Consider the following 72,089-nt stretch of genomic DNA (forward strand, 5'->3'; position numbering starts at 1 on the left):
TAATTACATAGAATACCTATATATAGTACAAGGGATCCCGTAAATTACGGAGGAACTTTCGGAAGCTGTCAAGTAAAGGTAACAGTAACAGATATGCTAAGATATGCATTTTTTCTATACACTAGTCATGCAATTCATGCAATAAGGTGTGTCTAGACTAAAAATGATAATCAGGTAATTTTCCACACAAGGAATGATAAGCAGGTAATTTCTGGCAAGAAATGATAAGCAACAACTTTTATCATGCAGACATGGTCGAAGTCCAGACTCACTAATGTATCCTAACAATAACCGGTTAGACACACTAATGCAAATTCTGGTTCTCTAAGACCAACGCTCTGATACCAACTGTAACGGCCAGTCAAAATCCCTTTTGACGCAGTACGTTATTCACTGGTTTCATCGCTAGGTTTTGACCTCTATGTGAAACATTTTGTAAACATTGCATTCGTTTGAAAAGGTATTCCATAAATGAATATATAAATTCCAGGTTTTAACATCTGATGATTTCTACGTATAGACAATCACCGTTTAAATGGTTTACAATAATACATATGTTGACAATACAGTCAAATAAGGTACATGGTAATGGTTTGGTGAATGCAAATGTTCTTGTATATAGCATGTATGACTCCAAGCACATAACTTGTATCACATATAAGCAAACATCGGAAGACTTCTAGCAACCTGAGAATAAACATGCTTCAAGTGTCAACACAAAGGTTGGTGAGTTCATAGTTTTAATGTTACGCATAATCCGTATATCAGGGTGGATTACAAAAGTTCAGTTGTTTCATTCAAAACGTTTATCAATAGGTTTTAACATTTCAAATCATCTGTATGTAAAGGTTGATCACAAGATCTCAGTTGTTTCATCCAAAACGTTTATCAATAGTTTTAATGTTTCAAATCATCTGTATATCAAGGTAAACCACAAGGTTTCAATTGTTTCATACGAAACGTATATCAGTAGTTTTAATATTTCAATTCATCTGTATATAAGGGTAAACCACAAGGTTCAGTTGTTTCATCCGAAACGTTTATCATTTGGTTATAAAAGTAAACCACAAGGTTCAGTTGTTTCATCCGAAACGTTTATCAATAGGTTTTACATAAAAGATGGACCACAAGATTTCAGTTGTTTCATCCGAAACGTTTATCAAAATATTCTACGAAATTGAGCACCCTGGTAACTAAACTTAACGTATATATAATAAGTACCCCTGTTTTAACATACATGCAACCAACATGTACAATACACGCAATCCAACGTGTACTAAACTCAAATAGCATACGTCTGTTTTATAGTTCAGGCTAGGGTCTCTATACCTGGAACAAACGGGGATGTCAAGCCCTATGGATCCATATACAACTATTCGCGCCCACCAGTTCATAAACTGGCAGTTACTAGTTACCAAAGCTAAGGGATTTTTGGTTCAAACTCGGTGTAGAATAAGTTTGTACTTGTGTCCAGTTTGTTTAAACAAGGTTATAAAACATTGTTTGTATTAACTGTCCAAAAATATGTATCGCAAAAGCAATTAAAAGAGAGCATATGTAAACTCATACATAATCAGTTTCAGTAATTGTATACATTTCATAAAACAGTTTAAAATAGCGCATGTATCCTCAGTCCCAAAAATATAGAGAAAAAGGGATAATAAACTCACATCAGATCAGTTTAGTATTTTTATACATTTCATAAAATGGTTATAAAAACATTCGCATGTATTCTCAGTCCCAAAAATATAGAGAAAAAGGGAATAATGAACTCACAGTTTAATATTGATATACAATATTGCAGGAAAGCACGTAGACGCAACGGAGATGATAAACACGAGGTTTGATTCACAAAAATACCCCCGAACATTACCCATAACCTCCTTGGCAATAACCCATATTTTCCTTAGCTTAAACCCACTCGAAAACTTGTTTTGAAAATTACTTGGTCAGCACTCCGTCGTAGTATTTTATGTATATTATTATTTTTGTATCGTAAAAATAATAATAATAATACTAATATTATTAAGATTATTAATAATCTTAATATTAATAATAATAATAATCATACGGAGTAATATTTTTTTATGATGAAAAACAGATCAAGAATTCTGGCTTTTATAGGCCCAGACTGATACAGTAGAGCTCCGCGATCGTGATACCCTCAGCCTATATACCTCCGCGATCGCGGAGGTTAGTTTTCCAACTCATCCTGCTTTGTCTCAGAGCTTGTCGACATAATAAATAAATATATATATATAATATATAATTTATTTTAATTAATTATATATTATATTTTATTCTCGTGCATAGTGAACTTGTAAATTTAGTTCCAATGACTTGTACGTTTTCTCTTGACTTATGTCCCGGTTTCGGTTTTTCGAACGTTGTTTCGTACGCAAAGAAAACTAGCATTTTACGTTTCATGACTCGTACCTTTGTCAAAATATAGATTTAAATTACCAATAAACTATATCATTAAAATTGTAACTTTAACGTTCGAGCGTTTTGGTTATTTGCTTCTATAAATCATCGTCTCGATATATAAAATAGTAGTCTTTTAAATCAAAACGTTTACACTTTAAAACCTAAATTCATGTAATTCATTTATATGTCAGCGTTTATTTCTCAAACGTTCTAATTAACATAACTAAATATTAATTGAATCAATAACCGAATGTTATTATCGTTTTCAGATAACTCGAAGCTATATATTTATAAATATATATTCAATATACTTAAACACGTTTTAAACACACGTTGCAAGTTGTTCAATCAAGGTCATCAAATTCTTTAATATCGAACAACGTTTTCGTACGTTTGAAACAAATTAGTTTAACGTGAGACATTATACATTTAACATCTCGTTAACGTTTTCAGTTAATCTGTGTATATATATATGTTTATATATACATTTCTGTTTTCACACAATTGTTTGTGAATCGTCGGTTACTAATCAAGGTCAACTGAACATCTATCAATTGTTCAAAACTTTTGAGATTCAGCCTAACAGGCTTTGTTTATCGTGTCGAAACCATTAATCATTTACAAATTAAGTTTAAATTTAGTCGCAAATTTTCGGGTCATCACATAACCTCAGCTATGGCAGCACACTCTTGATCCAACCTATGTTGTTCTTCTGTCTTGTCTTCTGGTTCTTCTTTCCAAGCTCAGAAATAATGGCGGCTGAAGCTGCAAGAGCTTTCTCTAAACATCTCTTTTTCTTCTCCGCTTGTTTGCTACGATCCAGTCCGTCTATCACTTGCTTCTTCTTAGTTTTTCTAACGACTGATTGTGCTTTATCACACTCTATATCTTAAAATTCTATGTAAAAACTAAAGCTTTGAACACTTTATTAATTAACCAAATGTAGAACTCTTTCTTTCTTTAAAAATTATAAATCGTTACTATAACTGTATTTAATTGCCTTCTTCCTGTCTCTATCGATTACTATTACTATAAAACCGAAAAACTAAACAAATGAAACAATCACTATTTTTCTCTGCTTAAGCCTTTAAATAAGAACCTGCTTAAGCCTTCAAATAAGAACCTGCTTAAAATTAGATGAACTTACGCTTGGTCAACATGTAGGGAAGCGGCATGACCCATCTGCTGACCATATTGCATGGTCACTTTTGAGTAGTGATATGTATTCAGTCAAAAATGTTTTTAATTCAAAGTTATAAGATGTTTAATGATAAAAGAATGGTGCTAAAAGCATCCAAAAGACCAACTAAGACATACACCTACACAAAATCAAAATCCTTTATAGACAATATAAATATAAAAGATAATATAAAGCATAAGAAAGGCAATTTTTACAAAGAAAAAAAATTAGCACTAATGAACAACATCAAAAAAATTACTCCATATTAAGAGGAAGATTAACAAATCCTATCATGTATGTATGAAAGATGGAAAAAGCTTTATTCGAAAGATGATGTATCTATACATAAGTTATAGAGGAAAAATACACATAAAAAAAAAACTTTAATTATGAACAACAAAGGCTTCAGGTATATCTTTAATCAAACATAGAAGAATATCATTGGACAAATCAAAACCAAAAAGCCAATAAAAAATAGTAGACTTTTTACTATAAACCAATAACAATAAAATTAGACTCAAATAAAATGTAAATAAACATAAAATAACATAAAATTAACAAAGTCCTAGCAAATCAAGATGCTTGGATGAAATTCATTAAACATATACCTGAACATTAGGATTAAAGTCAATGAACGCTTTGATAATGCTAGGATCTTGACAAACTCATTAAGTGTATACCTGAACAATAAAGATGAGACTACAAAAAATTCATTTAGCATATACCTGAACATTAGGATCGAAGTCATACCTTTTTGCATTATCATAGTTGATTCAAAGCAATCAGATTCACCGATGGGTATTGACGTTGGATTCATTTCTGCAGATGTATCAACAAACCCTAAGCAACGCATAAGCAACAAATCTATAAATTTGATCAAAAACTGGAAATTACATTATTAACAAACACTAATAATATTAGCATAATGTAGAATCAATTCAAAAAATTCAATAAGAACGCTAATTCTTTCAAAATTACCTATCGTTGTCAACCATTACACTGTTGACGTAAAACGGAATAATAAAGATAATGAGACAGGAAGAAGCGGTTTTTCGTATCTGGAAAGAAACACAAATAAATTGGTGATTTGAATTATAATCGAATAAGAGAAGAATTACTCAAAGTATAAACATAGAACTTTGCTATTTCATAACTGAATCGAATGAACCAACAATCCATTAATAAATCAACTATTGTAAATACATATAATGAAAGATGATTACCCGGTGAAGGATTCATGTACCGTTAATTAGTATCTTTATTACCAAGCAGACTCAATTTCAGGGTCAAATTTAAACCGCAATACACGATTGTGAGATGAAGATCGATTAGTTAATAGATTCAAAGCAGGCTCAATATGTGGCTCGATTTTTAAAACCCTAATTAGGAATTCAGGGATGAAGGTGAAGGGAATAAAGTGGACCGGTTTATTTTTTGTGTAATGTATACTTATATTACGGGTGGTGTGATTTGGGAACCCTATTTAAGGTGAAGAATTGGTAGCGATGATTGGTAGAGAGAATGACGAATTGAGGATGATGAATGGTGCGTCGATCCAAAAGGTTGGGAAGAAGATGACCCCTAATTTGAAAACAACCCCTAATTTGCCTTAACCTTCCCGTGTGATTTTTAGCTAATAGGGGTATTAAGGTCTTATTATGTCTCCTAAGTTTACTTGTCACGTGATTAGTTATGGATTTTGAAATGAGTGGTTGAGATTATAGGATTTAATAGAAATGGATGGCTAGGATTGAAATTTTAGTTGAATTGTCACTCATTAACCACTTTATTATTAGTATAAGAGAGATAACAATAACAATCTAATGCCTACCGAATAAAAATACAAATACAAAAATATACTACTGCATTATGATCACCATGGAGTAATACATATAATACTATGATAAATCAATTAATCAATAAGTAATATTAAGAATCAATTAAAATCATATTCATGTGCAAGGAATGTTAACAAAAAGAAAGCTTGATCACCAAGGTAAATCTGAGCATATATTAATTATAATTTAATATATACCTATAGATATAGATTTACAAATATAGATTATATAAACATAAATATAAATTATAATATCTATACATTATAAAAATCACGTGTCATTATACTGATGTGTCACTCTGTTATTAATTCTGATTTAATTTGCTTATGTGGCGGCTCGTGGTCAACTAAGGGTATGAATTACCTAAGTGGTGACTTGTGATAAATATAGAAATTAATTATATTATTATTAAATAATATATTTATCCTACTAACAATCAAAAGAGATTCCATATTTATGTAACACACGTACAAACTCTTGTGTTATTTATATTTGTAAAGCAAATCCGATTGTAATAGTGATTAACATATACGGAGTATTACATAATTACTATTATATAATAATTTTAATAAATAGTTATTATATAAATATATAATGTCACTTTTTCCTACTAGATTATTAATATATGTATAGCTATATATAAATCTTATTTTATTTAGATACAACAATTTTCATCAGTAAATATGTCTAATGAAATATATATCTGCATACAAGATTTTTCATTCTAATGAATATATATATATATATAAATATATATATGTATGTATGTATGTATGTATGTATGTATATATGTATGTATGTATGTTGATGCTGTAGCGGGGTGCGTACGAAATAGTGTTATTTTTATCACGAATACGGTACTAATTTTACAAGTTTTATTTATTTATTTATAGAATGGATATACCTAAACCTTGCTACAACACTTATAGGCAGTGTACCTAATCGTAGAGTAGTGTAGTTTTTAGTAAGTTCGGTTCGTTCCACAGGGACACTAGCGTAGCTTACACTATATTTTTATATAACTATATTTGTACATAATATATATAAGTATAATAGTAGTATTATTATTATTATAAAAAGGGGGTTTTACCGTTTAATGACCGGTTTGTCGATTTTAAGACTTAAGCGTAAAGTAAATGACAATAATTAAAATAACAATAATTAAAGTGCGATAAATAAAATGACAGTAAGTAAAATGACGGTAAATAAAAGTACGATGAGATGTAAAATAAAACTATTATGCTTATTTAAACTTCCGTAATCATGATGTTTGACGTTTTGATTGTAATTTATTACCCTGGGTTAATTGTCCTTTGGCCTGGAATATTTGATACCCATCTGGTTTTATGTCCATAATAGTTCATCGGTTATAATTATAATAGGTGCTCGTCATCAAATTAACCTTATACCCGAAGTCAAATATTCCAACTAATTAGGGATTCGAACTGTAACAAGGTTTTAATACTTGTTAATAACTACACCAGGTTATCGACTGGATGTAGTCCAAGGTATTAATACTTTATTAACAATTCCACCAGTTGTCGTTGAGTGAAATCCACCCCTGTTTTAATTAGTCCATGATGTATTAATTCATCCATTTGATCAGAATGAATAATCAATTACCCAACCCAACTGATTAAATAAATGATTGTAAAAGATTCCGTATAAATGTCACTAAATAGGACATTTACAATCATTAATAATTATTAGGTTAAATAAATTTGAAGATAGGTTCGACAGGCTCCAATGAGTTGTCAATTTAATAAACAATACCCCCCATCTATTAATAGTCAATAGTCCCATTTTCACAAGTGTCGGTCTTTTGCCCAAACCCTAATTATGGTCCAAAGCCCAATAACCCCGTCTAATATTTTTAGTCTAACATCACGATTACTTCGGCTCAAATAAACATAATAATAATTTAGTTACGAGACATTAATTTAAAAAGGTTGAACATAACTTACAATGATTAAAATTAGCGTAGTGGTACACGGACAGAGATTCGACTTTAATACCCGTAAAACATTCGCTACAATACCCCAATTATTATTAAACTTAAAATTAAAATTAAAATTATAATATATATATATATATCTCGTATGTTGAGAATGGAAAAGGAAAAAGATTAAATAAATCGATCGAATTGCGCAGCCTTTTATAGGCCCACATTTGTCCCTGTTTACTCCGCGATCGCGTGGTTTTTAGGCTTCACATCTCCGCGATCACGGAGCTTCTTTTTCCAGCTCATCTGACTTCGTTTGCTAGCTTGTCGACATAAATTAATAAATATATATAATATATAAATAATTTATATAATTATTTAAATATTATATTATATTCTTGTGCATAGTGGACTTGTACTTTTAGCTCCGTTGAGTCGTACGTTGTTTCTCGATTTAAGTCCCGGTTCTGGATTTTCGAACGTCTTTTTGTACGCTGAGATATCTTGTACTTTGCGTTCCGCGGTTCGTACCTTTGTTATTTTTTAGACGTTTCTCATCAATAATTTGAACCACTTGGATTGTAACTTGTACGTTTGAGCTTTTTGGTCATTTGCGTCTTCAAATCTTCATTTACGTCTTCAGTCTTCGCACTTATTTATTTATATGAATATCACTTGGAAATAGAACAATTGCAACTGAAATCTTGTCTTTCTGGAGGAATAACGCTATGAAATATGTGTTCGTTTTTAGCGTTATCAAATATCCCCACACTTGAGCGTTGCTTGTCCTCAAGCAATATAGAACTTGAAATTAAATCATATGAATCACTTCTTTATTCTTCACACTTTATACATCAGTGATTTTGATTCGGCGGTATGAACAATGATAGTAACGTTGTGGTTTACAGTCCCACATGACTATAAAAAATTAGATCCTTACGGAAATTGGATCTTTCTGAAAATATTTGATTTTTTTGAAAATTCAAGCTAGATTTTACCCTAAACAGGTTTTTTTTTCTGATTTAACCCACTATCGGTGTTGCAAAATATATTTGTGGATCAATATTTTGGCTAAAAACTTTTAGGTTCGTGTAATCCACTGCTATCCCTGTATTGGAAAGCACACGTCCAGTTTACTTGTTCCGTATATTACCTTTCGGCAAACTACCGTCCGGTTGTAAAGGAAAGCGATGAACAAGAAACTGTTAAGGCAATGTCTAATGACATGCTTCTGTTTTATGGTCTAAAACGTGTCGGATGCAGTTACTATCCTTTGTAGGAGCAATAGTAAAGATCATCCTTTGCTTTTTCGGTCTGGCACAAGGTCCTGTCTTTGACCATGTTATGCAACCACCGTTCTTACGGTTGACACCCGATTTTGTTCAGGTGACCTAATGAATTCTGATGAATTCTCAGGATTTTACGTTCAATGGTAATGAACGCATTAAAAATAGGTTTTCAGAAAACAAAGTGGTTTTAATTTTGATCAAAATATTTTCTCGTTCAAGCTCGAGTTTAGATATCATTGAATTCCATGAGTTTGAATTCTCAATCTTTAAGTTCAATCTCAAGGATTGAGTAATATCAGGCTTAAAAGCTGATTTTTAATTCTTTAAGGAGATTATCCTTTCTGGGGATCTGATTTATTTAGTATTATAGACTAATTTGCATGGTGCCCCCCCATTGTACGAGACAGATCCTTTCATGGTTAGGATAAGTCTGACCACTTGGCGACCCTGTTTGATGCTGAGGTCCGTGGATTTCCAGCTGATTTTCGAGAAAACTTTTCAAGGTTTTTCGTAGACTCTACAACTGGTCTGGATGACAACTTCCTGACCTAAATCAAGAAGCGCATTCCTTTTTCTGAAGACTTTACTTCATTTTAATGATGGAATTGATCCATTTTTTTTTTCTCAAATGTATTACAATAAACCGGGTAAAACAGTTAATTTAGTCCAAAACAAAAGCACCTGCAATAAACTTCACAGAAACATGTGATAGACAGTTTTTAATTGAATAACTTGGTACATTCTCCCCACACTTGGCTTTTATTTATTTATTTCTTTGCCTTTTTATTCTCCTCTATTTCATTTTAAATGAATTCTTGCGTTTAAGGCTGTTTCTCAATTTACGTCCTTTCCGAGGTAACAATAATTTCGGTTCCACAACCTAGTTTTATCGTTCATAAATTTGTATAAACATGATTTTGAATTCATTTAGTTGAAAATTTTGAAAAATTTTACTAGAATTGGGTAGTCAGTATATAAGACTAGGGCTGTTCTTTATTATCAGAGAGCACTAGATTCTAATACAACTACTACTTTACTAGCATTTTTAACGATGGTTATTTAAACTAAGTGTATAAATAAAATTTTAAAACTCGAAGGAATTTAATCTCTCCCCACACTTAAGATCTTGCAATGCCCTCATTTGCAAGAAATCAGTATAAATTTAAATTCATGAAGGCGATTAGCGTAAAGAATGATTAAAATTTTACCAATTTTTCCAAACATATTGTTGTCTGTTTTGAATGATAAACGGTGTACATCATTTTGTTCATTCCGTCTGTTGTTACATCACACTAGTTTTTCGTTTTTTTGTCAAAAGTAATAGCTTTTGCTGAACTTAATGCCAGTCTTTGAAAGTTCGCTGTTTTACCCTGTTTTGCACATCACAAAAACTACAAACATATACACATATTTTTGAAGTTTGGCATATAATCCCCACGTTCAAAAATAAAATCTAAAATTAAACAGTTAGAAAATTAACAAATTATAATAATAAAGAAGTATAAAATTACAAGTTACAAAATAAATAAAAATAGGTATATAAAAGAAAATTAGGGTTGATGAGGATGGTGCCAGTAGGGAATCCAGTCATAGCCGTAAATGCTGTAGAATGCTTGAGCTGGATCATATGTAGGGTACGGTGGTCTAGTCTGTGTAGTCCAAGGAGGAAATATGGGCATTTGAGTAGGAATGTAATTGGTATTTATATGCGCACAATGACTCATGATTTGGCTTTGATGATATTGCCAGTCTTGAAATGCTCGTTGTCTAGCCATTTCATACTCGTGTTGTGCCATAAAAATTTGCATTTCTGTCATCTGATTCCCCCCTCCCATATTACCTTGCTGTTGATCTCGTTCGACCTGTGGATGGTTGCCATCATATGGTGCTGCAGCGTTGTGTCGTCTCTTTAAAACCTTAGCACCATGATATACTTGCAATCCAATTTTATCACGGGGTTCTGGTGTTGGAATTATTAATCCCCCCTGACTTCTATCGATACCGAGATATTCAGCAATTAATGTAACAAAGATACCACCTCCTATTATACAATTTGGCCGCATACCCTTAACCATAGCTGATAAATAATAACCCACACAATAAGGTATACTTACAGCGCTCTGTGGGTCTCGAATACACATGAGATAAAATAAATCATTTTCATTTACCTTCTCTTTGTTTCTACCTCGCTGTGTAATCGAGTTTGCTAAGAATCTATGGATTACTCTTAGCTCAGCTCTATCAATATCAGTATAAGAGTAATGCCCCCCTCTAAATCGGTCATGGCTAGTCATTATACTCCATATACCATGCATATCAAAACCTTCATCAACCCTCCTACCATTAACTATTAATTCTCTACAATCATATGATGCTAGCTCCTCAGGCGTATATATGCACAAAGCCTGAGCCATATCTAATAAAGACATTTGGCGCATCACACCTCCTAATAAAAATCTAATAAAACTCTGATCGGTTAAGGTAGCTACCCGATCATTTATTTCAATACTACATAATAACTCTACACACCACTCTCTATATACACGCCTACGTATATTGAACAAACGTTCCCAGTCATTAAAAGTAGAATTACCATACCTTTGTGTAAGTAATTCTCTGATTGGATCGGCCAATCCTACTGTTTCTAATGGTTCCCAATCTATTATCCTGGGTACTTCAACAGCATTAGACTGAAGAGCGTGCAAGTTTCTTTGATATTTTGGATATTCTATCCAAAATCTGTCAAACCTCAAATTTGGGTGTAAATCCTCCTCATGAATATTTGAATATGAAATGACTGGATGAGGCGTATTTTGCCTGTATTGGTCATTAATCTCCTCTTCGTCTATGTTCTCATGAGGAGCATTGTGAGCTTGGGATGCGGATGAAGATTCACCCCTTTCAGTCTGCAAAACACATTAAACAAAATTTTTGTGCATCCAAATATGCATTAGTATTAGCAGAATCATAAATTAAAATAATTATAATGACATGTTTAAACAATATTAAACTTATACACATTTTCATATTTTTAGCATTTCTACATTTTTACAAATAAATATGTACGAAAATGTATACAATGTTTTTACGCATTCTACTCAAATAACATGTCAAAATAACCATTACTAGCAATTAAACAAGTTTCAAATGGCATTCATATCAAAATAACTTTGTTCATGCATTTTTTTCTTAAAAAGTCTACTTTCATGCTCAAAAATCATGTTTAGGATCAAAGTTTTGATCATTTAGCAACCTAAACATGTTACACTACTTAATTAAACATGAACTAACAACAAAAATTGACCATAACCTGTTTATATCAAAAAGCCCCAATTTTGCTCAAGAACACAAACCCTAGATTACTCAAAATTTGACATTTAAGGCTTCTAATTGTTTTAAATAGCATCAATCTAGGTTATACAAGCATAATATACAAACAATTTAAGCACAATTAAGCTAGAAATTAACAAAATCAAATTAGGTATAATATTGCTCAAGAACACATTAAATACGAATTAAAGAGTGTAATGTGTAGAAATTTACCCCTCTTCTTGAAAAACTTCTTGGTAGGAACCTCCTCATTGTGATTTTAGGAAAGATTTGGTGAAAAATGGTGAAAAATCGCGAATTTGTGTGTGTTTTTCGGAGTATTTTCGCAGCTAAAATAATGAAGTGGTGTTTGGGACTGGTCTGTTCGACCAGTTTAATCTGTCCAGAATTTTGGTGCTCCGCGATCGCGTAGGCTCTTTGCCTCACAGCTCCGCGATCGCGGAGGTAATAGTTTTTTTTTTTTTTTTTTTTTTTTTTTTTTTTTTTTTGCATACTTTAGGTTAATAAAATTAAAAATAATGATAACAAAATTTCTCGCCCCTCCCTTGGGTAAAGCAATTTCGGCTCGAAACCTAGTTTTCACTTGCGACGAAATTTTTGAAATCAATTTTTAACTCAATGAACTAAAGTACATTTTGTTTTTAAATTCACACCAAACTTAAATTTAAAATGCATATTAATTTTATGAAAATATTATTAAAATTTACATACATTAATTTTATATATTTATATTTAAAATAACATAGTAATATATTATATATTTAATTTTAAAAATAATGAAAAATAAATTAAAAATAAAAATCTTTTTGTTCTTTTATCCCACTTTAATCAATCAAATATTAACAAATATACGTCCCTTTTTTCGGTAAAGTAATTTCGGCTATATTACCTAGTTTTACTCCTGACGAATTTTTGCAATATTTTAATTGATTGATTAAAGATATTTATACCTTATGAATAAACGTTGAATTTCGCTGTGTTGGATTAAACTTTTTTCCTGATATCAATAAATTCGGTTATATTACCTAGTTTTACCGAATATCAATTTAATACTTTTTAGCGAACAATCCAGCGTTTTAAAATTCAAAAGGTTAAAAGCAAAATAAAATAAAATAAAAACTGTACATACTTACCTATAAGATGGAATCCTCAGTGACCTGCTTTGGTCGACTCATAGGAAAGTCGTTCGATTTGATTTTGGTTCAGTTCAAAGGAATTCTTCATCTTCTAAAACCTATAAAACAAAAAATTCAGAATGGGGGAAGAAGACTAGTTCTTTAGGGTCTGCTAGGGAAAGACCATTTGGATTCCATTCTCGAGAACTACACGAAAACAGAACATCTAACTCTAGACAACATTATATATAACCCTTAAAACATTTAATTCTTCCCACACTTAGTTAGCTGTGGTGTCGAAATTGTGATTAACTTCATCGTCAAATTCATCTAGACCATTATTAATTTGCATATGTTTAACTTTTGCTTTCATCCAATGGTCGGTTTCCTGTGTAATATCCAAAAATTCAACTAATTTCGCCTTTTCTTTAAGCGACAGATTGGATAATAACCGGTTATATAACTTAAAGTTCCCCTTAATCTTAGCATCCTGCACCCGTTTATAAAGCTTTTTTATTGAACTGTCAATAACGGGGTCATTTAATTTCGTATTAACAACAGGGTCTTTTGTTATCAGGTCATCATTTGGTGTTACTTCATCTTTTCCACACTTAGGCGTTTTATTATTATTAAGCACTACCGTTGGAGGTTCAACGGTTTTGGTTGGTGGAGATTTAGACTTTTTATTCACAAAGGTAACCGATTTTTCACCATCACTAAGGGTCAATCTACCTCCTTTTACATCTATTAACGCCCCGGTGGACGCTAAGAATGGTCGACCTAAAATCAGAGGAATGTTCGAGTCCTCTTCTATGTCAATGACAACAAATTCGACTAGAAAGGTTAAATTACCCACTTGAATGGGTAGGTTGTCAGCAATTCCAACTGGGTGCCTAATGGTTTGGTCAAATAATCGAACACTCATTTCCGTTGGAATTATCTTACCTACACCTAATCTTTTATATAATGAAAAAGGCATAATACTCACACTCGCACCTAAATCTGCTAGTGCATTATACATGACACAATCACTAAGTAGACAAGAAACAATAAATTCACCCGGATCGCCCATCTTGGGTGGAAGTTTCGGTGGAACTTTCTTTACCGGTTTTATTTTTGCGGTCTTGGTTTCTTGCACTTGCTTATTCTTCCTCTTTTTTCCATTCGTATCACCAACTTTATTACTTATTACTTGCTCATACTCAACTCCTTTTATTGGGAACGGGATGGGTGGTTTGTATGGTGCATACATTGGTTTTTCAAAACCTGGCGGTGGTGTGACTTCTTCATCGTCACTCATATCTGAAACCTTTCCATCTTCTGATGCTGGTTTTTCAGAATTCGTTGAAACCATGTTAATATTTTCATTCCGAGGGTTTACTTCAGAATTACTCGGTAGCTTTCCTTGTTCCCTTTCACTCATCATGCTAGCTAGATTACCTACGTGTTTTTCTAGATTCAAAATGGAAGCTTGTTGAGTTCTTAATGATTGATCAAACCTCTCATTTGTTTGGGTTTGAGTTTCAAGAAATTGTGTTTGAGATTCAACTAGCTTTGTTATCATTTCTTCCATATTTGACTTTTTCTCATCGGTTTGTTGTGGTGGCTTATACAAGCTAGGTCTTTGTTGACTGAAAGTGTTGTTTTGAGTTGGTTGGTTATTCGAACCTTGTTGGTTGTACGAGTTATTGTTTGGTCCATTTGGATTGTAAAGAATGTTTTGATTTCGATTGAAGTTTGGCCTTGGCGGTTGATAATTATTTTGATAATTATTTCCCGGCCTTTGGTTTATGTAGGAAACATTCTCTCTTTGTTCCATTGTTTGTTCAATGTGACAATCTTTCGTTAAGTGTGGTCCACCGCATTGCTCACAACTGATTCGTATTGCGTGAATATCTTTATTCATCTTTTCCATTCGTCTTTCAAAAGCATCTATTTTTGCGGAAACGGAATTAAAATCATGGCTAGAATCGGCTCTAGCCACTTTAGATGAATGAAAAATATCTTTTTCTTGGTGCCACTCATGAGAGTGGGAGGCTGTGTTATCAATGATTTTGTGAGCTTCGGTTGCGGTTTTCTTCATAATAGAACCACCAGCGGCTGTGTCGATGTCTTTTCTTGTAGCGACGTCAATGCCTTTGTAAAAGATTTGAACTATTTGAAAAGTATCTAAACCGTGTTGAGGACATCCTCTCAACATCTTTCCGAATCTTGTCCATGCTTCATATAACGTTTCATTTGTCTTTTGCACGAACGTGGCAATTTCTCCTTGAAGTCTCACGGCTTTAGATGCCGGAAAGAATCTTTGAAGAAATTTCTCAACTAAAACATCCCATGAATCAATCGCTCCTTCAGGTAACGATTCTAACCAATCTTTGGCTTCTCCCTTTAAAGTCCAGGGGAACAACATAAGATAGATCGTTTCATCTTCGATTTCTCGAATTTTAAATAGATTACAGATTCTATTAAAAGTTCGAAGATGTTCGTTTGGATCTTCTTTTGCTGTACCACTAAATTGGCATTGATTAGTGATCATGTGTGAAATGCCCCGTTCATATTAATTATAAACGTTTCATATTAATTGGTTTCTTTGCGAGGTTTTGACCTCTATATGAGACGTTTTTCAAATCTTGCATTCGTTTTTAAAAACAACCATAACCTTTATTATTGAATAAAGGTCTTAATGACATACTTTAGATTGTCTATCAAAGACAATCTCCTCAAATAAATAAGTTTTTACACAACCCTTTACAACCTGATCAAATATATTACAACAAACACTCCGAATGCAAGTTTAAACAATATAAACAATTATGCCGACTCCAAATCTTGACCTTGGGTTGGCATACGACAGCGGAAGCGTTTTTAATATTCACCTGAGAATAAACATGCTTAAAACGTCAACAAAAATGTTGGTGAGTCATAGGTTTAATTTCTATATAATAATCATAACATTTAATAAGCCACAAGATTTCATTTAATTAAATGCGCAGGATCATTACAACTGCAAAAATCATTCATACGATGAGTCGCCTGGTAACCGACCTTAACATAGAGCGCTTAAGATATCTGGCATCATACATTCCACTATTCAAATGTATGACAAGAACCCTTCGAAGTACTAAAGCATTTCCACTATTCGAAAATGGGGGTGGTTGGTGCCCGTAGATCTACCTTTAGGATTCGCGTCAATTAGTGTTTTTCACTAATTCTTAGGTTACCAAGCATAATAATAATAAGTACAGATATCCGGTATAACAAAACAGTCGTAGAATGTAGTTTCATGAACTTGTGCTTATCTTGTAAAACATTTATAAATTTGCATGTATTCTCATCCCAAAATAATTTAGATAGTAAAAATGGGACTATAACTCACCTTCACAGATTTTCAATTCGTCGAAAATCAGACTTGGTCACAGGACGATTCACAAACCTATAACAAATATATATATATATCAAAATGTGATAGAATTATATTCATATTATATTTTTATTTACGTGTTAATGATTTAAGTTGTCAAGTTAGCAGTCCAACGTTAGTAGTTCACAATTAGTAGTAAATATATATTTCAAAACATAGTGTACACGTATTGTATAAGAATCAATCATGACCCACGATACAGCTATTGTCTTTGAAGTCATCTCGACGTATTGTGTATGTGGTGTCTTTCGATTTATCCGACGAATTGTATATATATTGTCTAAGACTCAATCACGACCCACTGTACAACTATTGTCTTTGAAGTTATCTCGACGTATTGTGTACATGTGTCTTACGATTTATCTGACGTATTGTATATATATTGTCTAAGGTTTAATCACGACCCCCTGTACAACTATTGTCTTTGAAGTTATCTCGACGTATTGTGTACATGTGTCTTACGATTAACCAAGACTAGTATGGTACAAGGAAATATGTATGAATACATGTATAATACAAGCAAAGTTAGCTAGGATATGGTTAGTATAGATTTTTGTTCAAAAATCCCGAATTCAAAATGTAGAATTCTAACCAATATTGTTTTGCCCATAATTTCTTCGTTACAACTCCGTTTTGAGTGATTCAAATTGCTATGGTTTTGGAACGAACTAAATTTTGTGAAACTAAACTGAAAAAGTGGTGGTTTATAGTCGGATTTACAGGTTACAAGTCGGATTTGAAATAGGTAGTCATTTCCGTCGAAAGAACGACATCTTGATGACCATTTAAAAAAAACATACTTCCACTTTGAGTTTAGCTATGATTTTTGGACACGTTATCATGTTCATATGAAAAATCATTTTCCCAGAAAACAAGATTCTAATTCAAAGGTTAAGACAGGTTTTAATTATCCAACCCAAAACAGCCCGCGGTGTTACTACGACGGCGTATATCCGGTTTTACGGTGTTCTTCGTGTTTCCAAGTTTTAAATCATTTAGTTAGCACATCATATAGATATAGAACATGTGTTTAGTTGATTTTAAAAGTCAAGTTAGAAGGATTAACTTTTGTTTGCGAACAAGTTTAGAATTAACTAAACTATGTTCTAGTGATTACCAGTTTAAACCTTCGAATAAGATAGCTTTATATGTAAGAATCGAATGATGTTATGAACATGATTACTACCTCAAGTTTTATGGATGAACCTACTGGAAAAGAGAAAAATAGATCTAGCTTCAAAGGATCCTTGGATGGCTTGAAACTTCTTGAAGCAAAATCATGACACGAAAACAAGTTCGAGTAAGATCATCACTTGAAATAAGATTGTTATAGTTATAGAAATTGAACCAAAGTTTGTATATGATTCTTACCTTTGATTTAGAATGAAAACCTACTGAATTAAGTGAGGACTTCTTGAGATTGGATGATTACTTGAAATGGATTTGCAAGATTGGAAGTAATCTAGCAAACTTGAAAGATTTCTTGATTTTATGAAACTAGAACTTATAGAATTTATGAAGAACACTTAGAACTTGAAGATAGAACTTGAGAGAGATCAATTAGATGAAGAAAATTGAAGAATGAAAGTGTTTGTAGGTGTTTTTGGTCGTTGCTAATGGGTTAGATATAAAGGATATGTAAGTTTGTTTTCTTGTAAATAATTCATGAATGATTTGTAATATTTTTTGTAATTTTATGAGATATTTCATGCTAGTTGCCAAATGATGGTTCCCACATGTTTAGGTGACTCACAAAGGCTGCTAAGAGCTGATCATTGAAGTGTATATACCAATAGTAAATACATCTAGAAGCTGTGTATTGTACGGGTACGAATACGGGTGCATACGAATGAAATTGTTGATGAAAACGAATGAGGATGTAATTGTAAGCATTTTTGTTAAGTAGAAGTACTTTGATATGTGTCTTGAAGTCTTTCAAAAGTGTACTAATACATCTAAATACACTACATGTATATACATTTTAACTGAGTCGTTAAGTCATCGTTAGTCGTTATATGTAAGTGTTGTTTTGAAACCTTTAAGTTAACGATCTTGTTAAATGTAATTAATTCATTGTTATTATACTTAATGAGATAATGAATTATCATTTTATCATGTTAACATAGTGTATTAATATATCTTAGTATGATTCATAAGTATTAAGACGTTATTACATAGATAATCGTTATATATATATTGTTTCGAAACCCTTAAGTTAGTAGTCTCATTTTATGTATATAGTTCATTGTTAATATACTTAATGAGATACTTGATTATCATTATAACCTATTAAACATATATATATAACCATATATATATATATTTAATTATGTCATATAAAAGTTCATACGTTCGTGAATCATCGGTCAAACTGGGTGGTCAAACGTTTATATAAAATTCATTTCAAATAACCAAATCTTGATGAGTTTGATTGCTTAACATGTTGGAAACATTAATTATGTAAATATTAATCTTCTATATATTATCGGAAAAATCCGGGTCGTTACATTACACACCCGTTAAATTAAATTTCGTCCCGAAATTTAGAATAGTACCTAGTTAACGTGCGATATCGGAAAACAAATGTGGGTACTTCAGCTTCATTTGGTCTTCTCGTTCCCAAGTGAATTCAGGTCCTCTACGAGCATTCCATCGAACCTTAACGATTGGTATCTTACTTTGTTTGAGTCGTTTGACCTCACGATCCATAATTTCGACGGGTTCTTCGACGAAATTTAGTTTCTCGTCAATCTTAATTTCATCTAAAGGGATAATGAGATCTTCGGTAGCTAGGCATTTCTTCAGGTTCGAAACATGAAAGGTGTTGTGAATCTTTTCTAATTGTGGAGGTAGCTCAAGTCGATAGGCCACCGGCCCAATGCGTTTTTCGATCTTGAATGGCCCAATGTATCTTGGGCTCAATTTCCCTCGCTTTCCAAAACGAATAACACCTTTCCAAGGTGATACCTTAAGCATAACCATATCACCTTCCTCAAACTCTAAAGGTTTCCTTCTAACATCCGCGTAGCTCTTTTGCCGACTCCGGGCTGTTTTCAATCGTTGCTGAATCTGAATGACCTTGTCGGTAGTTTCCTGGATAATTTCCGGACCTGTAATCTGTTTTTCCCCCACATCACTCCAACAAATCGGAGACCTGCACTTCCTCCCATAAAGTGCCTCGAATGGTGCCGCCTCAATGCTAGAATGATAGCTGTTGTTGTAGGAAAACTCAGCTAATGGTAGATGTCGATTCCAACTACTTCCAAAATCAATAACGCATGCTCGTAGCATGTCTTCGAGTGTCTGAATCGTCCTTTCACTCTGCCCATCAGTTTGTGGATGATAGGCAGTACTTAAATCTAGACGAGTTCCCAACGCTTCGTGTAATGCCTGCCAGAATCTAGAAGTAAATCTGCTATCACGATCAGAGATAATAGAGATTGGTATACCATGTCTAGATACAACTTCTTTCAGATATAATCGTGCTAATTTCTCTATACCATCCTCTTCTTTTATTGGCAGAAAGTGTGCTGACTTAGTAAGACGATCGACTATTACCCAAATCATATCATAACCACCTGCGGTTCTCGGTAACTTAGCAATGAAATCCATGGTAATATTTTCCCATTTCCATTCTGGGATTTCAGGTTGTTGGAGTAGACCCGATGGTTTCTGATGTTCAGCTTTGACTTTAGAACAAGTCAAACATACTCCTACATATGTGGCTATATCAGCCTTCATTCCTGGCCACCAAAAGTTTCTCTTGAGGTCTTGGTACATTTTCCCCGCTCCGGGATGTATTGAATATCTGGTTTTATGTGCTTCATCTAGTACCACTTTCCTCAAATCTCCATTCTTTGGTACCCAAATTCTTTCAGCTAAATACCTGGTTCCGTCTTCCCGAATATTAAGCTGTTTTTCTAATCCTTTGGGTATTTCCCTTCCAAAAATTCCTTCCTTCAAAACCTCCTGTTGTGCCTCTTTTATTCGAGTAGTAAGATTAGTATGAATAATCATGTTCATAGCTTTTACTCGAATAGGTTCTCTTTCCTTTCGACTCAAGGCATCGGCTACCACATTCGCTTTCCCCGGGTGGTAACGGATTTCACAATCATAATCATTTAGCAGCTCAACCCACCTACGCTGCCTCATATTTAGTTGCTTTTGATTTAAAATATGTTGGAGACTTTTGTGGTCGGTGTATACAATAAACTTGACCCCATATAGATAATGTCTCCACATCTTTAATGCAAAAACAACGGCGCCCAATTCCAGATCATGTGTGGTGTAGTTTTGTTCATGAATTTTGAGTTGTCGAGAAGCATATGCAATCACCTTCTTCCGTTGCATAAGAACACACCCAAAACCCATTCTTGATGCGTCGCAGTAGATAACAAAATCTTCCATTCCGTCAGGTAACGATAAAATAGGTGCTGTAGTCAACTTCTTTTTCAACAATTGGAAGGCACCCTCTTGTTCGGAAGTCCATTCATACTTTTTCCCCTTGTGTGTCAAGGCAGTTAAAGGTTTGGCTACTCGGGAGAAATCTTGAATAAATCTCCTATAATAACCGGCTAAACCCAAAAATTGACGTATTTGCGTTGGAGTTTTCGGGGTTTCCCAATTTTTGATGGCTTCGATCTTGGCGGGATCAACTTTGATTCCATTACTACTGACTACGTGGCCAAGAAATTGTACTTCATTTAACCAAAAAGCACATTTAGAGAACTTAGCATAAAGTTGTTCTTTTCTTAACAACTCTAATACAAGTCTCAAATGTTGTTCGTGTTCTTGGTTATTCTTCGAATAGATAAGAATGTCATCAATAAAGACAATAACAAATTTATCTAAATATGGACTACATACTCGGTGCATGAGATCCATGAAAACTGCGGGTGCATTGGTTAGACCGAATGGCATAACCATGAATTCGTAATGGCCATAACGAGTTCTGAAGGCTGTTTTTGGTATATCGGCTTCTTTAACCCTCAGTTGATGATAACCCGACCTTAAGTCGATTTTGGAGTATACGCTCGAACCTTGGAGTTGATCAAATAGGTCATCGATTCGGGGTAAAGGGTATCGGTTTTTAATGGTGACTTTGTTCAGCTCACGGTAATCGATACACATGCGAAAAGACCCATCTTTCTTTTTAACGAATAAAATTGGAGCTCCCCATGGTGACGTACTCGGTCGGATAAAACCACGTTCTAATAATTCTTGTAGCTGACTTTGTAATTCTTTCATTTCGGTGGGTGCAAGTCTATATGGAGCACGAGCTATTGGTGCAGCTCTTGGTACAAGATCTATTTGGAATTCAACGGATCGGTGTGGAGGTAGTCCCGGTAATTCGTCCGGAAACACTTCAGGAAATTCTCTTGCAACGGGAACGTCATCGATTTTCTTTTCTTCTTTTTCAACCTTCTCAACGTGTGCTAGTACGGCATAGCAACCTTTTCTTATTAGTTTGCGCGCCTTCAAACTACTAATAAGATTTAATTTGGCATTACCCTTTTCTCCGTACACCATTAAGGGTAATCTGTCTTCTCTCGGAATGCGAATCGCCTTCTCATGACAAACAACTTCGGCTTTCACCTTGGACATCCAGTCCATTCCAATAATTATGTCGAAGCTTCCCAATTCCACCGGTATTAAATCAATTGCAAACGTTTCGCTAACTAAACTAATTTTCTGATTTCGGCAAATTTTATCAACCTTAATTAGTTTACCGTTTGCTACTTCAACTATACACTTTTTATCCAAAGGCGTTAACAGGCAATTTAATTTGGCACAAAATTCTCTACTCATATAACTTCTATCGGCACCCGAATCAAATAAAACATAAGCAGGTGTATTGTTGATAAGAAACATACCCGTAACAAGCTCCGGGTCTTCCTGTGCTTTCTCCCCATTAATGTTGAAGGCTCTCCCACGGCCTTGCGTATTTCCATTCCGGCACTGGTTTATGGTATGGCCCGGTTTTCCACATCCATAGCAAACAACGCCGTTATTATTTGTTCCGGCATTATTTACTCCTTTGTTTCTATTTGGTCCATAGACTTCACACTTTGCCGCAATATGGCCATTCCTATTACACTTGGTACATAATTCTTTACAAAACCATTCCGGATGAAACTTATCACACCTGGGGCATATAGTTCTTTGCCTTTTGTTGCCGTTGTTGGTGTTGTTGTTGTTAGGGTTATTGTTGTTGAGTCGTTTGTTGTTGTTATTGTTGGGATTTGGGTTGTTGTAGTTTTGGTTGCGGTTGTTGTTATTATTATTGGAATGGTTGTTGCGGTTATTGTTGCGGTTGTTGTTGCGATTATTGTTGTTATTGGGGTGGTTGCGATTGTTGTTGTAGTTGTTGTTTTGATTGTTGTTGTTGGACTGGTAACCCTGATCACTGCTTTCCTCCCACTTTCTCTTTCCCTGTTTCATTATGGCCTCCTCGGCCGCTTCTTTCTTTATCCTTCCTGTAATTTGGCCTATCAACTTGTGGGCTATACGACTCGCTTTCTGCATTGTTGCAGGGTCGTTAGCACCTACATGCTCTTGGATTCGTTCCGGCAACCCTTTTATGAATGCTTCAATTTTTGCTTCTTCGTCCTCAAATGCTCCAGGACACATTAAAGCCAGTTCATTGAAACGCCTCTCGTAGGTAGTAACATCTAACCCTTGGGTTGTTAGTGCTTTAAGCTCTGCCTTGAGCTTGTTGATTTCGGTTCTGGGACGGTACTCTTCCTTCATCATGTGCTTGAAGGCGGACCATGGAAGTGCGTAGGCGGTATTCTGTCCTACGTAGTCCATGTAGGTATTCCACCATGTCAAAGCAGTACCCCTGAAAGTATGTGTGGCATACTTAACTTTATCCTCTTCTGCGCAGTTGCTGATTGCGAACACGGCTTCAACCTTCTCTGTCCACCGCTTTAGTCCAACGGGTCCTTCCGTTCCTTCAAACTCATTGGGTTTGCAGGCCATAAAAGCTTTGTAGGAACATCCAATCCGGTTGCCATTGTTTCCTCCACTGCTGGAACCCGATTGGTTATTGTTGTTCATTGCATTCATCACTGCAGCCATATTTGCAGCAAAAGCTTGAAGTTCTTCTGTGCTCAATTGTTGTTGTCTAGTAACTGGAGGAGCCATTTCCTTCAAAAATAACCGAATGAGTTAATCACATAGAATTTTTAGAAGTAGCCAAAAAGTATTTTGTAGCTTAATATGAACTTATTATTATAAAAGCCTTTTCTTCATATTAGCGTTTTATAACTGTAATAATGTTCATACTTAGCAGCTAACACACAAATTAGCTACTAAAATTCTAATATGAAAAACTATGGTACATTATTACGTTACTACGTAATAATAAGTTGTAATAATAATAATAAACCTTCCATGCTTATTCTTATTATTATACAATCATAAGGAAAATTACATCGCAAACTTTCATACAAACTTAAACATACAATATACTACATATTTCACAATGCATGGAATACAGGATAGCTGCCGATGGTTCAAGAACGGCGAGATTTCTTAGATGTTGACGTTGTTTCTTTCTCGTCCAAACGTTTGGATTTTCGTTTGGATAGGTCTTTTTCCAATTCCTCCCAATTGGTTCTTTCGGCTAATTGTTTGGGAACAAAACCACCAGTCGTTATACGAGCGGTCATTTTATAAACTGATTTCTTAGATGGTTCAGGTGGATGATCACAAACATTTTGAGTCATAATAGGTTCATCGGGTTTGGGATCGGGTATAACAGCCAAAGATTTTCCCAAATCACGTTGTGGTTCGGTAATTTCCACAACTTCTTCAGGATCCTCTTCTTCGGGTTCCTCTTCTTCGGGATCTTCTTCTGGATCCTCTTCTGGAACCTCTACTGGCAATTGTGAATCTTCCCAATTTTCCCAACAATTTTCCACTTTAATGGTAGCACCAAAAGTTAACTTTTCCGTTGGTTTATAAGTCGTACACTTTGACTCAGCCTCCGAATCACTTGATAAGTAAATGAAATCTGAATCACTAGAGATGCTTATATGATCGGATGAAGTCATCTATCACATAATGGCAGGCACGTTAAGAGAATGATATATCTTATAATATTTATATGTTAATAATCCTATGTTTCCAACAATTGTATTAAGCAATCATTTTTTAAAATAATTACGGTCGAAGTCCAGACTCACTAATGCATCAAAAATCAGTTAGACACACTAATGAAAATTTTTCTGATTCTCTAAGACCAACGCTCGGATACCAACTGAAATGCCCCGTTCATATTAATTATAAACGTTTCATATTAATTGGTTTCTTTGCGAGGTTTTGACCTCTATATGAGACGTTTTTCAAATCTTGCATTCGTTTTTAAAAACAACCATAACCTTTATTATTGAATAAAGGTCTTAATGACATACTTTAGATTGTCTATCAAAGACAATCTCCTCAAATAAATAAGTTTTTACACAACCCTTTACAACCTGATCAAATATATTACAACAAACACTCCGAATGCAAGTTTAAACAATATAAACAATTATGCCGACTCAAAATCTTGACCTTGGGTTGGCATACGACAGCGGAAGCGTTTTTAATATTCACCTGAGAATAAACATGCTTAAAACGTCAACAAAAATGTTGGTGAGTCATAGGTTTAATTTCTATATAATAATCATAACATTTAATAAGCCACAAGATTTCATTTAATTAAATGCGCAGGATCATTACAACTGCAAAAATCATTCATACGATGAGTCGCCTGGTAACCGACCTTAACATAGAGCGCTTAAGATATCTGGCATCATACATTCCACTATTCAAATGTATGACAAGAACCCTTCGAAGTACTAAAGCATTTCCACTATTCGAAAATGGGGGTGGTTGGTGCCCGTAGATCTACCTTTAGGATTCGCGTCAATTAGTGTTTTTCACTAATTCTTAGGTTACCAAGCATAATAATAATAAGTACAGATATCCGGTATAACAAAACAGTCGTAGAATGTAGTTTCATGAACTTGTACTTATCTTGTAAAACATTTATAAATTTGCATGTATTCTCATCCCAAAATAATTTAGATAGTAAAAATGGGACTATAACTCACCTTCACAGATTTTCAATTCGTCGAAAATCAGACTTGGTCACAGGACGATTCACAAACCTATAACAAATATATATATATATATATATATATATATATATATCAAAATGTGATAGAATTATATTCATATTATATTTTTATTTACGTGTTAATGATTTAAGTTGTCAAGTTAGCAGTCCAACGTTAGTAGTTCACAATTAGTAGTAAATATATATTTCAAAACATAGTGTACACGTATTGTATAAGAATCAATCATGACCCACGATACAGCTATTGTCTTTGAAGTCATCTCGACGTATTGTGTATGTGGTGTCTTTCGATTTATCCGACGAATTGTATATATATTGTCTAAGACTCAATCACGACCCACTGTACAACTATTGTCTTTGAAGTTATCTCGACGTATTGTGTACATGTGTCTTACGATTTATCTGACGTATTGTATATATATTGTCTAAGGTTTAATCACGACCCCCTGTACAACTATTGTCTTTGAAGTTATCTCGACGTATTGTGTACATGTGTCTTACGATTAACCAAGACTAGTATGGTACAAGGAAATATGTATGAATACATGTATAATACAAGCAAAGTTAGCTAGGATATGGTTAGTATAGATTTTTGTTCAAAAATCCCGAATTCAAAATGTAGAATTCTAACCAATATTGTTTTGCCCATAATTTCTTCGTTACAACTCCGTTTTGAGTGATTCAAATTGCTATGGTTTTGGAACGAACTAAATTTTGTGAAACTAAACTGAAAAAGTGGTGGTTTATAGTCGGATTTACAGGTTACAAGTCGGATTTGAAATAGGTAGTCATTTCCGTCGAAAGAACGACATCTTGATGACCATTTAAAAAAAACATACTTCCACTTTGAGTTTAGCTATGATTTTTGGACACGTTATCATGTTCATATGAAAAATCATTTTCCCAGAAAACAAGATTCTAATTCAAAGGTTAAGACAGGTTTTAATTATCCAACCCAAAACAGCCCGCGGTGTTACTACGACGGCGTATATCCGGTTTTACGGTGTTCTTCGTGTTTCCAAGTTTTAAATCATTTAGTTAGCACATCATATAGATATAGAACATGTGTTTAGTTGATTTTAAAAGTCAAGTTAGAAGGATTAACTTTTGTTTGCGAACAAGTTTAGAATTAACTAAACTATGTTCTAGTGATTACCAGTTTAAACCTTCGAATAAGATAGCTTTATATGTAAGAATCGAATGATGTTATGAACATGATTACTACCTCAAGTTTTATGGATGAACCTACTGGAAAAGAGAAAAATAGATCTAGCTTCAAAGGATCCTTGGATGGCTTGAAACTTCTTGAAGCAAAATCATGACACGAAAACAAGTTCGAGTAAGATCATCACTTGAAATAAGATTGTTATAGTTATAGAAATTGAACCAAAGTTTGTATATGATTCTTACCTTTGATTTAGAATGAAAACCTACTAAATTAAGTGAGGACTTCTTGAGATTGGATGATTACTTGAAATGGATTTGCAAGATTGGAAGTAATCTAGCAAACTTGAAAGATTTCTTGATTTTATGAAACTAGAACTTATAGAATTTATGAAGAACACTTAGAACTTGAAGATAGAACTTGAGAGAGATCAATTAGATGAAGAAAATTGAAGAATGAAAGTGTTTGTAGGTGTTTTTGGTCGTTGCTAATGGGTTAGATATAAAGGATATGTAAGTTTGTTTTCTTGTAAATAATTCATGAATGATTTGTAATATTTTTTGTAATTTTATGAGATATTTCATGCTAGTTGCCAAATGATGGTTCCCACATGTTTAGGTGACTCACAAAGGCTGCTAAGAGCTGATCATTGAAGTGTATATACCAATAGTAAATACATCTAGAAGCTGTGTATTGTACGGGTACGAATACGGGTGCATACGAATGAAATTGTTGATGAAAACGAATGAGGATGTAATTGTAAGCATTTTTGTTAAGTAGAAGTACTTTGATATGTGTCTTGAAGTCTTTCAAAAGTGTACTAATACATCTAAATACACTACATGTATATACATTTTAACTGAGTCGTTAAGTCATCGTTAGTCGTTATATGTAAGTGTTGTTTTGAAACCTTTAAGTTAACGATCTTGTTAAATGTAATTAATTCATTGTTATTATACTTAATGAGATAATGAATTATCATTTTATCATGTTAACATAGTGTATTAATATATCTTAGTATGATTCATAAGTATTAAGACGTTATTACATAGATAATCGTTATATATATATTGTTTCGAAACCCTTAAGTTAGTAGTCTCATTTTATGTATATAGTTCATTGTTAATATACTTAATGAGATACTTGATTATCATTATAACCTATTAAACATATATATATAACCATATATATATATATTTAATTATGTCATATAAAAGTTCATACGTTCGTGAATCATCGGTCAAACTGGGTGGTCAAACGTTTATATAAAATTCATTTCAAATAACCAAATCTTGATGAGTTTGATTGCTTAACATGTTGGAAACATTAATTATGTAAATATTAATCTTCTATATATTATCGGAAAAATCCGGGTCGTTACAATGTGTAGGATTTGTCCTTTGATTTCAAAATCTGGCGTTCTAACATCTGGTTGATTAATGGCATGACCTTGGCCCGTATGTGTGGCTCTCATTCGGTCTTCCATACTTTGAGGTTCCGTTACTTCCATATTTAAATTTGTTGAATCTGAATCACTAGAAGATTCTGATTTAATGGTTTCTTCCTCGATAATCTCTGGATGAGTAATTTGTGGTTCAGGAGGAATAATTAGTGGTTCAGGACCTTCGAATTGCCCTTGAATATCCTCCGGATTCTCAATTGTGAAATTTGGTTCAAAAATTGGATTATCAGAAATTTGAGTTGGAGTACTTGTTCTAGATGACGATTCTAAAGAAAAATCAACGGCGACAATATTGGCTAAATGTCTTGATCGAGTTACAGGTGGTGAACGTACAAAAGGTGGTGAACGTTTCGCTCGGTGCATTCACTTACGTAACCTATTAGTTATAAATATAAAAATTATTTAAGTTATCAAATTAATAAACTTTTCTGATTTTGCCCACGTTTCGAATAGTCAATAGATGCAGCAGGTAGCCAGGATCCTTTAAATCGGAAAATCCACAACTCGCCACTAACAAATCCAACTATTACTACGAATCAGAAAATTGGGGTCTATTGATTTAACCACTTTCAATAATTTTTCGTCGGAATTTAAAGAAAATCTATGTCCTAAAAACTAGCGCGTAGAAATGAAAATGAAAAATAGCGTCGAAAAATAAACTAAAACTTAGAAACTAAAATTTTACGTCTAAAGTTTAGCGTATAAAAACTTAAAACTAAAAGTAGCGACTAAAGATATTAAACTTAAAGGTATTAAAATTTAAATGCAATTCTATTCGGAAAACGGCAATTACTTATATGAACTAAAATCTATAAACTTACTAAAGCGAAAAGCGTTGTCGTAAAATTCTAAGGCTCTTAAAATCTAGTTCTAAGAAAAAGACCTTAAGGGAGAATTACGGCAAAACTTAAAATTCTTAGAAATATAAAGTTAACTACGGCAAAAACTAAATTAAAACTAATTACGAACGATAAATAAAATAATTATGAAAAAATGATAAAAATACAAAATTTAGCTAAAATGATAAAAATACAATTTTTATAAAAATATTATTTTTATATTATTATTTTATAAAAGTATTAATTTTTATATAATTTAAAAACTAATTTAAAACTTAATATATCTAATTAATTAAAACTAAAATTAATAATAAATTAACTAAACCCTACTTAATTAATAATAATATTAATTTAATTAAACCCTAATCTGCAATTAATGCGTACAAGGATTAGTCAGTCAGGACTGCTACGCGATCGCGTAGATTATAGCTTAATATCTCCGCGATCGCGGAGTAAATAGTAATCGGTTAAAACCTGGGCTTAATCAGTTCGGCCCACTTTGGTTTTTTTTTATTATTTTTTTTTATTTTTTATTTGTTTTTATAAAATAAAAGATAATTTAAATAAAATAAAATAAAATTTATATTTTAAAAACTTATAATTAAAATATTTTTATAACAGAATTTTTAAAAAATAAAACTTTTTTTTTTATATAGGGTTTCGCTTTCGGTATCCCCGGCAGCGGCGCCAAAAACTTGATGCTGTAGCGGGGTGCGTACGAAATAGTGTTATTTTTATCACGAATACGGTACTAATTTTACAAGTTTTATTTATTTATTTATAGAATGGATATACCTAAACCTTGCTACAACACTTATAGGCAGTGTACCTAATCGTAGAGTAGTGTAGTTTTTAGTAAGTCCGGTTCGTTCCACAGGGACACTAGCGTAGCTTACACTATATTTTTATATAACTATATTTGTACATAATATATATAAGTATAATAGTAGTATTATTATTATTATAAAAAGGGGGTTTTACCGTTTAATGACCGGTTTGTCGATTTTAAGACTTAAGCGTAAAGTAAATGACAATAATTAAAATAACAATAATTAAAGTGCGATAAATAAAATGACAGTAAGTAAAATGACGGTAAATAAAAGTACGATGAGATGTAAAATAAAACTATTATGCTTATTTAAACTTCCGTAATCATGATGTTTGACGTTTTGATTGTAATTTATTACCCTGGGTTAATTGTCCTTTGGCCTGGAATATTTGATACCCATCTGGTTTTATGTCCATAATAGTTCATCGGTTATAATTATAATAGGTGCTCGTCATCAAATTAACCTTATACCCGAAGTCAAATATTCCAACTAATTAGGGATTCGAACTGTAACAAGGTTTTAATACTTGTTAATAACTACACCAGGTTATCGACTGGATGTAGTCCAAGGTATTAATACTTTATTAACAATTCCACCAGTTGTCGTTGAGTGAAATCCACCCCTGTTTTAATTAGTCCATGATGTATTAATTCATCCATTTGATCAGAATGAATAATCAATTACCCAACCCAACTGATTAAATAAATGATTGTAAAAGATTCCGTATAAATGTCACTAAATAGGACATTTACAATCATTAATAATTATTAGGTTAAATAAATTTGAAGATAGGTTCGACAGGCTCCAATGAGTTGTCAATTCAATAAACAATACCCCCCATCTATTAATAGTCAATAGTCCCATTTTCACAAGTGTCGGTCTTTTGCCCAAACCCTAATTATGGTCCAAAGCCCAATAACCCCGTCTAATATTTTTAGTCTAACATCACGATTACTTCGGCTCAAATAAACATAATAATAATTTAGTTACGAGACATTAATTTAAAAAGGTTGAACATAACTTACAATGATTAAAATTAGCGTAGTGGTACACGGACAGAGATTCGACTTTAATACCCGTAAAACATTCGCTACAATACCCCAATTATTATTAAACTTAAAATTAAAATTAAAATTATAATATATATATATATATATATATATATATCTCGTATGTTGAGAATGGAAAAGGAAAAAGATTAAATAAATCGATCGAATTGCGCAGCCTTTTATAGGCCCACATTTGTCCCTGTTTACTCCGCGATCGCGTGGTTTTTAGGCTTCACATCTCCGCGATCGCGGAGCTTCTTTTTCCAGCTCATCTGACTTCGTTTGCTAGCTTGTCGACATAAATTAATAAATATATATAATATATAAATAATTTATATAATTATTTAAATATTATATTATATTCTTGTGCATAGTGGACTTGTACTTTTAGCTCCGTTGAGTCGTACGTTGTTTCTCGATTTAAGTCCCGGTTCCGGATTTTCGAACGTCTTTTTGTACGCTGAGATATCTTGTACTTTGCGTTCCGCGGTTCGTACCTTTGTTATTTTTTAGACGTTTCTCATCAATAATTTGAACCACTTGGATTGTAACTTGTACGTTTGAGCTTTTTGGTCATTTGCGTCTTCAAATCTTCATTTACGTCTTCAGTCTTCGCACTTATTTATTTATATGAATATCACTTGGAAATAGAACAATTGCAACTGAAATCTTGTCTTTCTGGAGGAATAACGCTATGAAATATGTGTTCGTTTTTAGCGTTATCATATGTATTTTGCTTTTTTTAGCGTCTTCCAAAAAAACTTATGCTACTACCGGGCTTACGTAGTTGTAAAAGAGTCTCTTGCTTCAATATTGCAAAACGCAGATACAAATGGAGGTTGAAACAAGAAAAGTCGAAGAAAAAACCAAACCTCTGTGTGTCTCATGGTTTTGGCCATTTTCGAAATGAAAGTCGACTAAAGCCGGACACAAAATATTTATTCACTTACCACTTTAAAGAGCGTGCTTTTTATGTTTTTCATGTTTACAAGAATCCATAACCTTTGAGATTGGTAATGAATAACTTTATGAAGAATTATTTTCCAATTATTGGTGATGTGTATTCTTTATAGTTTAGAAATTCAACAACAACAATAGTTGAGACACTATCCGTATAATAGTGTAGTTTCATATACAATTTTTAATTTCAATATTTTGGTTGTGGATGAGTACCCGTGCAACGCACGGGCTCATAAATCTAGTAGCTTGTAATAACCCGTCTTTTTCCGTTTACTTTCCGTTTATATAATTTTAAAGTCCGTTATATGTTTATAACATCTCCCGTTGAAACGCGTTTTAAATTATCTCGTTTAGGTAATTCGCGCACCCGATTCAAACTCGAGGGACTAAAGTCGCCAAACGACCAAACCTTTGACTAGGTCAAAGTGGTCAAACCCTTCCTCATCCACTCACTTCTCCTCTTTCTTTCTTGATACTTCCTCCATTTTCTCTCAAACACCAAGAACAAAGAATCATCATCTAAATCCAAGCTAGCGGTTGTTTTGCAAAACAAATTACATTTTTGGAATCCTTGCAACTTCCTCTTCGATTGCATACCGATTTCATTACATTTGGGTAACTTTCTAAAATCACTAGATTTTGTGTTCTTGATATTTTTAACTTATAAAGTTGTTAATTAGTGTCTATGGCTCAAGTCTAACATGGATATATGATTTATATGCTCGATCTCGTTGTTTTAGTGTAACTAGCATGAACATGAAAAGTGTGTGCTTGATTTTGAGTTTTGGATGATTTAATGTTGTTGTTATGATAAAGTGCAAGTATTAAATGTGTTCCTAGTATTACTAGCTTCCATTTGATGTATAGGTTGACTTGGAAAGACTCCGTTTGCACAAATGTCGAATTTATGATATTTGGTTAGGGTTTCATAGCCTTATATGTGAATTTTAATGCATTAAATGCTTTGCAATGTGACTTGTAAGTGTTTAGTTGTATTATATGCATAATTACCTTCGAAACGGCATATCGTATGAGTAATTTGGTTTCCCGAGTCGTTTTATGCATTTTTGGAACTTGAAACGATCGTTCGACGAGGACTTAGTCATTTTAAATGATGGAATTATTTGATGATATGTATTTAGTTGCATTCCTCGTTAAAACAGCTTTCCAACGATGTATGGAACGCGTCCTAAGTATTTGCGGTTTGTAAATTAAGTTTGTTTGAGTTTTGTTGAAGACTTAACAAAAATTGCAGGAAAAACTGATCCCAGGCCTGGATGCGGCGCATCCATCATGGATGCGGCGCATCCCTTAGTGCAAAACTGACCCCGAGCTTTTGAGATGCGGCGCATCACTATGGATGCGGCGCATCAGCCCTGGATGCGGCGCATCCAAGGGGGATGCGGCTCATCCCCTGTCAGACTGACATTTTATTATTTTTTTTTCTTTTTCTTGCATGCTATACTTTGTGAAATGTTTGGCCTACTTCTTCATTTTGGGTACCGCCCATACGTTCTAGGGTCGTTTGTGTTATTTAACTTCATTTTTTCCGATTTTCCGCAACTCCGAACAAAATGCGACTTAACTGACTATTTACGTAAATCGTTCCAACATGCTTTATTACTTGAATCTTGCATGAAACTTGATAACGTGATCCACATGCTATATAATTGAGTCGTAACGAGCCATAGAACTAATTGAACAACTTTGACCGACCGTGTTTACCGATATTGACGAAAACCTAATTGTTTAGGTCAAGACTAGCATCCGTTCTTACACGTTTACTTTGTGAAGTACATTTACACTCGTGCTCTCGAGGTGAGATCATAGTCCCATCTTTACAACAACTTTTACTCTTTTAAACTATGGGATGAGAAACATATACGTATAATACTTTTTCTGCTTTGAACACAAGTACGTAAACAACATTCCACGTGGGAGTTAGAACAAAAAGCCTCAATTCAATTATCATTAGTTACACTTGCAGGGTGTAAATGAGAACTTATGTTGTATGGCCATACGGGTTTGACAAACCCTCATTCAGACGGTTCGACCGTTGGAGGATGAAATGTATTTTCGAGTATAAGTGTAGGTTCTGACACTTTATTTATGGGGTTCGTGACAGTTAAGTCTTGATAATTGGGTGCTCCGAAATCTTACAATATCTTTGGAATGAAAACGATTCAGATAATCAGCAATACTATATTAAATCTTGTGGTTCAAGTGCAACGTTTATAAAAACACCTATGATTTCACCAACGTTTTTCGTTGACAGTTTTCTATATGTTTCTCAGGTCCTTGAACGCTAAGTGATACATGCTTCCGCACGCTTTTTGATACTTGCTTGGATGTCGAGTATACATGCTTACGTGGCGTCTTTTGGCTTACTTTAAAACTGTGTCGCATAGGTTTCAATTGTACTTAAACATTGTAATGTATCTAGTCGTTGTACTACATTTGTATGTCTTAAAACATCTTTACATTTGAAATGAATGCGACATGTTTTGGTCAAACGTTATTCTAAAGACTTGTAACCACGTAACGGGACCTAAGTTGACGGCACTGTCAAATGACGATTTTGTCGGGTCATCACATGTGGTATCAGAGCGTTGGTTGTAGGGATTTAGAAGTCATTGCTGTCTACCCCGAGTCATAGGGGGCATTAGTGAGTCTAGACTACAACTGGCTTATAGACGTGAAGTAGGACTTACTTGACTACTTGTACCGTTATACGTGAACTCTCTTATTCGTATCTAACTCGTATTCCATCTTAGATCGTGTTGATTAATTTGATTGACACGCCATTTTGACTTTATGAGGTAATGTTGAATGCACACATGAATTAGGGTAATATAATTGCTGGGATTATATTATGGTGACTCATGTGGACGTTCCAACATTATGGCATAAAGAATTTAGGGCGGGTCAAGGAAAATTTACTCCTTATCCTTGTTCGATATAACGATTAGTATTATTGATAATATTAATCAACGACATTCTTGTGTTCGTAAGGAACAATGGCTCGCCGAAGTCAACGAAATACTCCTCCCGAAACTCCCGAACAAGCACTACAACGGATGATAGCCACCGCTGTGGATGCGGCTATGGCCGGTCACTCCTCCAACAATCCCGACAACAACAACAATCAAGGAGCAAATACTTCCAACGAGGGGTGCTCCTATAAGAACTTTATGGGGTGCAAACCTCACACTTTTGATGGAACCGGGGGACCGGTTACGCTCACCCGATGGTTTGAACAAACGGAAGCCGTCTTTAGCATAAGCGGTTGCCGGGACCAAGACAAGGTCAAATATTCCACCCATACTTTCGCCGGTATCGCTCTTACATGGTGGAACACTTATGTGCAATCGGTGGGTACCGATGAAGCCCACGCACTCTCTTGGGCCGACTTAAGGAAAATGATGATCACCGAATATTTTCCACGTGAAGAAACTCGAAGGCTCGAACTCGAGCTAAGAAATTTGAAGACGGTCCGAAATGACCTCAAATCTTACAATCAACGGTTTGCCGAGCTAGCATTGATGTGCCCGACCCTCGTGACTCCCGAATCCCAAAGAGTAGAACTCTACATGGATGGCCTCCCCAAGAGCATTAAACAAGGGGTAATGTCATCCAAACCCGCTAATCTACCGGAGGCTTTAAAGATGGCCCGTCAATTGATAGAGACGGTGGACGAAATCGTAGTACCGGCTCCTAAGGCCGAGGATATGTCGGGTAACAACAAAAGAAAATGGGAAGCCTCCCAATCAAGCAACTACCACCCCAACAACTCCAACAAGAAGCCTTTCACCCCCGACGGCAAGAAAAGTTATGCCGGAAATCAACCTTTTTGCAACAAATGCCACAAGCATCACTTTGGTGAATGTGGTAAGCCGTTTTGCCACCGGTGTCAAAGAAGTGGCCATTTGGCCAACGATTGTAGAAGTGCCGCCCCCGTCGCTCAAAAGGGGCCCAATGCACCAAAACCGGGTGTTTGTTTCGAATGCGGTCAAACGGGGCATTTTAGGAATGCGTGTCCAAAGAAGAAAGCTAACCCCAACGCACGCGGCCGAGCTTTCAACATTAATACCGAGGAGGCCCGGGATGACAATGAACTAGTCACGGGTACGTTTCTTCTCAACAACTCTTATGTTTCTTGTTTATTCGATTCGGGTGCCGATAAATGTTTCGTATCCAAGACTTTGACTCATGCTTTTTGCACTCCACCACTCCCCCTAGATACTACCTATACCATTGAAGTGGCCAACGGAAAACTATTAAGTGCCGACACATATTACCGGGGATGTACGTTAAACTTATTGGGTAAAGAGTTTGAAATTGACTTGATACCGATGGAACTAGGGAGTTTCGATGTAATAATTGGTATGAATTGGTTAGCCAAAACAAAATCTCACATCCTTTGTGATCTTAAAGCAATCCAAATTCCTATCGAGAACGGTGAACCTTTGATCGTTTATGGCGAAAAGAGTTGCACCGGACTCAACCTCGTCTCGTGCCTTAAGGTTGAAAAATATCTTCGTAAGGGTTGTTTTGTGATTCTAGCCCACGTTAAGAAAGTCGAAACCGATGAAAAGCATATCGATGATGTGCCAATTGTTAGTGACTTTTCCGATGTATTTCCTGAGGAATTGCCGGGTCTTCCACCTCATCGACCGGTTGAATTCCAAATCGATCTTATTCTGGAGCCGCACCCGTAGCGCGTGCACCGTATAGACTTGCTCCATCCGAAATGCAAGAATTACAAAGTCAAATCCAAGAATTACTTGACCGTGGTTTTATCCAACCTAGCCATTCACCATGGGGCGCTCCGATTCTTTTCGTCAAAAAGAAAGATGGATCCCTACGAATGTGCATCGATTATCGTGAACTAAATAAATTGACGGTTAAGAACCGATATCCTCTTCCTCGCATCGATGATCTCTTTGATCAACTACAAGGGTCTTGTGTATATTCAAAAATCGATCTCCGCTCAGGTTATCATCAACTAAGGGTTAAGGGGGAAGATGTCTCCAAAACCGCTTTCCGGACTCGTTATGGTAGTTATGAATTTCTCGTAATGCCATTCGGTTTAACAAATGCACCGGCGGTGTTCATGGATCTTATGAACCGCGTGTGCAAACCTTATCTAGACAAATTCGTTATTGTGTTCATCGATGATATCTTGGTCTATTCTAAAAGCGAAAAAGAACATGAACAACACCTCCGACTCGTGCTTGAACTCTTGAGACGAGAACAACTCTATGCCAAATTCTCCGAGTGTGAATTTTGGTTAAAGGAATTTCAATTCCTTGGTCACGTCGTAAGCAATCATGGTATTAAAGTCGATCCCGCAAAAATCGAGGCCATTAGTAATTGGGAAACCCCCACGACTCCTACTCACATTCGTCAATTTTTGGGTCTCGCCGGTTATTATCGTAGATTCATCGAAGATTTCTCTTTGGTTGCACGTCCTCTAACCGCATTAACGCACAAGGGAAAGAAATTCGTTTGGGCAACCGAACAAGAGTCCGCGTTTCAAATCTTGAAGACAAAGTTAACCACTGCTCCTATCTTGTCTCTCCCCGAAGGCAATGATGATTTTGTTGTATATTGTGACGCCTCGAAACATGGTTTTGGGTGTGTATTGATGCAACGAGAGAAAGTTATTGCTTATGCCTCGCGACAGTTGAAAGTTCACGAACAAAACTATACAACACATGATCTCGAACTTGGAGCCGTTGTCTTTGCACTCAAAATGTGGAGACACTATCTTTATGGAACCAAGAGTACCATCTTCACCGATCACAAAAGTCTTCAACACCTCTTCGATCAAAAACAACTAAACATGAGGCAACGACGATGGATTGAAACTTTGAACGACTACGATTATGAGCTTCGTTACCATCCCGGAAAGGCAAATGTAGTTGCCGATGCCTTAAGCCGAAAGGAAAGAATGGCGCCTCTTCGTGTCCGGGCTTTAAACATCACCATTCACACCAATCTTAATAGTCAAATTCGTGTAGCCCAAGACGAGGCTCTCAAGGACGAAAATATTGCTCACGAACACTTGAACGTTCTCGCCTCTCGATTCGAAGTTAAGGAGGCCGGACTCCGACATTTCGCCGGGAGAATTTGGGTGCCTAATTATGGGAATTTACGAAACCTTATTCTAGACGAAGCCCATAAGTCAAGATACTCGATTCACCCCGGTGCTAATAAGATGTACCACGACCTCAAGGAACGATATTGGTGGCCGAACATTAAGAGGGACGTCGCTACTTACGTTGGAAAGTGCCTAACTTGCTCCAAAGTCAAAGCCGAACACCAAAGGCCGTCCGGATTACTACAACAACCCGAAATCCCGCAATGGAAGTGGGAGAGAATAACAATGGACTTTATCACCAAACTACCAAGAACGGCGAGCGGTTATGATACCATTTGGGTTATTGTTGACCGTCTCACAAAATCCGCCCATTTTCTAGCCATGAAAGAAACCGACAAAATGGACAAACTTGCACAATTGTACTTAAAGGAAATAGTATCCCGTCACGGTGTACCTTTATCGATTATTTCTGACCGAGATGCCCGTTTTACTTCTAGATTTTGGGGTGCCTTACAAGAAGCCTTGGGAACTCGTTTAGACATGAGCACCGCTTACCATCCACAAACCGACGGACAGAGCGAACGCACAATTCAAACTTTGGAAGACATGTTACGAGCGTGCGTTATCGATTTTGGAAACGCTTGGGATAAGCACTTGCCTTTAGCCGAATTTTCTTACAACAATAGTTATCATTCGAGTATTAACGCCGCACCTTTTGAAGCGTTATATGGTCGCAAATGTCGTTCTCCTAATTGTTGGGCCGAGGTAGGTGACAAGCAAATTACTGGACCCGAACTTATTCACGAAACAACCGAAAAGATCGTTCAAATACAAGAAAGGCTCAAGACGGCCCGGAGTCGTCAAAAGAGCTATGCCGACGTTAGACGAAAAGATCTCGAATTCCAAGTGGGTGACCGCGTAATGCTAAAAGTCGCACCTTGGAAAGGTGTAATCCGTTTCGGAAAACGTGGAAAACTAAATCCGCGGTATGTTGGCCCATTTGAAATCTTGGAGCGTATTGGACCCGTTGCTTACCGTCTAGATCTTCCAACTCAACTGAGCTCCGTTCATCCTACTTTCCACGTGTCGAACTTGAAAAAGTATCTTGCCGAATCCGAACTCGTCATCCCTCTCGAGGAACTCGTTATTGATGACAAACTTCATTTCGTGGAAGAACCGGTCGAAATTGTGGACCACTCCGTTAAACGGCTAAAACAAAGTAAAATTCAGATTGTCAAAGTTCGTTGGAATGCCAAAAGAGGACCCGAGTTTACTTGGGAAAGACAAGATCAAATGCAAAGGAAGTATCCTCATCTATTCGCGAATTTGGAAACGCAAAATCCCGTGGAAGAAACAACGACTACTACGCCTACTTAAATTTCGGGACGAAATTTCTTTTAAGGGGTAGGTAATGTAATAACCCGTCTTTTTCCGTTTACTTTCCGTTTATATAATTTTAAAGTCCGTTATATGTTTATAACATCTCCCGTTGAAACGCGTTTTAAATTATCTCGTTTAGGTAATTCGCGCACCCGATTCAAACTCGAGGGACTAAAGTCGCCAAACGACCAAACCTTTGACTAGGTCAAAGTGGTCAAACCCTTCCTCATCCACTCACTTCTCCTCTTTCTTTCTTGATACTTCCTCCATTTTCTCTCAAACACCAAGAACAAAGAATCATCATCTAAATCCAAGCTAGCGGTTGTTTTGCAAAACAAATTACATTTTTGGAATCCTTGCAACTTCCTCTTCGATTGCATACCGATTTCATTACATTTGGGTAACTTTCTAAAATCACTAGATTTTGTGTTCTTGATATTTTTAACTTATAAAGTTGTTAATTAGTGTCTATGGCTCAAGTCTAACATGGATATATGATTTATATGCTCGATCTCGTTGTTTTAGTGTAACTAGCATGAACATGAAAAGTGTGTGCTTGATTTTGAGTTTTGGATGATTTAATGTTGTTGTTATGATAAAGTGCAAGTATTAAATGTGTTCCTAGTATTACTAGCTTCCATTTGATGTATAGGTTGACTTGGAAAGACTCCGTTTGCACAAATGTCGAATTTATGATATTTGGTTAGGGTTTCATAGCCTTATATGTGAATTTTAATGCATTAAATGCTTTGCAATGTGACTTGTAAGTGTTTAGTTGTATTATATGCATAATTACCTTCGAAACGGCATATCGTATGAGTAATTTGGTTTCCCGAGTCGTTTTATGCATTTTTGGAACTTGAAACGATCGTTCGACGAGGACTTAGTCATTTTAAATGATGGAATTATTTGATGATATGTATTTAGTTGCATTCCTCGTTAAAACAGCTTTCCAACGATGTATGGAACGCGTCCTAAGTATTTGCGGTTTGTAAATTAAGTTTGTTTGAGTTTTGTTGAAGACTTAACAAAAATTGCAGGAAAAACTGATCCCAGGCCTGGATGCGGCGCATCCATCATGGATGCGGCGCATCCCTTAGTGCAAAACTGACCCCGAGCTTTTGAGATGCGGCGCATCACTATGGATGCGGCGCATCAGCCCTGGATGCGGCGCATCCCCTGTCAGACTGACATTTTATTAATTTTTTTTTTCTTTTTCTTGCATGCTATACTTTGTGAAATGTTTGGCCTACTTCTTCATTTTGGGTACCGCCCATACGTTCTAGGGTCGTTTGTGTTATTTAACTTCATTTTTTCCGATTTTTCGCAACTCCGAACAAAATGCGACTTAACTGACTATTTACGTAAATCGTTCCAACATGCTTTATTACTTGAATCTTGCATGAAACTTGATAACGTGATCCACATGCTATATAATTGAGTCGTAACGAGCCATAGGACTAATTGAACAACTTTGACCGACCGTGTTTACCGATATTGACGAAAACCTAATTGTTTAGGTCAAGACTAGCATCCGTTCTTACACGTTTACTTTGTGAAGTACATTTACACTCGTGCTCTCGAGGTGAGATCATAGTCCCATCTTTACAACAACTTTTACTCTTTTAAACTATGGGATGAGAAACATATACGTATAATACTTTTTCTGCTTTGAACACAAGTACGTAAACAACATTCCACGTGGGAGTTAGAACAAAAAGCCTCAATTCAATTATCATTAGTTACACTTGCAGGGTGTAAACGAGAACTTATGTTGTATGGCCATACGGGTTTGACAAACCCTCATTCAGACGGTTCGACCGTTGGAGGATGAAATGTATTTTCGAGTATAAGTGTAGGTTCTGACACTTTATTTATGGGGTTCGTGACAGTTAAGTCTTGATAATTGGGTGCTCCGAAATCTTACAATATCTTTGGAATGAAAACGATTCAGATAATCAGCAATACTATATTAAATCTTGTGGTTCAAGTGCAACGTTTATAAAAACACCTATGATTTCACCAACGTTTTTCGTTGACAATTTTCTATATGTTTCTCAGGTCCTTGAACGCTAAGTGATACATGCTTCCGCACGCTTTTTGATACTTGCTTGGATGTCGAGTATACATGCTTACGTGGCGTCTTTTGGCTTACTTTAAAACTGTGTCGCATAGGTTTCAATTGTACTTAAACATTGTAATGTATCTAGTCGTTGTACTACGTTTGTATGTCTTAAAACATCTTTACATTTGAAATGAATGCGACATGTTTTGGTCAAACGTTATTCTAAAGACTTGTAACCACGTAATGGGACCTAAGTTGACGGCACTGTCAAATGACGATTTTGTCGGGTCGTCACATAGCTATATATAAATCTTATTTTATTTAGATACAACAATTTTCATCAGTAAATATGTTCAACTAACGAATAAACTTATTTATTTAATATTATTTTAATAAAACTTAAGTATATAACTTAATTTAAATGATCAATCAAATATCCGTATCAAATACAAAATATGATATTCAAATAAACTTAAGTATATCAAACATTGTGATATTTGCGGACACATATTTTAAAGGAGGGGCTCATAAACATCTCACTGTATGTTCTATTACTGCTGCTGTTATCGTATTGTTTATTATGTTGCTAATACTAACGTTTACGATACTAATGAGCTAAGTTGTTCCAAGTATATTATGATATTGAAGATTGTTTAGTATTAGAAATTTGAGAAGTCTGCTAAGGATTTGTAAGATACTCATATTCAAGAAATTGTGCGACACTGAATGAGGAAAATTGATTGTTGTATTGTAATTGTATTCAATACTAACGTTTTACGTGCTATTGTTTTCAATATCTTTTCAGTACTAATTTTATCAATAATAAAGAGTATTTTTCATTTTAATTGTATTATACATTGATTATTATCAATACTAATGTTATCAAAAACTAATTGTAACACTTTAGATTAATCCAAGAATATATAACATATCCTCAAATCACAGGCTCATAAAAGGATTGGTTCTTATAATTGATATTTTCTTTAATTTTTACGATTCCGTGCAACGCACGGGCTCATAAAACTAGTTAGTCTCTATATATATATGTATAGATTTGGGATTTTATTAAATGTAAGGGCAACATTTAAGGTTTCCTTTTTTACTTTGATTCTTTTAGCAATTAGCAATTAATTCTTACGTTTGTTGACCAAGTACCTAATTCTTTTTAAATTAAGAAACTTAATTACTCGTATAATTTTCCATACAAAATTACATGTATTCTATATTAATTAGATCCATAACTCACTGAGAATATACAATTCAATGAGAATGTTTACCTATAGCTTAACATGCAGCTTCTTCAAATTGAGAATTGACGTATTAAATTAAAATGAAATTTCTACATTTTTTTTCTAACTAACCCAGTCTATCTCTCAGGTCAAGTTTTGTTATAAAAGTGGCAATAATTGACCATCACAACGAAGAAATAAACATAATGAGTCAAAATTTTATGATCCTTCATTATTAATTTTTTTTTTTTTCTTTTTTAATCTTCATTTTTCATTTGATCTTACTATAAAGGACTTTGAATTCTTTTAAAATCATCCATTATAAGAAAATCTCGATCAAATATTGTGATGAAATGATCAAATATTGTTGGTTTATTTTAATAATTTTATATTATGAAAATCTATCGAATTTAAAGTTTACCAAGCATTTGTAATGAAATGATAGTACACATCTCCATTCCATTATATTCCCATTGTCATTCCTTAAATCTAACCAAGCACACCCTTAGTCTTCATAAGTGAGGTGAGAAGAGAAATCAAGATAAATATCATAGTTTTAGAAATGATTTGTTAACCACTTAGAATTACACGGACACGTATATATTATTATTATTATTATTATATTAATCCTTTTATTTATTTATTTTTTATTTATTTATTTATTTATTTATTTATTTATTTATTTATTTTTTATTTATTTATTTATTTATTTATTTATTTATTTATTTATTTATTTATTTATTTATTTATTTATTTTTATTTTATATACTAAATTGCGTGGTTGTTTGTGTCGTTTAAGCCACACCCGGCTTTTCAAACGACATGCAACAACATAATTACAAAACAAACCCCTCAAACAGGGCTACATATGTACATTTTTTAGGGATAAAAAACGTAAAATTATTATTCTATTGAAAAACTTAAACAAACTACACCCAATAATTTAACGGGCCGTATCTTCCCGTTCGCCGCGAGTTAAATTTCTCCGTCATCACTGTTCATCTCGAAAAAAAATTACGAACCTAACGCAACTAACTATATGCGAAATGAACGCTTTTTAAAAAAACACTAAATATTTCGGGTTATCTTTCATACATATATATACACATATAATAAACAGTCCAAGCTAACTACATCATATCGATGGCTCCGTCCCCCCTTTTACGCGATTTTTCTGGCGTTAAAAACGCGCAAACCATTAGATATACTAAGTACTAACCACGTGTACCCAAACACACCCGCAGCAACGCGTTTTTAATTCGGTAAATACATAACGCTAGGTTAAATACGAATATTCAATCCGGAAGGCCCCGCCGCATCGCGCGGGCTGATCTGGATCTAGTTATAACTATAATATATAATATATATAATACTCTAATATCAAAAGCATTTCGATCATGTTTAGATAAAATACCCAAATATTCCCTATATCGTTTCCATCTTAATACTTTTTTACATTTATATAACAAAATAAATATTACTCCTTAAATATTATTCGTTCAATAAAATAATCAACATATATATTTTAAATATTGTAAATGTTTATATTGTATATTTAGTTTTGGAGTCAGCCTCGCGTTGCGAAGGCGTACGCCTTATTCTATACGTATAAATCAGTTTTTCGTTGTACAGAACTTATGTTTTGAATTAAATACTTAAACGTTAATAACACTAATAAAATCCACAATTAAAATCAGTAGTTTCAAATCAACAATTAAAATCAATAGAAGTGTGGGAGTAGGAAAAAAATTGTAAAGAAAAAGAGAGAAAAAAATAAGTAAAAAAAAGGTTTTTTAATAAATTATATATATAAAAAAAGTGAGGTCATATAAAAAAATTAAAAATAAAAAATAGAAGTGAGAGGATTGAATTAAAAATAAAAAATGCAAAGGGTGCATTATGAAGAATTAAAAAAAAGTAAAGGATTAAAGGGGTAAACTGAAAAAACGAAAAAGTTTCCCAAGGGACTCAAACCGGTAACCCCTTGAATAAGGATAAGCGCATTTAACCACTCCACTACTCGAATACTTAATTTATTATTTCAAACTGTAATATTTATAGATTAAAAATATCGATTTTAAAATTGAATTGCAATTGAATTTTACTGTTCATTTAATTTCTAAATGAATATATATATAATATAATGACATGTGACATATATATGTTTACACAAAAGTTATTATATAATAATAACATAGAACAAATATAATATATAATTAAAAGATATTAATGGTGAGAAATAAAAAAATTTGTAAACGTTAAGTTATAACACCGCCCAAAATCACTTTTAAAATTTGTCAACATCACGGACTCTTAAACTCAAAAGAACTTTTAAATTTGTCAATATCACATGCTCCTAAACTCAAAAGGACTTTTAAAATTTATCAACACCGCGGGATCTTAAACTTAAAAGAATATTTAAAATTTTTCAACACCACGGACTCTTAAATAATTATTATTATTTTTCTGTATTTTTAGTATCGCTATTTACATACCAATATAAACTGCAAATTACATTTTTTGTACGGTTTTTTACACATCTTGCACGGGCTCATAAACCTAGTATATATATATATATATATATATATATATATATATATATATATATATATATATATATAATCAAGAGGGGAGCACTTTTTTGTGGGGTAAGTAATTTTTTTCGTTTTTTTCGAATTTTTTTTCGGGCATCTAGATCACATGAAAATATGAACTTTTAAAAAAGACACTTTGTGATAAATGTTATTATTTTGGCGGAAAAACGCTCAAAGAGAAAAATGAAAACATGCATCATGTGTAATATTATGCTTCTGAGTTTTTTTAGGGTTTAAAAATTAGGGTTTAGTAATCAGGGTTTAGATATTAGGGGGTTAAAAATTAGGGTTTAGCTATTAGGGTTTAGAAATTAGGGTCTAGGGTTTAGAAATTAGGGTTTAGATTGAATTTCTAACACATGCGGTTTAGAGTTTAGGGTTTAGGGTTTTGAGTTTTGGGTATAGGGATTAAACCCAAAACACTAAACTCTAAACCCTAAACTTTAAATCGGGCTAAATTTTGAAAGAAAACTTCATATAAGATGAAAGAAAACAACGTTCCAAAAATATAATTAGGAATAACATTACTCATGATAAATGTTATCAATTATTTCTTCGATTGTTTTCCCGTCTAAATAATAACATTCATCACAAAGTGTCTTTTTTAAATGTTCATATTTTCACCTAAACTTGATGTCTGAAAATAAAATTTAAAAAAAAAAAATTTACTTCTCCCCAAAAAAGTGATTCCCTCTTGATTATGACTATATATATATATATATATATATATATATATATATATATATATATACACACACATACATACATATTTATAAACCAAAAAGGTTTTTGCTTAGGTGTCATTTTGTGATTAAATTAAATTAATTATTCATTATAATTTAATACATATATAGATTATAATTAATTAGTACTAGGAGGCAATGCCCGTGCGTTGCACGGCTTGTCTCAAATTTCACTATTTTGAAATTCGTGTTCCGAATGGTTATAGTCATGACGGTAGTTGGTTGCAAACATATTAACCTTGAAGTGAAAGTTGATGTTGGTCCCATTATGCAAGTGGTCAAGTATAATTTTGTGCATAGGTGTTGTTTGCCACTATGGAAATCTATACATTCGGATCATATGTACTAACCATGAAACTATATATAAATAATAGTTTACGGTGGTTAAATGAGTTAACAAATAATGCCAAAATACATTATACGACTTGCATATTGTAGTACGATTCATAATATTAAAACATATATTACCTTTACAATTTACCCCAAAAATTTTGAAAGACTCTCTTTATGACTTCATATGTGACAATAAGTAGATACATAAAAACTGAAGTACATAAGAAAACTGTTAAATATAAACATGAACCGTTACGTATTACGACACCACACAATATAAAAATCGTGAATAGAATAAAATTAGAGGTTCATAACATTGAATAACAATTGATATAAAATTAACAATTATTTATTAACTATTATAATAAAGATATGTAACACCACCAAGAGTAGTAAACCTTATAAACTTTTTAATAACTATTATCTTTTTATTTTCCTTAATTTAACTTTAGTTATAAACATTCATTCATAATAAGTAAAATTTATATGTCATAAATTATATGATTAGTTTCAATCTATTCATTTTCCTTATCATAAATTTAAAATTAAGTTATGACATAATTAATTACAATAGTTTCAAACTTTTTAATTTTCATATTTACATTGATAGATATCGTTGCATATATATATATATATATATATATATATATATATATATATATATATATATATATATATATATATATATATATATATATATATATATATATATATATATATATAATTATCTATGGAAATTAATTAAATAAACATGATCTATATATTTACATGGATAAAAAACATTACACCTAAAATAATCATACATATATAAATTATAACTAAAATGTAACAATAATAAAAATAATTATTATTATTATTAATCATAATCGTAATCATAATTATAATTATGAATTATAGTCATAATAATATCATTGCATATATACATATATATATATATATATATATATATATATATATATATATATATATATATATATATATATATATATATATATATATATATATATATATATATATATAATTAATTAAATTAACATTATCTATATATTTACATGTATAAAAAACGTTACACCTATAATAATCATATAGCTATATGAATTATGATTAAAATGTAATAATAATAAAAATAATAATCGTAATCATATTCATAATTATAATTATGAATTATAATCATAATAGTAATCATAATCTTAATTATTAATCATATAAGTTATACAAATATACAATATAATAATCATAAAATCATAATAGTAACATTAAAAAGAGATCTTCGGACGAATCGATCCAACATTGACTCAACCACGTTTCTTCTTGCCTTTTCCGCGCTTTACAATATTTTGAAATTGCGGTTTCTTCGATACCTACAAAAAAAAACAAATATTATGTTTAATATATATATATATATATATATATATATATATATATATATATATATATATATATATATATATATATATATATATATATATATTCGGATATATATCATTTCTTCTTCTTTTCATGTTAAAAAAAAATTGAGAATACAACATTAGTAATATGGTGTGCTCTTTTGTATGATTGATATGGAAAAATGAAATGGAGATGACATATTTATAGGCTAAAAAAGAATAACTTACGTTACTTAGAAGATGAAAGGTTTATATATTTATTGATCATTAATTACTTAAAATTTATGTATGACGTTTTTATTTAATATGGTCGTTATTTTTATTTTATTTTACTTTTTTACCATAACAATTTTTAACCTTTTTTCCCATCTATTAAATTATATGGGTAAATTTTAATGAGTTAACCGTATTTAATACACCATACTTATGATTTTAGGACTCAATTACTATAATATATATAGATAGATTAAGATATAAAATATACTCCAATATATACTACCGATATACATATAATAAATTAATAAACATTTAATTAGTAAACATTTAATTAATAAAATTAGTCCAATTTCAATGTACGTATTAATATCTGTTGTTATTAAATATTTTATAAACATTTAATTTAAATATTTACTTATATCTAATACATCATGAACGTATATTGTGAACAGAAAATTTTATTCACAATTACCTTCCATGCAAAAAAAACACGTATGTCTTGATATACCCATAAATATAATTATAAATCAAATTAGTTAAATCAATTTAATTTTCTTTAATTACACCGTAAATATATAGTATATCTAATTACTTGAAACAACTACCCATTATGAATGTATTTACTAATTACGACAAGCCACTATTACAGGTATATTTTTTTTGCTCATTACCAGCAATGCAACGCACAACCCAAGACTCGATAATGCGAAAACATAAATGAACTGTTAAAATTTCTCAATACCACGGGTTCTTAAACTTAAATTAAAGAATAACTGTTTGAAAAAATCAATTAATTTTGCACCATTATTTTATCTACCGTGCAACGCACGGACTGTAAAACTTATTATAGCAAAATTGCAAAATGATTTTTAACTATTTTTTAACTACCGTGTAATGCACGGGATCCATCCACTAACTATTTTATAAAGTGTCAGCAATTTAGTAATTTTATCATTTATTATTTATTGAAAATATTAGCTCTAAAAAATACTCCGTAATTGTTTGGTAACCTCAATCGATTTTGCACGGTTATTTACCCACCCGTGCAACGCACGGGCTCTAAAACCTAGTATATATATATATATATATATATATATATATATATATATATATATATATATATATATATATATATATATATATATATATATTAAACATTACTGCACTACATATGATGAATCAATAACAATAACAATCTAATGCCTACCTAATAAAAGTACAAATACAAAAATATACTACTGCATTATGATCACCATATAATACATATAATACTATATAATACTATGATAAATCAATTAATCAATAATAATATTAAGAATCAATTAAAATCATATTCACCTGCAAGGAATGTTAACAAAAAGAAAGCTTGATCACGTAAGGTAAATCTGAGCAGATAAGTAGAAGTCAGAACTCTAGGGTTTGTAATTTCCACCTCAAAGTTTTCAATTGTAGATTTTTTTTTGGGGGGGATTGTGGTATTTACAGACGTAGAAGACGAACGAGAAGGATTTATACAACAAACGGAGATGAGACGAGGATATTGTACCGGTGATGGTTAGAGATAGAAAGTAGAGAGAGGAGATGTGTAGGGCAGAGATAACGAGCCGGAGGTTGAAAAAGAGAAGTAAGAGAAGCGAAGGAATTAGGAGTCATTACTAGTGATGATGAGAGGTTAACGGTGGTCGGAATTGGTTGCGGTGATGGTGTAGTGACGGTGATCATTGTACTACGACGGCGATGGCAGCGTAAGAATACGATTTGTTCCTGTAGTGGTGTTACTTTTAGCAAAGGACTTGATATTTTACTCTTTAGACTTTAAATTAAATTAGTTACATCATTGGTCCTTCAAGTTTACTTAAAATTATACCAGTTAACTTGTTCCGTTAATCAATTCACTGGCGTTAATTTAGGACCATCTCTGTGCATTTTAAAAATCATAGGGACTGCTGGTATAATTATAACAAGAAAAGGACTACCTGTGTAGTTTCAGATAAATCACAGAGACCAATGGTATAATTAACTCTAAACGTAACGAGCACTATATAAAATATAATGATTCTAATAAGTCAATATAGATTCATCCATCAAAAACCTCCGCGAATTCGCGGATCTTCAACTAGTATATCATGTAAAACCATATCATTAATGTTTACGACCTTTTTTATTGCTATATTAAATATAGACAAAATTACATCGGGGTCCCTGTGGTATGTTCAAAAGTACAAACGGAGTTCAAAAGAATTTTTTTGACTTAAGGGGTCACTGTGGTAAGCATTTGTTTCATGGGGAGTCCATTTGCCAAACGTCCGTGTAATTCAAACGTTGAAGTGCCTCACATGACTTGTACATGAGGGTAATCTCGTCTTTTTAATTCCTTTTACCCCCTTTGACTTAAATTCACAAATTTAAGAACCTGCAAAACTTCAATTCACAAATTTAATCAATTCACAAATTTTAATCTAAATATTAATTATAACAGCTACTTGATAAATCCTGAATCGCAATCAACTTAAATCTTGCATAATTACTCACTTAAACACTGATTATTAATATGAACAAAATATAACAAACAGTGATGAACATCAAAATATCCAAAAGCAAAATTTGATTTAAAGTTATTTTTTGGTTATAACTTCTATATGAAAATCGTTCAAAATCTATTATAGAACACTAAAAAATTATATTCAAAGCCTGAAAACAGCTATGTGATCTGAATTTTGATTCCAAGCTTTGAAAAACAACTTTGACCTTTTTTTAATCGCGAACTTTGGCTTACGAATTAGAAATCAAAAGAAGGAATTTCCGCCTGAAAACTTGCAGAAACGTTCATGATGTGATTATGGATCAACCTGCGATTTTACTTTTAGATAAATCGTTCCGAGTTGTTCCGTGCACCTAAGTCGTTTGTCATTTCGGTTAACAATGAACTCAATCAGAAAATCGATAATTCTGAATCTTTTAATCGTAACTGATGATCTTCGTACGTTCGTATGATGATTAAGAACGTAAATATTCTATTGATCTGATCTGTAATTAGCTAAATCATTCCGTGCACCTAAACGGGTATGATATTCGTCAATGAGCGATGATAACTTTAGTTATAAACATTCATTCATAATAAGTAAAATTTATAAGTCATAAATTATATGATTAGTTTCAATCTATTCATTTTCCTTATCATAATTTTATCATAAATTTAAAATTAAGTTATGACATAATTAATTACAATAGTTTCAACCTTTTTAATTTTCATATTTACATTGATAGATATCGTTGCATATATATATATATATATATATATATGGAAATTAATAAAATAAACATGATCTATTTATTTACATGGATAAAAGATATTACACCTAAAATAATCATACATATAAAAATTATAACTAAAATGTAACAATTATAAAAATAATAATTATTATTATTAATCATAATCGTAATCATAATTATAATTATGAATTATAGTCATAATAATATCATTGCATATATATATATATATATATATATATATATATATATATATATATATATATATATATATATATATATATATATAATTATTTATATAAATTAATTAAATTAACATTATCTATATATTTACATGTATAAAAAACGTTACACCTATAATAATCATATAGCTATATGAATTATAATTAAAATGTAATAATAATAAAAATAATAATCGTAATCATATTCATAATTATAATTATGAATTATAATCATAATAGTAATCATAATCTTAATTATTAATCATATAAATTATACAAATATACAATATAATAATCATAATATCATAATAGTAACATTAAAAAGAGATCTTCGGACGATTCGATCCAACATTGACTCAACCACGTTTCTTCTTGCCTTTTCCGCGCTTTACAATATTTTGAAATTGTTGTTTCTTCGATACCTACAAAAAAAAAAGAAAAATATTATGTTTAATATATATATATATATATATATATATATATATATATATATATATATATATATATATTCGGATATATATCAATTCTTCTTCTTTTCATGATAAAATTTTTTTGAGAATACAACATTAGTAATATGGTGTGCTCTTTTGTATGATTGATATGGAAAAATGAATTGGATATGAAATATTTATAGGCTAAAAAAGAATAACTTACGTTACTTAGAAGATGAAAGGTTTATATATTTATTGATCATTAATTACTTAAAATTTATTTATGACGTTTTTATTTAATATGGTCTTTATTTTTATTTTATTTTACTTTTTTACCATAACAATTTTTAACCTTTTTTACCCATCTATTAAATTATATGGGTAAATTTTAATGAGTTAACCGTATTTAATACACTATACTTATGATTCTCGGACTCAATTATTATTATTATTATTATTATTATTATTATTATTATTATTATTATATATATATATATATATATATATATAATTATCTATGGAAATTAATTAAATAAACATGATCTATATATTTACATGGATAAAAAACATTACACATAAAATAATCTTACATATATAAATTATAACTAAAATGTAACAATAATAAAAATAATAATTATTATTATTAATCATAATCGTAATCATAATTATAATTATGAATTATAGTCATAATAATATCATTGCATATATATATATATATATATATATATATATATATATATATATATATATATATATGTATATATATAATTATTTATATAAATTAATTAAATTAACATTATCTATATATTTACATGTATAAAAAAATGTTACACCTATAATAATTATATAGCTATATGAATTATAATTAAAATGTAATAATAATAAAAATAATAATTGTAATCATATTCATAATTATAATTATGAATTATAATCATAATAGTAATCATAATATTAATTATTAATCATATAAGTTATACAAATATACAATATAATAATCATAATATCATAATAGTAACATTAAAAAGAGATCTTCGGACGAATCAATCCAACATTGACTCAACCACGTTTCTTCATGCCTTTTCCACGCTTTACAATATTTTGAAATTGCTGTTTCTTCGATACCTACAAAAAAAACAAACAAATATTATGTTTAATATATATATATTCGGATATATATCATTTCTTCTTCTTTCATGTTAATTTTTTTTTGAGAATACAACATTAGTAATATGGTGTGCTCTTTTGTATGATTGATATGGAAAAATGAAATGGAGATGACATATTTATAGGCTAAAAAAGAATAACTTACGTTACTTAGAAGATGAAAGGTTTATATATTTATTGATCATTAATTACTTAAAATTTATTTATGATGTTTTTATTTAATAGGGTCTTTATTTTTATTTTATTTTACTTTTTTACCATAACAATTTTTAACCTTTTTTACCCGTCTATTAAATTATATGGGTAAATTTTAATGAGTTAACCGTATTTAATACACCATACTTATGATTTTAGGACTCAATTACTATAGATATATATATAGATTAAGATATAAATAGATAAGATATAAAATATACTCCAATATATACTACCGATATACATATAATGAATTAATAAACATTTAATTAGTAAACATTTAATTAATAAAATTAGTCCAATTTCAATGTACGTATTAATATCTATTGTTTTTAAATATTTTATAAAAATTTAATTTAAATATTTAATTATATCTAATACATCATGAACGTATATTGTGAACAGAAAATTTTATTCACAATTACCTTCCATGCTAAAAACACGTATATCTTGATATACCCACAAATATAATTATAAATCAAATTAGTTAAATCAATTTAATTTTCTTTAATTACACCGTAAATATATAGTATATCTATTTACTTGAAACAACTACCCATTATGAATGTATTTACTAATTACGACAAGCCAATATTACACGTATATTTTTTTCACTCATTAACAGCAACGCAACGCACAACCCAAAACTCGATAATGTGAAAACATAAATTGAACTTTAAAAATTTCCCAATACCACGGGTTCTTAAACTTAAATTAAAGAATAACTGTTTGAAAAAATTAATTTATTTTGCACCATTATTTTATCCACCGTGCAACGCACGGGCTGTAAAACCTATTATAGCAAAATTGCAAAATGATTTTTAAGTATTTTTTAACTACCGTGTAGTGCACAGGATCCATCCACTAACTATTTTATAAAGTGTCAGCAATTTAATAATTTTATCAATTATTATTTATTGAAAATATTAGCTCTAAAAAATACTCCGTAATTGTTTGGTAACCTCAATCGATTTTGCACGGTTATTTACCCACCCGTGCAACGCACGGGCTCTAAAACCTAGTATGTATATATATATGTGTATATATATATATATATATATATATATATATATATATATATATATATATATATATATATTAAACATTACTGCACTACATATGATGAATCAATAACAATAACAATCTAATGCCTACCGAATAAAAATACAAATACAAAAATATACTAGTGCATTATGATCACCATATAATACATATAATACTATATAATACTATGATAAATCAATTAATCAATAAGTAATATTAAGAATCAATTAAAATCATATTCACATGCAAGGAATGTTAACAAAAAGAAAGCTTGATCACGCAAGGTAAATCTGAGAAGATAAGTAGAAGTCAGAACCCTAGGGTTTGTAATTTCCACCTCAAAGTTTTCAATTGTAGATTTTTTTAGGGGATTGTGGTATTTACAGACGTAAAAGACGAACGAGAAGGATTTATACAACAAACGGAGATGAAACGAGGATATTGTACCGGTGATGGTTAGAGATAGAAAGTAGAGAGAGGAGATGTGTAGGGCAGAGATAACGAGCCGGAGGTTGAAAAAGAGAAGTAAGAGAAGCGAAGGAATTAGGAGTCATTACTAGTGATGATGAGAGGTTAACGGTGGTCGGAATTGGTTGCGATGATGGTGTAGTGACGGTGATCATTGTACTACGACGGCGATGGCAGCGTAAGAATACGATTTGTGCCTGTAGTGGTGTTACTTTTAGCAAAGGACTTGATATTTTACTCTTTAGACTTTAAATTAAATTAGTTACATCATTGGTCCTTCAGGTTTACTTAAAATTATACCAGCTAACTTGTTCCGTTAATCAATTCACTAGCGTTAATTTAGGACCATCTCTGTGCATTTTAAAAATCATAGGGACTGCTCGTATAATTATAACAAGAAAAGGACTACCTGTGTAATTTCAGATAAATCACAGAGACCAATGGTATAATTAACTCTAAACGTAACGAGCACTATATAAAATATAATGATTCTAATAAGTCAATATAGATTCATCCATCAAAAAACTCCGCGAATTCGCGAATCTTCAACTAGTATATCATGTAAAACCATATCATTAATGTTCACGACCTTTTTTATTGCTAAATTAAATATAGACAAAATTACATCGGGGTCCCTGTGGTATGTTCAAAACTACAACCGGAGTTCAAAAGAATTTTTTTGACTTAAGGGGTCACTGTGGTATGCATTCGTTTCATGGGGAGTCCATTTGCCAAACGTCCGTGTAATTCAAAGGTTGAAGTGCCTCACATGACTTGTACATGAGGGTAATCTCGTCTTTTTAATTTCTTTTACCCCCTTTGACTTAAATTCACAAATTTAAGAACCTGCAAAACTTCAATTCACAAATTTAATCAATTCACAAATTTTAATCTAAAAATCAATTATAACAGCTACTTGATAAATCCTGAATCGCAATCAACTTAAATCTTGCATAATTACTCACTTAAACACTGATTATTAATATGAACAAAATATAACGAACAGTGATGAACATCAAAATATCCAAAAGCAAAATTTGATTTAAAGTTATTTTTTGGTTATAACTTCTATATGAAAATCGTTCAAAATCTATTATAGAACACTAAAAAATTATATTCAAAGCCTGAAAACAGCTATGTGATCTGAATTTTGATTCCAAGCTTTGAAAAACAACTTTGACCTTTTTTTAATCGCGAACTTTGGCTTACGAATTAGATATCAAAAGAAGGAATTTCCGCCTGAAAACTTGCAGAAACGTTCACGATGTGATTATGGATCAACCTGCGATTTTACTTTTCGATAAATCGTTTCGAGTTGTTCCATGCACCTAAGTCGTTCGTCATTTCGGTTAACAATGAACTCAATCAGAAAATCGATAATTCTGAATCTTTTAATCGTACCTGATGATCGTCGTACGTTCGTATGATGATTAAGAACGTAAATATTCTATTGATCTGATCTGTAATTAGCTAAATCATTTCGTGCACCTAAACGGGTATGATATTCGTCAATGAGCGATGAAGCTGAATCTGAGTTTGTTGTGACGTTTATGATCTTCTCGTTAAACTGTTATTATAAACGAAAGGAGATCTATCATATTTGTTTTTGATTTTCGGTTTTAAGAAATCTCGTGAGGTTGAAGATGATAAACGATGATGAAGCTTTTATGAGGTGAGATAAGGGATATGAATCTGATAATACTTTGTGAATTTTAATTCTTTATCTGAAAAAAGGATCTGGTGACACTGTAAGACTAAAAAGGGGAAAACAAATTAAAAAGACGAGATTACCCTCATGTGAGGCATTTAAACGTTATATTTAAACGGACGTTTGATGAATGGACTCCCCATGAAACGAATGCATACCATAGTGACCCCTCAAGTCAAAAAAATTCATTTAGACTCCGGTTGTATTTTTGAACATACCACAGGGACCCCCCTCCCCATATAATTTTGTCTTAAATATATAACAGCAAAGTGTTCATGAACATTAATTTTCGAGTTTTTACCTTTTGATAGAAAGGTTAATATATTGTCAAAAATAATTTGCTCTTACTTATTTTTACATTTGATATTTTTTGGATGATATGATCAAACAATTTTTCAAAAGTACAAACCATAAGTAACGTGACATATTTTCATTAGCAATGTAATTGCTATATTCTAGGACTTTGTATGTAAAACTTTAATGGCCCGCTCTCTATTATGTGGAACAATTTTCAGTTCATGGTATCTTCTTGTATGTCACACCCCAAAATGGACCAGGGGTAATTGTGACCATTCATATCATAACACAGTTGTATAAACGAGAACGACTCTATATGAGACGTTTTAAATAGAACCTTTTATTAATAAAACAGCAGAAGCATATTAAATGTTTACATCATCATTAAAATATAAAATAAATGTTTATAAAATAAAATATAATATGCGATGTGGACTCCATGCAAGCATCAAATCTATCATCACATAGTTGCAAAAAACTAGCTCAATCATCACATGAGATAAAACATGCTTAAAGTGTCAACCAAAAAGGTTGAGTGAAATTCATAGATTTTTAAACAATATCCAAAGTTTTAGACCACAAGATATAGTTTAAAATTGATCAATACAGATATATCAATCTAAAATTGTTGTTGCAGTTTGTAATATCGCTACTAAACAAATTTACCCTATGACACCTTGTACTGTCAGTGTCGTGGAATCATTATTATGTTACCAAAGACCAGTGGTCAAATGGTTAGAGACGTTACTCTCAATAGGCCTACTCACAATAATTAAGTTTGCATTTATACGTAGCAATTAACGATATTACGATAGGGATTTAGCAGGAATCAAAGCATAACATCATAGTTAACAGTTGAGTACTTGTGTCTAAGCGTAAAACAATTATAAAGAAAGCATGTGTCTCACCCCAGTTATAAAACAGTTAAGAAATAGTAAAAAGTGGGGCTATAAAAATCACCTTAAATAGCAGTTAAAGTTAATCCTCAAAGAAATTAAATGAACGGAAGTAAGTGACCGAGATCTCAACCTAGAGATATAACGTTTGTTCAGTTATTGTCTAATAGACAAAGAGTATGTTTATTAATATAATGACTATATTAACAGTGACAGTTCATGATAAGAGTTTCTACTTTTGGAAAGTTTCCATTTAAAGTAGGTTTCCATTTTTTGATAGTTCGGGTTATAATCCTTCACATTAAGATGTTGTACAACTTTGCCCAAACTTCGGTGCTATCAAGTAATCCAAGGAATGACCAGATGCGGGGTCAGGAACTTTCATCCAGACTATAAGTCTGCACCTTTCGTTTAATCCAAAACCTTATTCCCATAAGCCTCTGAGACATCATCCACATGACCGTAAGTAGCGGTGAAGTTCGTATAAGTCATACGTTATCTTTTGATCATAACTTTCACTTATTACGTGTGTATAAGAATACAACATTTAAATAGATTACTTATAAAATAATTATTTATAATATATTATATATTATATAAGTTATAATATAGTTATTATTAATAATGTATTTTTATTATTACTTTAATTGAAGTTATTAATATATATAAGTATTATTATTAGTTTAATTATATGTTTAGTTACTATAATAAAGTTATTAGTCAATATTATAGTTCAAGTATTATTATTAATTAATATTATACTTAGTGATTATATTAATTATTATTATATAATATATAATTTTAAATTTTATTCATTCATTATATAATAAAGATATTATACTTTATATATTCATATAAACCTTTTTATTCCCATTATATTAAATAAATATTCAAATAATTATAAATTAAGTTATAATACCATATTATCAGTATATAATATGTATTAAATATAGTTATCATGTTTCCTTATTTATTTAATAATTTATTTTATTTAAATTATTCCATTGTATCCATATCTACTTTATTTATAGATAAAATATGAAATTAATTCCAATAGTTAAGTTTTTAATTTTATCAGATCTAGATAGACATAATAATCACACAAAAATTTTATAAGAATATTATATCTCATTTTTATATTTATTTAGCAATTTTCTTTATTTGTTTCTCGGTTTAATCATAAAACAAGTTAAATTGCAAATAAATACAAATTCGACCCTAATAAATATAGTTACAATTTTTATAACTTCAACCTACTGTTATAAACTCATAAAAATTTATAAATTAATTTTATAGTATATATATTGTTTATTTGGGATTTAATACCCGAATGCATGTATAAACTGCATATATTAATATTTAAATACAATATACCTTCCATAAAATTATGTAATGACTTAAATATGTTTTGTACTAGTTCTATATACTTTTCATATGATTCTTACTGATTTTTATATTTTATAGAACTTAAATTCGTTTTATACACCTTTAAATAGCTTCGGTATATATTTAAATAAGGAATAAATATCCCAAACAATATATAAATTTTATTTCCAACTTCAATAATTATTATAAATTATTTATAAGCTGTATAAAAATATTATTACTGTTTTTAATGATTTATATGATTTAATACCCAATTTATACACAAATTATATAAACCGAAACTCCAATAAATAGAAAATAATTATTCTAACGGTTTTAAAAATAAATAAATTATGTTTTTATGTTAGAATAATAATAATATGAGTTTTAAACAGATCCCACGAATTTATATGATTTTTAATCAATTAGTTTTGCTTTTTAGCTTTTTTAGATAATTATAATATAAATAAATCATTATAAATTCGTTTTTAATATATATAAAACATTTTATAACCAAAATAATTATTATAAGTATCCTACTTTACTGATAAAATAATTAAGTAATTTAATTTGCATTATTTGTATTTTTTATAAATATATATGTATACCGTAAGTGTATATGTATATATTAAATTCGTTTTTATTTATTTTTATATTATAAATTTGACTTAAAATTATAAAAATAATTTTTATATATCATAATACTTATAACACTAATTATCATATAGTATAATTATTTAATTTAAATGTATATGATTTATTAAAAATAAAACAAGTAATTCGGCTAGAAAATAAAGAAAGAAAAACGAAAAGAAAAAAAAAAGAAAAGAAAGAAAGAAAAAGTACCTTGTAAATTTTCAGAGAAAAAGTTCCAAGTTATGAAAAATAATGTGGGGTTGGGTTTATATTTATAAGAGAAGGAAACTTGGAGAAAAAGTCACTAGATTTAATTAATTAAATAAAAATTAATTTTATTTCATATATAAAAGATATGGACGAATTTTTTTGTATAAAAATACGTATTTATAAATTAAATAATTATCTTAAAGAATATTCTAGAATTTGTTTTTATTTCTTTTTCTTCTATTTGTTAACCGAAATTTAATATAAATAATAATATAATTCGATATAATAAATTAATTAAATAATTATTTAGTTTATCATTTAATTAATTTAATTAGCTTATAGTTTTATAATTTATAATAATGCCACAATTCATTATTAATACTTTGTATTATTACAAAGGTATATAACTTTAACTAATTACATCGTGCCACATAATTAATTCGTATAATATTTAACCCAAGTTATTATATCTTAATATAAGTTTATTTAACATTTATATTGTCGTCTAAGAATAACATTTAGTCAACGTCGAATTTAATCGTATATTAATTACGTTCGGATAACAACCCTAATAATTAATATAATATCATACAAGCTAGATAAAACCCTAGGGGTATAATAGTCAGTTCAGAAGTGGAAAAGTGAGGGTTGTTATAGTACCTCCCCATTAATAAAAACTTCGTCCCGAAGTTTTAGGTAGACTTCTAGGATGCATCGGCGGTTGAGAAAAGATGGGGATATTTTCATTTCATTTGGTCTTCACGTTCCCAGGTATATACTCGGGGCCTCTTCGTGAATTCCAATGGATTTTAACATATTGCTCTGTTTCAAGCGTTTAATCTCACGATCCATAACTTCCACAGGTTCTTCAATGAAGTGCATTTTATCATCAATGCGGAGATCATCCAAATGAATAACAAGTGTGTCATCAGCAAGACACTTTTTCAGATTCAAGACGTGAAATGTATAAACTTTAATTAACAGGAAGTGTTGACTAAAAATTAGCATTCGATCAACGTTTTGTTAAAGCATTCGATCAACGTTTCGATCAACCTTTATGATTCGCGCCAATTAGTGCGTACACTAATTATTAAGTTACCAAGCAAAAGAAATATAGGGATATCCGGTATAACAAATCCATCATGGAATGTAGTTTCAGTACTTGTGCCTATTTTGTAAAACATTTATAAAACTGCATGTATTCTCATCCCAAAAATATTAACTTGTAAAAATGGGACTATAACTCACTTTCACAGATTTTCAATTCATCGAAAATCAGACTTGGCCACGGAACGATTCACAAACCTATAACAAATATATATATATATATATATATATATATATATATATATATATATATATATATATATATATATATATATATATATATATATATATCAAAATGTGATAGAAATATATTCATATCATATTTTTATTTACGTGTTAACGATTTAAGTTGTTAAGTTAGCAGTCCAATGTTAGTAGTCCACAATTAGTAGTCCACAGTTAGTAGTACATATATAGTTCAAAACATAGTGTACACGTTTTGTATAAGACTCAATCATGACCCACGATACAACTATTGTCTTAGAAGTCATCTCGACGTATTGTGTATGTGGTGTCTTTCGATTTATCCGACGAATTGTATATATATTTTCTAAGACTCAATCACGACCCATTGTACAACTATTGTCTTTGAAGTTATCTCGACGTATTGTGTACATGTGTCTTACGATTTATCTGACGTATTGTATATATATGGTCTAAGGTTTAATCACGACCCACTGTACAACTATTGTCTTTGAAGTAATCTCGACGTATTGTGTACATGTGTCTTACGATTAACCAAGACTAGTATAGTACAAGGAAATATGTATAAATACATGTATAATACAAGAAAAGTTAGCTAGGATATGGTTAGTATAGATTTTTGTACAAAAATCCCGTAGTCATTTTAATCATTTTTACCCAATATTGTTTTGCCCATAACTTCTTCATTACAAATCGGTTTTGAGTGTTTCAAATTGATATGGTTTCGTAATGAACTCTAGTATTTAGAACTAAACTGAAAAAGTAGTGGTTTATAGTCGGAGTTACAGGTTACAAGTCCATATTTGAAAGAGGTAGTCATTTCCGTCGAAAGAACGACATCTTGATGACCATTTTTAAAAACATACTTCCACTTTGAGTTTAGCCATGATTTTTGGATACGTTATCATGTTCATATGAAAAATCATTTTCCCAGAATACAAGCTTCTAATTCAAAGTTTACGATATGTTTTAATTATCCAACCCAAAACAACCCCTGGTTTCACTACGACGGCGTATAACCAGTTTTACCGTGTTCTTCGTGTTTTCAAGTTTTAGATCATTAAGTTAGCCTATCATATAGATATAAAACATGTGTTAAATTGTTTTTTAAGAGTCTAGTTAGAAGGATTAACTTTGTTTGCAAACAAGTTTAGAATTAACTAAACTTGTTTTAGTGATTACAAGTTATTTATTCCGAATAAGATCGTTATATAAGTATGAATCGAACAAGGTTATGAACATCATCACTACCTAAAGTATAGTAGGTAAACCTACTGTAAATGATGAGACATGATCTAGAGCTTCAAAGGATCTTTGATGGCTTGGAAGTTCTTGAAGCAGAATCATGACACGAAAACAAGTTCAAGTAAGTTTTCTACATGTTTTAATATATATATGTTTATAGAAATTGTACCAAAGCTTGTATATGATTCTTACCTTTGATTTAGAATGAAAACCTACTGAATTAAATGAAGGTTTCTTGATCTTGGATGATTACTTGGATTGGATTAGAAAGCTTGGAAGTAATCTTACAAACTTGAAAGGATTATTGAAGTGTTCTTGAATGGTTGTTTTTATGATGATTATAGCTTGTAATTGAAGCTAAAAGATGGGGAAAATGCTTGGTGATGATCAAGTATGATGTTAGGAGTATTTTGAGAGAGAATTTGGAGTGTAAGTATGAGAAAATGGAATGGAAAAATGGTGTGCATTCATAAAAACGTTTTTAGTTGTTATAAAGAAAGAAAAGATTCTTAAGTTTGTTTTCGTGCTAAATAATTCATGCTAGTTGACAAATGGTTGGTTCCACATGTTGGTGACTCATCTAGGGCTGCTAAGAGCAGATATTTTGAGTGTATATACCAATAGTATATACATCTAGAAGCTGGGTATTATACGGGTGAAAATACCGTACGAATACAAGAAAAATTCTTGATGAAAATGAATGGGAATACAATTATAACCATCTTTGTTAAGTATAAGTATTTTGATATATGTCTTGAAGTCTTTCAAAAGTATATTAATACATCTTAATACAATACATATATATACATTTTAATTAAGTCGTTAATTAGTCGTTAGTCGTTACATTTCTATATTGTTTCGAAACCCTTAGGTTAGTAGTCTTGTTTTCTGTACATAGTTCATTGTTAATACACTTAATGATATACTTAATTATCATTTTACCATGTTAAACATAGTGTATTAATATATGTTAATACGATACATATATATTTATTTTAGTTAAGACGTTATTACGTCGATAATTGTTACATATATATATCGTTTCGAATTCTTTAATTTAGTAGTCTCATTTTATGTATATAACCAATTGTTAATATACTTAATGAGATACTTACTTATCATTAAATCATGTTAAACATATATATATGTTCATATATATATCATCATGTCATTTTTACAAGTTTTTAACGTTCGTGAATCGTCGGACAAACTGGGTGGTCAAATGTTTACATAAAACTCATTTCAATTAATCAAGTCTTAATAAATTTGATTGCTTAACATGTTGGAAACATTTAATCATGTAAATATTAATCTCAAATATATATATAATTATGGAAAAATACGGGTCGTTACAGTATTTAGACAAATTTGTCATTGTTTTTATCGACGACATATTGATTTACTCGAAAAACAAGGAAGAACATGAGCAACACTTAAGACTGGTACTAGAAATACTCAAGAAAGAAGAACTGTACGTAAAATTTTCGAAGTGTGATTTCTGGTTACAAGAAGTACAGTTTTTGGGCCATGTTGTCAGTAAACATGGAATTAAAGTTGACCCTGCCAAGATCGAAGCCATTAGTAAATGGGAAACACCGAAGACTCCGACACCAATTCTTAGGTCTTACTGGTTACTACCGAAAATTCATTCAAGATTTCTCTAAAATCGCCAAACCCTTAACTGCATTGACTCAAAAGGGAAAGAAGTATGATTGGTCCACGGAACAGGAATCCGCATTTCAACTATTAAAGAAGAAGTTAACGTCTACACCCATTTTGTCATTACCGGAAGGAAATGATGATTTCGAGATCTATTGTGACGCTTCGCGCCAAGGTTTAGGATGTGTATTAATGCAACGCACAAAAGTTATCGCATACGCCTCACGACAACTAAAAATTCACGAAATGAACTATACGACGCATGATTTGGAACTTAGAGCAGTAGTTTTTGCACTCAAAATATGGAGACATTATCTATATGGAACCAAGTGTATAGTGTACACCGACCATAAGAGTCTTCAGCATATTTTTGATCAAAAACAACTCAATATGAGGCAACGTCGCTGGGTAGAGTTATTGAACGATTACGATTGTGAAATCCGTTACCATCCCGAAAAGGCTAATGTAGTAGCTGATGCTCTAAGTCGGAAGGAAAGAGTTAAACCTCTTAGGGTCCAAGCTTTGAACATTACAATTCGTACTTATCTCACAAAGCAAATTCAAGCAGCACAGTTAGAAGCTTTAAAAGAAGAAAACGTAAAAGGCGAAATGAGCAAAGGGTTAGAAAAACAACTTGAAGTAAAAGCCGATGGAACCCTGTATTTTGCTGGTAGGATATGGGTACCAAAATATGGTAACCTAAGGCAACTAGTACTGGATGAAGCGCATAAAACGAGGTACTCAATTCACCCGGGAAACGGGAAAATGTACCACGATCTCAAAAAGTACTATTGGTGGCCTAATATGAAGACATAAATTGCTACTTATGTAAGCAAATGTTTGACATGTGCGAAGGTCAAAGCTGAGCACCAAAAGCCGTCAGGATTACTACAACAACCAGAAATTCCTCAGTGGAAATGGGAAAGAATAACCATGGATTTCATTACGAAATTGCTAAGGACTGCAATTAGTTATGATACTATTTGGGTGATAGTTGATCGCCTCACTAAATTAGCTCACTTTCTACTAATAAAGGAGACAGACAATATGGAGAGATTAGCACGCTTATATTTGAAGGAAGTAGTTTCCAGGCATGGTGTACCTATCTCCATCATATCTGATCGCGACACCCGATTCATATCACATTTTTGGCAGTCATTACAAAAGGCATTGGGAACTCGATTAGATATGAGCATCGCTTATCACCCACAGACAGATGGTCAAAGTGAAAGAACAATACAAACATTAGAAGACATGTTACGGGCATGCGTGATTGACTTTGGAACCGGTTGGGATCGACACTTACCCTTGGCAGAATTTTCATACAATAACAGCTATCATACGAGCATCAACGCAGCGCCATTTGAAGCACTTTACGGTAGAAAGTGCAGATCTCCTATCTGTTGGAGCGAAGTAGGAGAAAGACAACTTACTGGACCAGAAATTATTCATGAAACCACCGAAAAGATCATTCAAATACAACAGCGATTGAAAACGGCCATGAGTCGTTAAAAGAGTTATGCTGACGTAAGAAGAAAATCGCTAGAATTTCAAGTGGGCGACAAAGTCATGTTGAAAGTGTCACCCTGGAAATGCGTTGTACGATTTGGTAAACGAGGAAAGCTAAGTCCTAGGTACGTAGGACCCTTTGAAATCACCGAAAGAATTGGAACGGTTGCTTATCGATTAAAGCTACCGCAAGAACTTAGTGGTGTTCACGACACATTTCACGTGTCAAATTTGAAGAAATGTTTAGCTGAAGAGGATGTCGTAATTCCTCTTGACGAAATACGAATCAATGATAAACTCCATTTTATCGAAGAACCTGTTGAAATCATGGACCGTGAGGTCAAACAATTAAAACAAAGCAAAATACCGATAGTTAGAGTTCGTTGGAACGCTAGACGAGGACCCGAGTTTACTTGGGAACGTGAAGATCAAATGAAGCAAAAGTATCCACATTTGTTTACTGGTATCGCTCATAAAACAGGTACTACTCAAAATTTCGGGACGAAATTTTCTTTAACGAGGAGGTACTGTAATGACCCAGAAAATTTTGCATTAATAAATTAATTACAGGATAAAATGTTTCCGACACGATAAGCGAACCTATTATGTTGACTCTTAAAACTTTTTGAACTAGTTTACACATTCAAGTACCCTTTTGACTATTCCGAAGATTCACGAACAATAAACTATAAATTGATATAATATAAATATATGTATAACAATTTGGAAGATATTAATACAATATTTAGTTTTCAGAATATACAAATGATTTGCGATCTAACAAACTTTATAATTAAAGCAGTTTTATATTGAGTATTTTAAATATATTTAGTTTTGAAAACACATATTATACGTACGATGTTATAAAACAAATTCATTGCTTTTCAAAGATATATATATATATATATATATAATATATATATATATATATATATATAATATATTAATAATAATAATATATAATAATATATATCTAAAATGTATTCCGTATTTTACTATACTTAAAATATTAGGAATATATTATTATATATATTATATATTATTATATTAGGAATATATATTAAAACCCACTAAATTTTTTTAACGGATTTATCTTTCTGTTCGTCGCGAGTTAGGTTCCACCGCCATCACCGTTCAACTCGAAATAATTTTACGAACAAAACGCAATAAACTGTATTCGAAACGGAGCTTCGATGCACTACCAACGGAGCATTTCTTTTTAGCAATATATATGGAAGTGATTTGAATTTACAGTTTAAGTCCTTAAAATATTTATAAACACGCGATATAACTATTATAATATTAATTATACATGACGACTCCCCCGAATACCATTATTTTGCTAAAATTACTTACAATTTTTTTAATATTAAACTCGCGGGTTACACTTTTATTCAAAAAATAATTGTATATAATAATTCTAAAATAATACGGAGTATAACTTATACTTTACTAATGTTACGTTCCATGACAAATTTTCAATGTACTCAAAATATTACGTAGTATATAATTTATATATTAAAAAGACATTAATAATGAGAAAACAAAATTGTAGACATTAAGTTAGTAACACCACCAAAAACAACTTTTAAAATTTGTCAACACCACGGACTCTTAAACTCAAAAAACTTTTAAAATTCGTCAACACCACGGGCTCTTAAACTCAAAAAGAGTTTTTAAAATTTGTCAACACCACGGGTTCTTGAACTGAAAAGAATTTTTAAAATTTGTCAACACCACGGGCTCTTAAACAATTCTTATATTTTTCCTACTTTTTTAGTATCGCTATTTACATACCAATATGAACTGCAAATTACATTTTTGCACAGTTTTTTACACACCCGTGCAACGCACGGGCTCAAAAAACCTAGTATATATATATATATATATATATATATATATATATATATATATATATATATATATATATATATATATATAAAGAATTAGTGAAAACTGAGACCTGTACACTATCCAATTATTTAAAGTTCACTATTCGAGTAGGTAGAAAGGGTGATAACAAATTCCCGTGAATAAAGTGGACATGTTAACACTATTAATAATAGGCTCAATATATAATATTTAAATTAAATATAGTAACACTTGTTGTTCCTTTCGAATTTATTAAACGAATTTAATGACAAAATTACTTTTTCAAGGTTATGGGACGGAAGTTAGTAAAAGTTATTAAAATTTTAAGTTAATAAAAATAATTATCTTTTCATTTTAAAATGGAAATTCTATATATTACATTTTAATACTACGTCTATTTTTATTTGGAACAGAGGACACGGGACTGGCAAACCTTTTACAACTAGTTTTATGGATCCTAAGACCAGAAATAAATATATGAATATTTTTTAAAAAGAAAAATTTTTTTATATATTTTTACCCGTCAATTATTAGTAACAGAGCATGAAATAACAGTCCGTGAAAACACGAAATCTAAATAAATAAGAAAAGAGGGTGTCGGCACACAGCCACACACCACCAAAAGGTGGCGACATCTTTATGTCATCCCATGTTTTTATTTATTTTTTTTTATATTATTTTATTATATTACTATTTATTATTATATTAATATATTTATTATATAAACCAAAATAGATATTCATAGGTGGTTCCGCTTTCGGGTTTTGGATACTTTTTTAAGAGAAAAGCAAAAATTAAATATATATATATATATATATATATATATATATATATATATATATATATATATATATATATAAACCAAAAGTTTTTTCTTGATTGTGGTTGAAAGTTATTTATAGATTGTTATATGTATAGATTATATATATTATTTACAATTATTATTACTATTATTATATTATATAAAACTACTCCATATAATTTAATTTATTTACTATACTTACAATGTACTAATTAATACGGAGCATCGTTTTTTATTTATTTGAGTTATAGGATTGCATTAAACAAATGCCATGATGCAAATCTATATATATAAGTCGATTATAATAAATTAATTAATGAGACATATACGGTAATTATTTTCTTTTTCTATTTCCAATATAATTTCATTATCACTATTTACATTATAATATAATAATTTCTTTTTAAAATATAATTAATCTCATTATTTAACATACAATTTCAATTTGTGTTTCAGTTAGTATATATATTAATAAAAAAAAATAATTTTGTTTATATTCTAAATTATTGCTTAGGTGTTTGAACTTATTGTATACCGGTCGTGCATTCTACGAGCTAATATAATGAATGCGATTTATCATAACTAATCTTTTATCTGATTTTTTAACGACCGTGCATCGCACGGGCTAAAATTCTAGATTAGGAATAGATATGTACGTATCTATTATTTAATTATTTATTTATATATGATTTCAACACTATTTAAATTAATTTTAATACATATGTACATGTATATATTACTAAGCATCAGAATAGAACACACGGGCTCAAAAATCTACCATATCAGTTAGAGAACCAAGTAAGTTTTAATAGTTTTATTTAACAACTATGCAACACGCGGGCTCAAAAGTCTACCATATCAGTTAGACACTACCAGAAGTGTCTTTATTCAAAAAATAATTGTATATAATAATTGTAAAATATTTTACCACCATCCAACGCACGAGTTCTAAAACCAACACAACGGGCTCTTAAACTCAAAAGAATAATGAAAAAGATATTAATTGTGAGAAATAAAAAAAAATTGTAAACGTTAAGTTACTAACAACACTTTTAAAATTTGTCTACACTACAGGCTCTTAAACTCAAAAGAAATTTTTAAAATTTGTCAACACCACAGACTCTTAAATAATTCTTATACATAATCTATTTTTTTTAATCGCTATTTACATACCAATAGAAACTGCAAATTACATTTTTTGCACGATTTTTTACACACCCGTACAACGCGATATATATATATATATATATATATATATATATATATATATATATATATATATATATATATATCTCCAAAGATCTAAGTGTGCATTTGGTTCTATTTTATTTCATATTCAATCATCATCATATCATTACTCCGTATTACTTATTTAATTAATTTTTTCGGTAGGATAAGACTAAATGGGTCACGGGTAGTGATATCAAATATGAAAAATGTCAGCCTATTAAGACAACCAAAACTCACGGGATTAATAAAATTGTTTGACTAATATATCCATTTGAACGAAAGGTATAACTCAATCATGATTTAAATATTCAAACTATGATTAAGTTATAGAAAGTTTGGTTACGCACGTTGGATTACTACCACTATATATATTCCAGTTTCGCTCGACTGATAACAAACCATACTCCATCTATCTATATACTTCGAATATTATTATTATTATTATTATATTTAAGATATATAAATAATAATACAAAGGATAAAAAAATACTACAACAAGATGATGCGCGAGTGTTTTTAATTCGGGTTTTCAAACGGATTATAGCTAAGAAAATATTGGGTATTGTTCGTGAATCCAAGGTCAACCGTGCAGTCGTCTACTATCATTACGTCTACGCAATTTACCTACAATATTGAATCTCAATATTGAACTGTGAGTTTATAGATCCCTTTTTAAATGCTTTAAATATTTTGGGCTGAGAATACATGCACTTTATTTTATACGCAATGGACACAAGTACATACTTAATTCTACACTGAGTTTAAACTGAAAATCCCTTAGCTTTGGTAACTAGTAACTGCCAGTACATATGATGTGGACTGGTGGGCGCGAGTAATTTTATATGGATCCATAGGGCTTGACATTCCTATCCGAGCTAGAGCGCTAGCCTTTTAACGGACGTATGTTACTTGAGTTTACGACACGTTGGTTTGCGTGTATTAAAACAACAGGGGTAATTATTATTATAGCGTTAAGTTTAGTTACCAGGGTGCTCTGTTACGTATAATCTATTGATAAACTTTTGATGAAATCTTGTGGTACATCTTTATATACTTATTACTCGAGCAATTAAACATATAACTCACCAACATTTGTGTTGACCTTTTTAGCATGTTTTATTCTCAGGTCCTTAGACTGCTTCCGCTATGATGTGCTTGTTGCCTGCATGGAGTCTCTCATGCTTTGTATAAAGTTTATTGCATTCGAAACAAAACTATGTTGTGTAATAAATAATTTGACTGTGATGTCAACCTGTATTATTATAACTTATGTATTTTGGGGATTTGCTTATACTTAAGCACTCGCCCACATGTTTATAACTTTCTATGTTTAGAAAGTTGTTTAATTAATGAATGCAATATTTTATCAAAACGTATCATATAGAGGTCAAAACCTCACTGTGAAATCAATGAATAACGTACTGCGTCAATATCGATTTTGACGGGTCGTTACAATTTGTTTTGTATTCTTATTTCTTTTTCTTTTATTTGTTAACCGAAATTTAATATAAATAATAATATAATTCGATCTAATAAATTAATTAAATAATTATTTAGTTTATCATTTAATTAATTTAATTACCTTATAGTTTTCTAATTTATAATAATGACACAATTCATTATTAATAGTTTATATTATTACAAAGGTATATAACTTTAACTAATTACATTGCACCACATAATTAATTCGTATAATATTTAACACAAGTTATTATATCTTAATATAACTTTAATTAACATATATATTGCAGTCTAAGAATAACATTTAGTCAACGTCGAATTAAATCGTATATTAATTACGTTCGGATAACAACCCTAATAATTAATATAGAAAAAATTACGTCCATAGTACCTGTGGTTTGTCAAGTTTTTCACCACAACACCCAAACTTTATTTTTTACTTCGGTGGTACCTCAGTTTTGTTGCAATAGCGTGGATAGTACCCAAGACTAAATGCCGTCAAGATTTAACAGGTTATCCCTCACATGTGTCATGCATGTGAGGGCACTTTTGTCCGTTTACATTATTTTATACCATTAAAAAATCCTCTAACATTCAGCATATTGGTTATATATAGTGGGCCTGCATATAGAAGGGTTATGCACTTTTGAATCCTTCCCATTTGACCAATTGTCTTTATAGCCAGTATGTATGCAATTCTTTTATCAGTCGACGAATTCATAAGTGAACGGTATAAAATTTCTCTCTAGTACAGAGTTTGTACATTTTTTAGCATAGGATTTTAGCGTTGTATTTAGTAGGTGCTTCTTCATATGCAGGCAGAGAACATGGATGAGAAAGGCAATAATAGTACCTTGAATGGGAAGGCTGCATGTACAAAATTTACTAGAATTTGTACTAATGGGAAATATAGCATCGTTTCATGTCATCAAGTAAGAAATATATTGCATCGTTCTTATTAATTTTAGGTTAAATGGTACAAAATGGTACCCAACTTTACCGAATCTTTCATGTTGAGTACTTGAATTCTTTTTTATTAGTTTTAGCCATCTCTTCTATAATACATTTCG

At 31.5% G+C, this 72,089-nt stretch overlaps 2 long non-coding RNA genes and 1 other non-coding gene across 5 annotated transcripts in view; 2 read left to right on the top strand and 1 right to left on the bottom strand.

Moving 5' to 3' along the window:
• Positions 1–2,967: 2,967 nt before the first annotated feature.
• LOC139856879 (uncharacterized) lies at positions 2,968–5,176 on the bottom strand. The gene is made up of 3 exons (XR_011762207.1): positions 4,831–5,176; positions 4,586–4,665; positions 2,968–4,426 (listed from the first exon to the last, which is right to left on the bottom strand). It is a non-coding gene; the product is annotated as an uncharacterized lncRNA (long non-coding RNA).
• A 10,116-nt stretch (positions 5,177–15,292) lies between these two features.
• On the top strand, positions 15,293–15,399 carry LOC139887243 (small nucleolar RNA R71). The gene has a single exon (XR_011773081.1). It is a non-coding gene; the product is annotated as a small nucleolar RNA R71 (small nucleolar RNA).
• A 55,870-nt stretch (positions 15,400–71,269) lies between these two features.
• Positions 71,270–72,089, top strand: part of LOC139856885 (uncharacterized) — a 2,720-nt gene continuing 1,900 nt past the window's right edge. Inside the window, exons 1-2 of one of the 3 annotated variants that reach the window (XR_011762210.1) lie at positions 71,270–71,749; positions 71,838–71,951. This is a non-coding gene — a long non-coding RNA (uncharacterized lncRNA). Of the gene's footprint in view, positions 71,952–72,001 lie in introns of those variants that run through there. The other 2 variants (XR_011762208.1, XR_011762213.1) reach the window with 2 other exon arrangements.

This window comes from Rutidosis leptorrhynchoides, chromosome 1 (genome assembly GCF_046630445.1).
Source record: "Rutidosis leptorrhynchoides isolate AG116_Rl617_1_P2 chromosome 1, CSIRO_AGI_Rlap_v1, whole genome shotgun sequence".
NCBI lineage: Eukaryota > Viridiplantae > Streptophyta > Magnoliopsida > Asterales > Asteraceae > Rutidosis > Rutidosis leptorrhynchoides.